General features: G+C 45.0%; 2 protein-coding genes across 3 annotated transcripts; one reads left to right on the top strand and one right to left on the bottom strand.

Moving 5' to 3' along the window:
* Positions 1-4,447: 4,447 nt before the first annotated feature.
* LOC115128601 (trafficking kinesin-binding protein 1-like) lies at positions 4,448-28,995 on the top strand. 2 transcript variants are annotated; one of them, XM_065017834.1, is made up of 16 exons: positions 4,448-4,598; positions 4,773-4,967; positions 16,348-16,541; positions 16,823-16,926; positions 18,067-18,248; positions 21,044-21,174; positions 21,277-21,351; positions 21,453-21,590; positions 21,711-21,787; positions 21,935-22,183; positions 22,405-22,676; positions 23,841-23,959; positions 24,044-24,239; positions 24,947-25,052; positions 25,678-25,809; positions 26,041-28,995. In XM_065017834.1, exons 3-16 carry the CDS (start codon positions 16,374-16,376, stop codon positions 26,738-26,740), a joined length of 2,649 nt encoding a protein of 882 aa, XP_064873906.1. In that variant the 5' UTR covers positions 4,448-4,598; positions 4,773-4,967; positions 16,348-16,373; the 3' UTR covers positions 26,741-28,995. The 2 variants fall into 2 exon arrangements, with proteins under 2 accessions (XP_064873906.1, XP_064873905.1); XM_065017833.1 differs by lacking the exons at positions 4,448-4,598; positions 4,773-4,967 and adding an exon at positions 12,040-12,143.
* Positions 28,996-46,317: 17,322 nt separating this feature from the next.
* cckb (cholecystokinin b) lies at positions 46,318-52,429 on the bottom strand. The gene is made up of 4 exons (XM_029659194.2): positions 52,340-52,429; positions 51,356-51,476; positions 50,881-51,039; positions 46,318-47,216 (listed from the first exon to the last, which is right to left on the bottom strand). The coding sequence occupies exons 2-4, from the start codon at positions 51,474-51,476 to the stop codon at positions 47,080-47,082; spliced, it is 417 nt and encodes a 138-aa protein (XP_029515054.1). The 5' UTR covers positions 52,340-52,429; the 3' UTR covers positions 46,318-47,079.
* Between the last annotated feature and the right edge of the window lie 8,519 nt (positions 52,430-60,948).

Below are 60,948 nucleotides of genomic sequence, written 5' to 3'. Positions count from 1 at the left end.
TTATAGTAACAACATTACAGAGACTTTATAGTGACAACATTACAGAGTCCTTTATGTAACAACATTACAAAGACATTATAGTGACAACATTACAGAGACTTTATAGTAACATTATTACAGAGTCCTTTATAGTAACATTATTACAGAGTCCTTTATAGTAACAACATTACAGAGACATTATAGTAACAACATTACAGAGACTTTATAGTGACAACATTACAGAGTCCTTTATAGTAACATTATTACAGAGTCCTTTATAGTTTCAACATTACAGAGCCTTTATAGTAACAACATTATAGAGCCTTTATAGTGACAACATTACCGTACCTTTTATAGTAACAACATTACAGAGACTTTATGGTAACATTATTACAGAGTCCTTTATAGTCTCAACATTACAGAGCCTTTATAGTAACAACATTACAGAGACTTTATAGTAACATTATTACAGAGTCCTTTATAGTAGCAACATTACAGAGACTTTAGTAAAAACATTCCAGAGCCTTTATGTAACAACATTACAGAGACTTTATAGTAACATTATTACAGAGTCCTTTATAGTAACATTATTACAGAGACTTTATAGTAACATTATTACAGAGCCCTTTATAGTAACATTATTACAGAGACTTTATAGTAACATTATTACAGAGTCCTTTATAGTAACATTATTACAGAGTCCTTTATAGTAACAACATTAGAGAGCCTTTATAGTAAGTAACAACATTACAGAGCCTTTATAGTAGCAACATTACAGAGACTTTAGTAAAAACATTCCAGAGCCTTTATGTAACAACATTACAGAGACTTTATGGTAACATTATTACAGAGACTTTATAGTAACATTATTACAGAGTCCTTTATAGTCTCAACATTACAGAGCCTTTATAGTCTCAACATTACAGAGCCTTTATAGTAACAACATTACAGAGCCTTTATAGTAACATTATTACAGAGACTTTATGGTAACAACATTACATAGCCCTTTATAGTAAGTAACAACATTACAGAGCCCTTTATACTCACAACATTCCAGAGCCTTCATAGTAACAACATTACAGAGCCTTTATTGTAACAACATTACAGAGCCTTTATAGTAACAACATTACAGAGACTTTATAGTAACAACATTACAGAGCCTTTATAGTAACAACATTACAGATACTTTATAGTAACATTATTACAGAGACTTTATGGTAACAACATTACATAGCCCTTTATAGTAAGTAACAACATTACAGAGACCTTTATACTCAGAACATTCCAGAACCTTCATAGTAACAACATAACAGAGACTTTAGTAAAAAATTTACAGAGGCTTTATTGTAACAACATTACAGAGTCCTTTATAGTAAAAATATTACAGAGCCCTTTGTTGTGACAACAGTACAGAGTCTCTGTAGTGAGAAAATTAGAGAATACTGTATTGTAAAAACATTACAGAGCCTTTATAGTAACAACATTACAGAGCCTTTATGTAACAACATTACAGAGAATTTATGTAACAACTGAACAGAGCCTTTTACAGTGACATCATCACAGAGCCCTTTATAGTAAGTAACAACAATGCAGTGCCATTATTGTAAGTAACAACATTACAGCGCTGTGTATAGTAACAACATTGCAGAGCCTTTATGGTAACATCATCACAGAGCCCTTTATAATGGCAACATTTAAGAGCCTTTATAGTAACAACATTAGAGAGCCTTTATGGTAACAACATTACAGAGCCAGTCAACTGCCCGGCACCCTCCACAGCAACCCGCCAAAGCCCCCACCATTTCTCCTTCACCCATGTCCAGATAGCTGATGTTCTGAAAGAGCTGCAAAATCTGGACCCCTACAAATCAGCCGGGCTAGACAATCTGGACCCTCTCTTTCTAAAATGATCTGCCGAAATTGTTGCAACCTCTATTACTAGCTTGTTCAACATCTTTTTCGCATCGTCTGAGATTCCGAAAGATTGGAAAGCTACCGCGGTCATTCCCCTCTTCAAAGGGGGTGACACTCTAGACCCAAACTGCTACGGACCTATATCTATCCTACCCTGTCTTTCTAAGGTCCTCGAAAGCCAAGTTAACAAACAGATTTCTGACCATTTTGAATCCCACCGTACCTTCTCCGCTATGCAATCTGGTTTCAGAGCTGGTCATGGGTGCACCTCAGCCACTCTCAAGGTCCTAAACGTCATCGTAACCTCCATCGATAAGATACATTACTGTTCAGCCGTATTCATCGACCTGGCCAACGCTTTCGACTCTGTCAATCACCAGTCTAACCAGACACCTAGGTATTTGTAGTTGTCCACGTATTCTAAGTCAGAGCCTTCCAGAGTAGGGATGCTGGATGGGCAGGCAGGTGCGGGCAGTGATCGATTGAATAGCATGCATTTAGTTTTACTTGCATTTAAGAGTAGTTGGAGGCCACGGAAGGAGAGTTGTATGGCATTGAAGCCCATCTGGAGGTTAGTTAAAACAGTGTCCAAAGAGGGGCCAGAAGTATACAGAATGGTATCGACTGCGTAGAGGTGGATCAGAGAATCATCAGCAGCAAGAACGACATCATTGATGTATACAGAGAAGAGAGTCGGCCCGAGAATTGAACCCTGTAGAGGTCCAGACAACAGGCCCTCCGATTTGACACACTGAACTCTATCAGAGAAGTAGTTGGTAAACCAGGTGAGGCAATAATTTGAGAAACCAAGGCTGTCAAGTTTATTTATTTATCTTGCTCCTCTGCACCCCAGTATCTCTTCTTGCACATTCATCTTCTGTCGATCTACCATTCCAGTGTTTAATTGCTATATTATAATTACTTCGCCACCATGGCCTATGTATTGCCTTAACCCCCTTATTTTACCTCATTTGCACTCACTGTATATAGACTTTTTTGTTTGATTTTTTCTACTGTATTATTGACTGTATGTTTTGTTTATTCCATGTGTAACTCTGTGTTGTTGTATGTGTCGAATTGCCAGGTCGCAGTTTCAAATGAGAACTTGTTCTCAACTAGCCTACCTGGTTAAATAAAGGTGTTCTCAACTAGCCTACCTGGTTAAATAAAGGTGAAATAAATACAAATAATAACCACATTACAGAGCCTTGTATAGTAAAAACATTACAGAGACTTTATGGTGACGACCCCTCTGCCAGCTGCTGCATTAATTACATTAGAACATATTTCACCTAGAGGAAATAGGAACCAGTGATTAATAGAGGAAATGTAACATGTTTGGAATGACATTGTTTGAAATGTACTGAGTGATTGACTTCTGAATTGATTGATTGTTAGTTAGTTGAATGATATGACTTGAGGGATGTGATGTAGTTTTTAATGAGAATGTTAGATGCTGCGAGGTGTGTGAGTGAGTGTGTGTGTGTGTGTGTGTGTGTGTGTGTGTGTGTGTGTGTGTGTGTGTGTGTGTGTGTGTAACTGTGTGTGGTGTGTGTGGTGTGACTGCAGCCAGCTGTTCAGATGAAACCTCCGCTCACCTCTACTCTCTCCATCTGCAGTCTAAAATAGAGTGGTAGGCAGACATGGGTATTCTAGTACATCAGCAAAGTACTGTACTAACCTGGTCCTAGATCTGTTTGTGCTGTCTTGCCAACTCCTCACGTATGAAAGTACAAATAGAAGTAAATAGGGGGCCTCCTGGGTGGCGCAGTGGTCTAAGGCACTGCATCGCACTCTGGATTCGAGCCCAGGCAATTGGCCTAGCGTCGTCCGGGTTAGGGAGGGTTTGGCCGGTAGGGATATCCTTGTCTCATCGCGCACTAGCGACTCCTGTGGCGGGCCGGGTACAGTGCACGCTAACCAGGTCGCCAGGTGCACGGTGTTTCCTCCGACGCATTGGTGCGGCTGGCTTCCGGGTTGGATGCTCGCTGTGTTAAGAAGCAGTGCGGCTTGGTTGGGTTGTGTTTCGGAGGACGCATGGCTTTCGACCTTCGTCTCTCCCGAGCCCACCATAACTAAATTGGGGAGAAAAAGGGGGTAAAAATTTTAAAATAAATAAATATAAAAAAAAAAAAAGAAATTGAAGTAAATAGTATCCAGAGTAGAAGCAGTGTCACTGCAGTAGTTAGTAGTTGTGAGTTGCTATGTGCCCATGCTCTGTCCATTGCATGTTTGGTTGGCAGGAGGCCAAATGCACTGTCAGAATGTTCTAGTGGTCTACTGATTAATAAAGTGTCTTCTGTCTGTCTCTTTCCCCAACATTTATCTAATCTCTCTTCTTCACCCTTTCTCTTTCCAACCCCCTCTCTCTCTCTCTCTCTCTCTCTCTCTCTCTCTCTCTCTCAGCCCCCTCTCGCTCTTCCCCTCTCTCTTTCTCAGGTTTAGACCTCTGCACCTCTCCTTCCTCCGCAGGTACCTGGTAACCCAGTAACCCAGATAGAACTCCAGGTCTGTAGGCACATGGCCCTCCATTCTCTCCCCCAGTGAGAGGTGAGCCACGCTGGCCTCCCCAGCCCCCGCCCTGCCCCCGGACCCAGAGCCAGAGCCAGAGCCCGGCCCGGCCAGCCGAGAGGAGGAGCAGTATGTGAGCCTGCCTGAGCCACCCACCCCACCACCACCATGCAGGGACGCTGAGACCCTCACTGGTAGGTGTGTGTGTGCGAGTACGTTTGTAAGTCTGTGTGAGTGCGTATGAATGTGTGTGTGTATCTACTAACAAGAATGAGAAAATAGTTATAGGATGTGATGTGTCTCCTGTTTCTCTGGCTGTGATACTTTTCTCATTCATAAAAAAGTGTACAGATTTAACCCCCCTCTAGATGTGTGTAACACTGCTGACCTACCAGAAGTTGAGATCATCAGTCTGTTGGAGGAGCAGCTGCCGGTGTATCGGTTACGTGCCGACACCGTCTTCGGTTACGACCATGACGACTGGCTACACACACCGCTACTGTCACCAGACGCACGCATCGACCTGACCACAGAACAGATCGAGGAGACGCTCAAATACTTCTGTAAGTGTTTGTGTGTGAGGGCGGTTATGTGTGCAGTATAGTGTAGGGTTTTTGCTGTTCTAATGCTTGGGGAGATGACAGTTTCCACACAGGTTCTAGATCTTCTCTGTTGCATAACTCAGCAAGTATATTAGATCTCTGTGTGTATAATGTATAATGTATAATGTATATGCCGTGGCTCGGGTGGTTGATGTCCTGGAGGGCAGGTAGTTTGCCCCCGGGGATGGGTTGGGCAGACCGCACCACCCTTTGGAGAGCCCTGTGGTTGCGGGCGGTGCAGTTGCCATACCAGGCAGTGATACAGCCCGACAGGAGGCTCTCAATTGCCACCTTGCCATGGTTAAATGCGGTGGTTCGCGCTTTCAGTTTTGCATAACAGATTTCACAACATATTAAGTGTGTTCCCTCAGGCCCCTACTCTACTACCACATATCCACAACCCAAAATCCATGTGTACGTGTGTGTATGGTGCGTATGCTATTGTGTGTTTGTATGCATATGTCTGTGTCGATGTTTGTGTTGCTTCACAGTCCCCGCTGTTCCATAAGGTGCATTTTTATCTGTTTTTTAAATCTAATTTAACTGCTTGCATGAGTTAGTTGATGTGTGTTAGCAGTTGATGTTTTTGTTAACACAGACCCCGAAGCAAATCAGGGGGAGAAAAATAGGCTTATTCAAAGGGAACGGATCATAGCTGTTATTCTGAGAAGTAGATGTTCATTCTTCCCTGTCCTCAGTGATTCTCCACAGAACAAAGTGACAGGATGTAATTTATAGCCCCCAACCCTAGCCTGTTGTTGACCAATTAGAATTCCTTGCAGTAAAATTGGGACAATGGCCAAATAACAAGTATCCTGTTTCAGGCTCAATGTATAGACTATTCAGACCAATGAGATCTTGCCACATGTAGCTATGAGTCCAGGACTGAAGCCCCTACACAGATTCTAACCAGATGTTGAACTGGAAAACAACTATTTCCATTGATTGTTAATTCCCTATTGTCCTCTAGTCCTCTGCGTTGTGGATTATCTTAAAATATTCTTACATGTGGAGTAGAGTTCTATGTAGTCATGGCTCTATGTAGTACTGTGTGCCTCCCATAGTCTGTTCTGGACTTGGGGACTGTGAAGAGACCTCTGGTGGCATGTCTTGTGGGGTATGCATGGGTGTCCGATCTGTGTGCCAGTAGTTAAAACAGACAGCTTGGTGCATTCAACATGTCAATACCTCTCACAAATGCAAGTAGTGATATAGTCAATCTCTCCTCCACTTTGAGCCAGGAGAGATTGAGATGCATGTTATTAATGTTAGCTCTCTGTGTACATCGAAGGGCCTGCTGTGCTTCCTTTTTCTGAGCCAATTGCAATTTTCCTAAGTCCCTCTTTGCTCCACCTGACCACACGAATGAACAGTAGTCCATGTGCGACAAAACTATGGCCTGTAGGACCTGCCTTGTTGATAGTGCTTTTAATAATGCAGAACAGCACTTTATTATGGACAGACTTCTTCCCATCCTAGCTACTGTTGTATCAATATGTTTTGACCATGACAGTTTACAATCCAGGGTTACACCAAGCAGTTTAGTCACCTCAACTTGCTCAATTACCACATTATTCATTACAAGTTTTAGTTGGTTTAGGGTTTAATGAACGATTTGTCCCAAATACAATGCTTTTAGTTTTTGAAATATTTACGACTAACTTATTCCTTACCACCCATTCTGTAACTAACTGCAGCTCTTTGTTAAGTGTTGTAGTCATTTCAGTCGCTGTGGTAGCTGACGTGTATAGTGTTGAGTCATCCGCATAGACATACTACACTGCCTTTAATCAAAGCCAGTGGAATGTCATTAGTAAAGATTGAAAAAAGTAAGGGGCCAAGACAGCTGCCCTGGGGAATTCCTGATTCTATCTGGATTTCGTTGGAGAGGCTTCCATTAAAGAACACTGTTAGACAGGTAACTCTTCATCCACAGTATAGCAGGGGGTGTAAAGCTATAACACATACGTTTTCCAGCAACAGACTATGATCAATAATGTCAATCGCCGCACTGAAGTCTAACATAACAGCCCCAACAATTTTTTTAGCATCAATTTATCTCAGCCAATCATCAGACATTTGTGTAAGTGCTGTGCTTGTTGAATGTCCTTCCCTATAAGCGTGCTGAAAGTCTGAAAGTCCACAACTGTACATTTGGCGAAGCATGACAACTCAGCGACACAATGTCTCAACGCAGCCTTATAAGGCTGGGTTGAGGGACCCAAATTATTATAATACAAGCATTTAAAGATGCAGATGGTCTCATGGAATTCTTATTCAGTTCAAGGCACTTGGTCAAATGTTTTATTTTTTCATGAAGAGTAATAATCCTTTCTTTACAAATGAAGGTATCCATCGAACCTTTCCCCGTGACAACTATGAACATGTCGCAGATTATACACTTAATAGCATGCCAGTCCCCAGCAGATTCAATGGCGTTTTCACTGTTGAACGCCAACAGTCCAAGGGAACAAACATTTCCCGGCGGCGCTGGGGACTTATATGCTCCCTCCATGGCTGTGGACACCACACCCACCAGTGCCTCGCGTAACTGTGTTGTTGTCTGACTCTTGTTGAATGTGAAGAGCAAGAGAGAATTGCAGGGGGGGTGATGGCTGGGTCGGTTGTCAGTGGCAGGTCGCCGGTTGTGTCTTGGTGCGCACCGGTCCGGCTGTGTGTTAGCGTTTGGTGTAGTCTCTCAGAGCTGTGTCGAGCGTGTCCCCAGTGTCTGTAGTCATGGGGAATACAAAACATACGGTTACAGCATGTACTGGCCAACAACTGGAGTCGCACTCACACACTGTTTGACTTTCCTTTAGTAGTTCTATAGAGAGCGTTGTATAAGTTGAGCTCTTGGCAGCCTGGCTCGGTTGTTGGTATCCAGGTACTAAAGGGACCGCAAGATGGGCCGCGTGACGAACTTCCAGCGGTGGCAAGAGGAGGGCAACAGATGGATAATTCTTGATACACACAGGAAGCTGTTGAGTGTAAAAACCCGTCAGTGTTGAAGATGGGCAACTGGCTGGCCCTTTTGTAGACCGGCGGACCAATTAAATGTAAAAAAAAAAAATAAAATAAAATAATAGTAATAATATATTTATTTATTTATTTTGGAACTCAGTCGGGGTCTCAACTTACTGTTGAGAGTTACAATAATAGAATACACAAGGTGCAATTTCGAAATTTAGTTGTGCATCAGCAGTAACTTAATTAGCCTATGTCAGCTAACATTTTTTAGATTGGCAAGTTTGTCTAGCGGCCAGCTATCTAAACATGGTCGTATTACCAACCGGGCTGGGGCCCACCGATCCTCAGTTATCATATAAAAACTGCAAAAATGTGCCTCCACCCTATGGGAAGATGTGTAGAGTTGCAGGAAATGAGCTTTTAAATGATTTATTTTTCTCTTCGCTGTCACGAGGGGGCCACAAGGTGGGGATATGGTAGTGGGTACGCAGACCGAGGAGCCTCTGCAGCCCCTGATAAGTTCTATTTTTTGTTATTGCTAACACATCACAGTTACAAATAGTAGCTAGCTAGAAATGGCAGTTTTTCAAAGATTTCAAGTAAAAGGAAAGTAGACAATGAATGTAGGGTGTTCCAGCAAGAGTGGACATCTAAATATGTATTTATTGAGGTATCAGGGAAAGCTGTGTGCTTAGTGTGCAAAGAGAGCATCGCTGTAACGGTTTTCCTCCTCTTCTGAGGAGGAGTAGGAAAGATCGGACCAATGCGCAGCGTGGTAAGTGTCCATATTTTAATGAAATATACCCGAACACTGAATAGAAAAGAACAAGAGAAATAAATGAAAACCAAAACAGTTCTGTATGATAAAACACAGACACAGAAAACAACTACCCACATATCATAGTGGGAAAACAGGCTGCCTAAGTATGGTTCTCAATCAGCTGCCTCTATCAGGCCAAACACAGAAATACAAAAACATAGAACACATAGAATGCCCACCCCAACTCACGCCCTGACCAAACTAAAATAGAGACATAAAAAAGGAACTAAGGTCAGGACGTGACAATCGCTGTCTTGAAAGACTACAACTTGTCCCGACACTTCCAGATGAAGCATGCAGATTATTATAGGAATATATCTTCAGAGCAGAGGGCAAGTGCATCGAAAGAATTGCTTTCTCAGTTGCAAAAGCAGCAAGGACTTTTCACAGAACTGCATTCAACAAACAACCGAATTGCGAGAGCTAGCTATGTACTGTTCCACAAAATTGCTAAATGTAGCAAGCCATTCGCTAGGGGCGATTTCATTAAATAATTTTTAATTGACTCTGCAGCAATACTTTGCCCCGACAAAAAGAGCTGTATGAAAATGTTTCCCTGTCAAGACGAACAGTGACACGGCGTGTTGAGGACATGGCAGAGAATATGGAACAACAGTTGAAAGACAAGGTAAAGGATTTCACCTATTTCTCCTTGGCCCTGGATGAGAGCGGTGATGCACGTGACACGGCGCAGTTGTTGATATTCTTGCGAGGCAAAACCCCAGACTTTGAAATTACAGAGGAGCGTGCAGTCAATGAAGAGCACAACCACAGTGAAATATTTATTGGAGGAGGTTCGGAAGTGTGTGGCAAAGCTGGGACAGTGTTTTGGGAAGTTTTCCAGTGTGACCACTGATGGCTGTCCAAATTTGACAGGAAAAAAACGTTGACCTTTTGAAAGGATACAAGATCAAGTAGCTGAGCTGAACCCAGGTCAGAAAATTATTTCCTGCATTGCATTATTCATCAGGAGGTACTCTGTAAATGTGTTCTGAAAATGAGCCATGTTGTGGATACAGTCACTAAAGTGGTAAACTTCATAAGAGCAACATCTTTAAACCACAGGCAGTTTGTTTCACTGTTGGAAGAGACAGTCGGGTCATGCAGATCTCCCCTACCACACAAACGTGAGATGGCTGAGTTTGGGGAAGGTGCAGATCTCCCCTACCACACAAATGTGAGATGGCTGAGTTTGGGGAAGGTGCAGATCTCCCCTACCACACAAATGTGAGATGGCTGAGTTTGGGGAAGGTGCAGATCTCCCCTACCACACAAATGTGAGATGGCTGAGTTTGGGGAAGGTGCAGATCTCCCCTACCACACAAATGTGAGATGGCTGAGTTTGGGGAAGGTGCAGATCTCCCCTACCACACAAACATGAGATGGCTGAGTTTGGGGAAGGTGCAGATCTCCCCTACCACACAAATGTGCAATGGCTGAGTTTGGGGAAGGTGCAGATCTCCCCTACCACACAAACATGAGATGGCTGAGTTTGGGGAAGGTGCGGATCTCCCCCCAACCACACAAACGTGAGATGGCTGAGTTTGGGGAAGGTGCAGATCTCCCCTACCACACAAACGTGAGATGGCTGAGTTTGGGGAAGGTGCAGATCTCCCCTACCACACAAACGAGTTTGGGAAGAGATCTCCCCTACCACACAAATGTGAGATGGCTGAGTTTGGGGAAGGTGCAGATCTCCCCTACCACACAAACATGAGATGGCTGAGTTTGGGGAAGGTGCTTAAAAGGGTGTGGGACCTGAAGTCGGAGATTGCTGAGTTTTTGCAAATGAAAAAAAGAATAAAGAATGGTTGGCTGATTTTGCCTTCACCGTGGACATCATGGACCTCATGAATGAACTGAATTCCAAACAACAAGAGAAGGGCCTTTTTGTACATCAGATGTACAGCCTTGTCAAAGCCTTCAAGATAAAATTACTCCTACTGACCCACCAAGTAGAAGCCAACAATCTCACCCACCTTCTGACACTACTAGTCTGTTCCCTATCAGATGACCAGCAGGAGAAGTATACATCACTGCTGCGTGCTTTGAACGGTGAGTTTTCTCGTCGTCTTGAAGATTTCAAAGTGTTGGAAAATGCATTATGTGATCTGAGCAAGATTAAGTGGGCCGTGCTGAATCAGTCGCTCGCCGCATACGGCCCCGGGCCGGACTTTGCCCAGGCCTGGTGTAGGCACATGCATCTCTCGATGAACAAAGATTTGTAGTCATGCTCAGAAGATGTTTGTACTGTTTGGGTCAACCTATGTATCTGAACAGACATTTTTAGTGATGAAATATAACAAGTCAAGACACAGATCATCTCTTACCGACTCTCACCTCTCAGCAGTCCTGTTCGTAGTGACGTCAGAAACTACCTGACTTCACTCCTCTAGTCAATGCCCATTAGAGACTTCACTCCTCACACTGATTGAGTAGTTTAAATGTAATGTTGAGTTCTCTCTTTCTTGTGCTTTTGTGCATAGCCGTTATTAACAAGAGTTCTGTCCATGGTGCTGAATGCACAGTGTACTTTTCCCTCTGTGTAGTTCATTGCATGTTTAATAATGAAAATACCTACCAAAAGGAGAACATGGATGTGGTTTATTTCTGTGCATGTTAAAAAAGTAAAATAAGTAGCACATCTGGATGTGATTTACAGTAGATTTACAATATCTGTCAACACAGTCATACACATGATGTATGATCCTATAATATGATTCTGGCCCGCTATGGCAAAAATATATCCTAATGTGGCCCTCCATGGGAAATAATTGCCCAGGCATGGTCTACACCACCAGGGGGAAGTCCAATCAATCGTTCTCAGCCTTGTTTTGGTCTTGTGGGATGAGGTGTGTGTGTGTGTGTGTGTGTGTGTGTGTGTGTGTGTGTGTGTGTGTGTGTGTGTGTGTGTGTGTGTGTGTGTGTGTGTGTGTGTGTGTGTGTGTTGATGGAAGCTTAACTGTGATTATATAGGTGGATGGATGCTCTTTGTCCTTAGACAGAGGGGGAATACGTGTGTGTGTGTGTGTGTTTGTGTTTACTCTATTGAGATGGCCTGTGGGCATGACAGTGGGTGTGACTGGGAATGGAGGAGGGTCTGTCCCTGATTTTACAATCTCTGATTGGTTCCCTCTGTCTTCCTCCCCTCCAATCAGTATGCTATCTCAGCTACAGCTCTCACTCAGCAGTACACTAGAGTGTGTGTGTGTGACTCTCTTACCTAAGTACTGTCACTATGGAAAGGAGAAGAGGGAGGGAATGAGAGGAAAGAAGGATGAGGAGGATGGAGAGAATTAAAGGGGATGGATGTGAGCTGGAGGACTGGTGCTATGAGGAGGGAACTGAGGGTAACACTGGTGTGTGTGTGTGTGTGTGTGTGTGTGTGTGTGTGTGTGTGTGTGTGTGTGTGTGTGTGTGTGTGTGTGTGTGTCTTTGTTTTTGTGTGTGTGAGAGAAGGGTGTCTTTGTTTTCTGAGTCATTTAGAGAGAAAGAGGGTGAGAGTTGTGTTAAGTGTAAACCTGTTTTTCAGTTTGTTGTAGAGAGATTGTAAGACCCTATCATTAAGGGATTTAGTTCTGTATTGTGTAGAGAGAATGGTGCTTCAGGCTCATATTTGAGATTTGTCTGTAATGTGTTTAAGTGTAGCTTGTTTTCCGCTCATAGTTGACTCTCTTGTTGTGGCTCCAGAGAAGTAAAGGTTAGTATGTGTATAATTAAGCAATGAGGCCCAAGGGGGTGTGGTATATGGCCAATATACCACGGCTAAGGCCTATTCTTATGCATGACGCAACGCTAAGTGCCTGGATACAGCCCTTAGCCGTGATATATTGGCCATATACCACAAACCCCTGAGGTGTCTTATTGCTATTAAAAACTGGTTACCAACATAATGAGAACAGTAAAAATAAATGTTTTGTCATACCCGTGGTATACGGTCTGATATACCACGGCTTTCAGCCAATCACCATTCAGGGCTCGAACCAGCCAGTTTATAATAATGTTTAATAATGTGTTATGATAGGTTTAAAGAGGAACTGATGGAGCTGTGGGATGTTGAGCTGGTTCAGTGTGACCTGTCTACCCTCAGGCTCACAAACACTCCCTTACATCATATGTCTCAGTTTCTCAGCGTCTCGATGCATGTTTGTTTTGGTACTTGGTTTAATGACAGAATGTCAGGTTTTAGGAAGTGTCTGTCTATTGGAGGTTGAGGAAGCTAAAGAAGCATTGTATTTTATGGATGCTCTAGCTCTAACTGTAATTTAGTTAGAAGTTTATTGTAAAGATGGTTGATTTAGAAGAGGCTATGTTATGTTTTAGTGAGTTTCTAGGTCATTACTAATTAAATTGATAATTATAGTTTTGATCAATATCAGCTTCAGGCCTATTGAGCACATCAGCCGTGTGCGGCATGGAAAATAGTCCCCTTGTCTGAACCCTCAGGGTGTTCCAGGAAAAGTATTCCCCAGTAGTGATGCACGGGTTGACTCATCATCTGGGGCAGGTTTAGGGTAATGAAATATTGTGTGGATGAAGGGCGGGTGGCTTGCGGGCGGTCTGAATAAAGAGAAAACAATACCTTCAATCCATAAAGGTATCATTGTTGTGCAATAATATATCTATAGGCTACACATTGACTTTTTCTTCTTCTTGTTTTAGGCTATCTGGCATTCGTGCTGAAGCCTAAGCTTACATGCGCAAAATAGCCTACACGGCAATCGGAAAATATTTTTGGTAATGGGCCAAAAAAGTTAACGTCGATCCATGGAGGCAAAAAGGACAATGTGTCTGTGGTGTTGAGTTTAATTCAATACGAGAAAAGCTGCACAATGGAGAGTTGAAAATAAAGACAAGGGAGGGCCAGAAAAGTCATGTTTGAGGAAGATTTGGTGATTATGTTATGTGTGATGAATGTGAGGCGCAATACAAATTTGACAGTCACAAGATGGGGTCTTCAAATAGGCCTATGTCACATCAAGGGAACTGTAGCTTACTGTTCAGATGGGTTAAATGGAAACTGACATCTGGACACTGAATGTAGGTCTGTAACCTCTCACATAGCCTTAATATTAACTCCTGCAGAATTAACCATTTCTTTCAGTAAAATTATACACCAAATATATGCAACATTTAGACTGGGAACATGAGTGGAGAAATCTGATTTCTTTCAGCATCTTAAGAGAATGTGAATGCAAATAGATACCGTCTGTAGAGGGGCTTCTTTATCAGCATCATAAAAGATGATATTATTTCAACCACATAAAATATACATCCAAACTGAAATCTTATCAGAAACATGTTGGGTCGTTTTCACAGTTTTCTGTTTCCTTACAACTGGTCAAACTGGTGTCATTTCGAGGTTTTGCACAGAGAATCTTTACATTTTTTGTTTTGTTATTGAATTATTCTCCCCGGTCCCTAATCGTCTTTGGTCTGCGAAAGAAGCAGAGATGACAGAGAACATTTCACCCATGGCAACTACATTAAAGCTTTAATTCTATTGATTTCTGACATTATTCTGGTGAGCAAGGGTTTATTAGTGTTCTAGGGCAACATATAAGGACAGAAGAGAAGCTGTATGTATCTAATTATAGACACGTTGACTATCAAATAGTCTACCAAAATGTTGTAAATTATGAGCAGAAACGTACATGTACAGCCTTCAGAAAGTATTCATACCCCTTGACCTTTTCCATATTTGGTTGTGTTACAGCCTGAATTCAAGATGGATTACATTGTTGTTTTTTTCTCACCAATCTACACACAATACCCCATAATGACAAAGTGAAAACATGTTTGTAGAAATGTTTTCATATTTATTAAAAATGAAGTATTCACACTACTGAGTCAATACATGTTAGAATCACCACTGGCAGTGATTACAGCTGTGAGTGTTTCTGGGTAAGTCTCTTAAGAGCTTTCCAAACCTGGATTGTGCAACATTTGCCCAATATTATTTTCTAAATTCTTCAAGCTCTGTCAAATTGGTTGTTGATCATTGATCACCATTTTCAGGTCTTGCCATAGATTTGCAAGTATATTTAAGTCAAAACTGTTTCTCGACCACTCGGGAACATTTACTGTCTACTTGGTAAGCAACCCCAGGTGTAGATTAGGCGTTGTGTTTTAGGTTATTGTCCTGCTGAAAGGTGAATTAATATCCCAGTGTCTGGTGGAAAGCAGAATGAACCAGGTTTTCACAGAGGACGTTGCCTGTCCTTTTAAAGAATGGATTTTCATTGAATATTTAAAACATACAATCTACTTGCAATGAAGCCGCTCAACATCTACATCACATTAGACATTAGTCTAACAGACTCCCGAACCAGCGACCCACCAGCCACCGGCTCAACCTCCCAACCGCCAGGCCACCAGCCCTCCAAGACCCCCCCCCCCACAGTTCCCCAATAGTATTCCCTTCTTTGCGAAACATTGGAAAACCTCCCTGGTCTTTGTGGTTGAATCTGTGTTTGAAATTCACTGCTCGTCTGAGGGACCTTACAGATAATTATGTGTGGGGTACAGAGATGAGGTAGTTATAAAACATCATGTTAAACACTGTTATTGCACAGTGTTTAACACTGTAGGCCCATGCAATTTATTATGTAACTTTTAAAGCAAACCTTTATTCCTAAACTTAATTAGGCACGCCATAACAAAGGGGTTGAATACTTATTGACTGAAGACATTTCAGCTTTTCATTTTTTATACATTTGTAAACGTTTCTGAAAACATTATGCCACTAACATTATGTGGTATTGTGTGTAGATCCGTGACACAAAATCTCAATGTAATCCATTTTAAATGCAGGCTGTAACACAACAAAAATAGGAAAAAGTCAAGGGGTGTGAATATTTTCTGAAGGCACTATATCTAAATTAGGCAAACAAAAAACCTGCACTCCTGTTAAAAAAACACATTTTTACGTGCCTGACTGTTCTGTATTAGCAGGTTAGTCTCGGGATCGGGCATCAGATTTTCACTTTATCACATATAGCCTCTGATAGTTGGGTGCTTGTGGATTGATTATTAGCAATTGCGGGCAGGAGCGGGTAAACAATCAGCCGACCCGCGCACCACTATGCCCCGGTTCTCACTAGGCCGTGCTGTAAAGGATGAAATGGACAATATCATTCCAATTGATTAGCAAGTAAATTAGTGTCATTTAGGGTTTGGGTTAGGGGTATGGTTAAGGATATGTTGAGGTTATGGCTATTGGTTAACATCAGAGATCAATGTGTTCTTACTCTTCTCTATAAAGAGTAAGAACGGCGGCAGGGTAGCCTAGTGGTTAGAGCGTTGGACTAGTAACCGGAAGGTTACAAGTTCAAACCCCTGAGCTGACAAGGTACAAATCTGTCGTTCTGCCCCTGAACAGGCAGTTAACCCACTGTTTCTAGGCCGTCATTGAAAATAAGAATTTGTTCTTAACTGACTTGCCTGGTTAAATAAAGGTAAAAAAATAAATAAAAAATAAAATAAATAAATAAAAATAAACAGTGTGTGTCAAGTCAGTTGTGTGTTTATTCTAGCTCCTCTCTCCATCCACAGTGCTATGTGCAGACAGAGTGGGCCAGATGACGAAGACCTACAATGACATCGATGCTGTCACACGTCTGCTGGAGGAGAAAGAGAGGGACCTGGAGTTGGCTGCCCGGATCGGCCAATCACTGCTCAAGAAGAACAGAACGCTCACAGAGCACAATGACTACCTGGAGGTACAAGTGGGACACATCACAGAGGAGGTGAGAGAGACATTGGGTCACAGAAGAGCACACATGCATTTACAATAACTGAGTTACAAGGGCACTAGTTCCTCATGCATAAACCCAGCTCTGTTTTTTGCCAATGTTGCAAAGTTAGGTGTCATTGGTCAGGTTTTTAAAATACATTTTGGCTATATTTTTTCAGTAGTATAAACGTGACTTTTAAAGATCCACTGTTATAGGTATTTTGTTTTTGATATCAGTAAACAACACTGAGTGCTAGTGCTGCATCACCAGCTCAGTGATCTGTGTGTTCTCAGGTGGCCCAGCTGCATCATGAGTTGAACCTGAAGGATGAGTTGCTGCAGTTCTACACCAATGCATCAGAGGAGAGTGAAGAGGACTCTACTACTGGCTCACCTACGTTAGTATTGTCTGTGTGTTTACTATTCCTGACTGTCTTTCTCTCTCTGTCTCACTCTCTCACCCCCTCCTCTCTCTCTCTCTCTCTCTCTCTCTCTCTCTCTCTCTCTCTCTCTCTCTCTCTCTCTCTCTCTCTCTCTCTGTCTCCCCCCCTCTGAGTTTCCTCTGCATAGAGTCAGCTCCAAATCCTGACACACCCAGCAGCTTACTCCGCTTACTCCTACTCCGCTTACTCACCCCTCCTCTTTCTCTCTCTCTCACCCCCTCCTCTTTCTGTCTCTCTCACCCCCTCCTCTTTCTTTCTCTCTCTTCTCTCTCTTTCTCTCTCTTCTCGCAATTAGTTAAAGTACAAAAGGGAAAATAAATAGATATGGTTTGTATTTACAATGGTGTTTGTTCTTCACTGGTTGCCCTTTTCTTGTGGCAACATGTCACAAATCTTGCTGCTGTGATGGCACACTGTGGTATTTCACCCAATAGATATGGGAGTTTTTCAAAATTGGATTTGTTTTTTCGAATTCTTTGTGGGTCTGTTTAATCTAAGGGATATACGTATGTCTCTAATATGGTCATACATTGGGCAGGAGGTTAGGAAGTGCAGCTCAGTTTCCACCTCATTTTGTGGGCAGTGAGCACATAGCCTGTCTTCTCTTGAGAGCCATGTCTGCCTACGGCGGCCTTTCTCAATAGCAAGGCTATGCTCACTGAGTCTGTACATAGTCAAAGCTTTCCTTAATTTTGGGTCAGTCACAGTGGTCAGGTATTCTGCCGCTGTGTACTCTCTGTGTAGGGCCAAATAGCATTCTAGTTTGCTCTGTTTTTTTGTTAATTCTTTCCAATGTGTCAAGTAATTATCTTTTTGTTTTCTCATGATTTGGTTGGGTCTAATTGTGCTGCTGTCCTCTCTCTCTCTCTCACTCTCCCGCTCTCTCTCTCTCTCCCGCTCTCTCTCCCGCTCTCTCTCGCGCTCTCTCTCGCTCCCTCTCTCTCTCCCTCTCTCTCTCCCGCTCTCTCTCTCGCTCTCTCTCTCGCTCTCTCTCTCTCTCTCTCTCTCTCTCCCGCTCTCTCTCTCCCACTCTCTTTCTCTCTCTCTCTCTCTCTCTCCTCTCCCCTCTCTCTCTCTCTCTCTCTCTACATCTAGGAGTAAGCGGAGTAAGCTGCTGGGTGTGTCAGGATTTGGAGCTGACTCTATGCAGAGGAAACTCAGAGAGCTGGAGGAAGAGAACCTATCCCTCCGCTCAGAGGCCTGTAATCTGAAGACTGAGACTGAGACCTACGAAGAGAAGGAACAACAGCTGGTCAACGACTGTGTTAAAGAACTCAGTGAGTGGAGGAGTATTATACTCTTATACTCTTTCTTTCCTCATGATCCATACCTCCTGAGCATTCCTCTCTTCCTCTCTCTCTCTCTTCCTCTTTAGCTCTTTCTCGCTCTCTCGCACTCTCTATGCTCTCCATCATTTTCTATCAATTAAAATATGCCCCTTTTGGCATGAATTTAAAATAATGTTGCCAGAGCAGCTAATGAATCACCCCTCTCCTGTCTCCAGGACAGTCCAGTCTGTAGATAAACACCTAATGAATCCCCCCTCTCCCCTCTCCTGTCTCCAGGACAGTCCAGTCTGCAGATAAACACCTAATGAATCCCCCCTCTCCCCTCTCCTGTCTCCAGGACAGTCCAGTCTGTAGATAAACACCTAATGAATCCCCCCTCTCCCCTCTCCTGTCTCCAGGACAGTCCAGTCTGTAGATAAACACCTAATGAATCCCCCCTCTCCCCTCTCCAGGACAGTCCAGTCTGCAGATAAACACCTAATGTCTCCAGGACAGTCCAGTCTGCAGATAAACACCTAATGAATCCCCCTCTCCCCTCTCCAGGACAGTCCAGTCTGCAGATAAACACCTAATGAATCCCCCCTCTCCCCTCTCCAGGACAGTCCAGTCTGCAGATAAACACCTAATGAATCCCCCTCTCCCCTCTCCAGGACAGTCCAGTCTGCAGATAAACACCTAATGAATCCAGGACAGTCCAGTCTGCAGATAAACACCTAATGAATCCCCCTCTCCCCTCTCCAGGACAGTCCAGTCTGCAGATAAACACCTAATGAATCTCTCCCCTCTCCAGGACAGTCTCCCCTCTCCAGGACAGTCCAGTCTGCAGATAAACCTCTCTCAGGACAGTCCAGTCTGCAGATAAACACCTAATGAATCCCTCTCCAGGACAGTCCAGTCTGCAGATAAACACCTCTCCCTGTCTCCAGGACAGTCCAGTCTGCAGATAAACACCTAATGAATCCCCCCCTCTCCCAGTCCAGTCTGCAGATAAACACCTAATGAATCCCCCTCTCCCTCTCTCCAGGACAGTCCAGTCTGCAGATAAACACCTAATGAATCCCCCTCTCCCCTCTCCAGGACAGTCCAGTCTGCAGATAAACACCTAATGAATCCCCCTCTCCCCTCTCCAGGACAGTCCAGTCTGCAGATAAACACCTAATGAATCCCCCTCTCCAGTCCAGTCTCCAGGACAGTCCAGTCTGCAGATAAACACCTAATGAATCCCCCCTCTCCTCTCCAGGACAGTCCAGTCTGCCCTCTCCCCTCTCCAGGACAGTCCAGTCTGCAGATAAACACCTCTCCCCTCTCCAGGACAGTCCAGTCTGCAGATAAACACCTCCCCCTCTCCCCTCTCCAGGACAGTCCAGTCTGCAGATAAACACCTAATGAATCCCCCTCTCCCTCTCCAGGACAGTCCAGTCTGCAGATAAACACCTAATGAATCCCCCTCTCCCTCTCCAGGACAGTCCAGTCTGCAGATAAACACCTAATGAATCCCCCTCTCCCCTCTCCAGGACAGTCCAGTCTGCAGATAAACACCTAATGAATCCCCCTCTCCCCTCTCCAGGACAGTCCAGTCTGCAGATAAACACCTAATGAATCCCCCTCTCCCCTCTCCAGGACAGTCCAGTCTGCAGATAAACACCTAATGAATCCCCCTCTCCCCTCTCCAGTCCAGTCTGCAGATAAACACCTAATGAATCCCCCTCTCCCCTCTCCAGGACAGTCCAGTCTGCAGATAAACACCTAATGAATCCCCCTCTCCCCTCTCCAGGACAGTCCAGTCTGCAGATAAACACCTAATGAATCCCCCTCTCCAGTCCAGTCTCACAGGGACAGTCCAGTCTGCAGATAAACACCTAATGAATCCCCCTCTCCCCTCTCCAGGACAGTCCAGTCTGCAGATAAACACCTAATGTCCCCCCTCTCCCCTCTCCAGGACAGTCCAGTCTGCAGATAAACACCTAATGAATCCCCCTCTCCCCTCTCCAGGACAGTCCCCCTCTCCTCCCCTCTCCCTGTCTCCAGGACAGTCCAGTCTGCAGATAAACACCTAATGAATCCCCCTCTCCCCTCTCTGTCTCCAGGACAGTCCAGTCTGTCTAGATAAACACCTAATGAATCCCCCCTCTCCCCTCTCCTGTCTCCAGGACAGTCCAGTCTGTAGATAAACACCTAATGAATCCCCCTCTCCCCTCTCCTGGACAGTCCAGTCTGCAGGACAGTCCAGTCTGCAGATAAACACCTAATGAATCCCCCTCTCCCCTCTCCTGCAGATAAACACCTAATGAATCCAGGACAGTCCAGTCTGTAGATAAACACCTAATGAATCCCCCTCTCCCCTCTCCAGGACAGTCCAGTCTGCAGATAAACACCTAATGAATCCCCCTCTCTCCAGGACAGTCTCAGTCTGCAGGACAGTCCAGTCTGCAGATAAACACAATGAATCCCCTAGGACAGTCCAGTCTGCAGATAAACACCTAATGAATCCCCCTCTCCCTCCAGGACAGTCTCTGCAGGACAGTCCAGTCTGTAGATAAACACCTAATGAATCCCCCTCTCCCCTCTCCAGGACAGTCCAGTCTGCAGATAAACACCTAATGAATCCCCCTCTCCCCTCTCCAGGACAGTCCAGTCTGCAGATAAACACCTAATGAATCTCCTCCCCTCTCCAGGACAGTCCAGTCTGCAGATAAACACCTAATGAATCCCCCCTCTCCCCTCTCCAGGACAGTCCAGTCTGTAGATAAACACCTAATGAATCCCCCCTCTCCCCTCTCCAGGACAGTCCAGTCTGCAGATAAACACCATAGCGGAGGAGTTGGCTCGGAAGACAGAGGACGCCATGCGACAGCAGGAGGAGATCACACACCTGCTCTCTCAAATAGTTGACCTACAGAAGAAAGCCAAGTCGGTGAGACACGCATACCCATGTTTTACCCTCAGTAATACACTGCATGCAATGTGGTATATACTCAGTACAATACTCTTTGTGAGTGTGTGTGTGTTTCTTCAGTTCGCAGTGGAGAATGAGGAGCTCTCTCAGCACCTAGGGGCAGCTAAAGATGCCCAGAGACAACTCACAGTCGAGGTTTGACTCACACCCTACCCCTTTGCCAACCTACACCTCATGAATACTTTGCCAATGAGAAAAAGTAATCAAGCCTGCTCTCTTTTGTTCCTTCTCTCTAGCTAACAGATTTGGATGATAAATATTCAGAGTGTATAGAGATGCTCCATGAGGCTCAGGAAGAGCTGAAGTACTTGAGGAACAGAAACCATCCTGCTGGAACACCACGCAGATTCCATCCTCTGGGTCTCTACCCTATGGTATGTGTGTGGTAGGGGTTATCAGAACGTACACTCTCAAAAGAGCGATCTCCTTTTGAGAGTGTAGTTGTATATCATAGAGCTGATGGTGTGTGTGTCTATGGTGTGTGTGTACGGCAGGACTCCCTGGCAGCAGAGATAGAGGGGACGATGAGGAAGGAGATGAGTCTGGATGACCCTGAGTGCGAGGAACAGAAGTACACGCGCTTCTATTAGTTTATAACACTATTCTAATCTTTCTCAATACTGTATAGTAACATAAACTCACCTATACTCATAATATATACCCATAGCTACCATACTTGCCTACACTCATGCCTATTTCATTTTATGTGTGTGAACAGGGTGCACCACAAGCGTGTGTTTGAGACAGTGAAGAACATCAACCAGATGGTCCGGCAGCGTTCTCCAATCCCGTCCAACGCCAACATCCCGGGATCCAATCAGGCGTCGTCTCTTAGCTCCGCTCACTCAAGTGGCAGGACCACACCCATGACTGGTAGCATTAGCTGGGATGTCAGAGGTGACGGTGTCACCCTTGACAACCGACAACAGAGCATGCTCATGGAGTCAGCAGCAGACAATCAGGACAGGTAAGTCGTGCATACCTGAACCTGTGATTGTTCCAGCCTGTCTTTGACACAGTATAGTTGTACAGTTTACCAGATCTCGCCTGAAGAAATGTTTAAAATCTAACGAACCATATTAAAATGAAATTAGAACAAGATTTTCATATTCACCAGGTTCATTTTTTAAATAGTCTATTTCTGTGCATCAGTCTAGTAATATTTATCTATTTCTGTTTGGGCTTTAGTGTGGACGCCCGTGCTAAGAAAGCAGCCGGTGTTGAGGACCTGAGGCTGGCGTTACGCCGCCTGTCCCTGCGCCGCCAGAACAACCTGAGCGAGAGACGCTTCTTTGAGGAGGAGAGAGGGAGGAGGAGAGGTGGAGGAGGAGTTGCGCAGGATGGGGGGCAGGGGGGTGGGATGACACCCTCAGATAGCATCATGTCTCTGGGGTCATTACACCTGTGGGCCTCCCGACCATACCTCCCCGACAAACTACAGATCGTTAAACCCCTGGAAGGTGAGGGAGAGAAGGAGAGGGGGACGAGGAGAGAGGAGAAGAGAAAGGTGGGGATGAGGGGAGAGGAGAGAAGGATGGGGTGGAGGAGAGAGAGAGAGAGGGAAGAGAGGGAGGGACTGGCCAAGCCGTGGGAGAGAGGTAGGGAATGGCAGCGAGATGTGGAAGGAGGGAGCGAGGTAGAGAGAGAAGGAGAGGGAGAGGGAAGGGATGGGGAAAAGATTGGAGGAGAGAGGGAGAGAGGGAGAAGAAGTTGGAGCAAAAAGAGGGGGCTAGATAGAGAGAGGGAGCGAGGGAGGAGATGGGCTAGAGAGGTAGAACAGGGGAGAGAAACAGAAGAAGGGATAGAAAGAGGAGAGCGTCCTGTATCTTTAATGTTGTTTAACTCCTTCTGGTCTCTGATGCATCACCATCGTAAGTCAGGCCTCTCCACCTCACAACACTCCTACTATAGAGACCCTCAGCCTAGAGGTTGGCTGGGGATCAACTAAAATAGAAGTTTAATCATGAGCAGTGTGGTGTTTTGTTGTGCTGCTGCTACCCTCTGCTGGTGAGGGGAGAAACATACAACATGATAACATTTTGATGTAACATTAAATATGTGAGATGTCTGAGTCTAACTCATTATTTTCTCTTTAGTTCACTATTCCATCTGTTTTGGTGTACTTTTTTCCACTCTGCTACTTTCTTTCTTGTTATAATACTTTAATTTCTTTCATCTCATTTACTCATTTTAATGAAATCCTTTGTTCATTTTTCATCTTCTGTTTAACTCAACTTTTACTCTGCATCTTCAATAAAAACCTGACCTCATTCTCTTCTTTTGCTCTCTTCATTCTTTCACTTCTGTTGCCTGTGTGTGTTTTTTCATTTTCTCTGCAGTATCAACTTTCTCTGCAGCCTCCCTAGCTTTGTGTTGGGCTTTACTGTTATGGCTTTAACCATTGTCTACAGTTGAGATGTTTTCATGCAATACAATAAAACACACCCACTTTCCTCACTTCTCTCAAATGTTTAACCATATATAGCAAATTGTGATAATGTGTGTGTGTGTGTGTGTGTGTGTGTGTGTGTGTGTGTGTGTGTGTGTGTGTGTGTGTGCCTGTGCTTGTATGTAATATGTTTCTCTCACCCTTTGCATTTCTCTCTTGGTCCTGTCGTCTCCAGGCTCTGCGACCCTTCACCACTGGCAGCAGTTGGCTCAGCCCCACTTAGGAGTGATCCTGGATGCTAGACCTGGGGTTGTACCTAAAGGCTTCAGGCCTCTGGAACTAGAGCTGGAACAGGTAAGTGTGTGTGTGTGTGTTTCCCATGGGTGTGTGTGAATATGGAATAACCTGTGTGTTTGTGTGTACGTTTGGGTGTTGCAGGTGTATCCATGGGGTGGTTTCGAGGAGGATGAACCAGGAGAGCAGTACTTCCAGAGTCTCCCCACCTCCTCAGCCTCTGCCTCCCCCGCCCTCCCCCCTCAGCCTCACCCTCCTTACCCCTCTACTCCCCCCAGCCACCTCGCCTCACCCTCAGCCCCCTCTCCCTCCCCTCACCTAAGCAACACTGATCCTGCAGGTATGTTTCTATATGCACATACAGATACTATGATAGATGCTACAACAACATGTTAGATACTAAGAATATTTAACCATTTATATTCAAAGTGATAGAGAGAGAGAGCGATTCAAAGTGATAGAGAGAGAGAGAGCGATTCAAAGTGATAGAGAGAGAGAGCGATTCAAAGTGATAGAGAGAGAGAGAGCGATTCAAAGTGATAGAGAGAGAGAGAGCGATTCAAAGTGATAGAGAGAGAGAGCGATTCAAAGTGATAGAGAGAGAGAGCGATTCAAAGTGATAGAGAGAGAGAGAGCGATTCAAAGTGATAGAGAGAGAGAGAGCGATTCAAAGTGATAGAGAGAGAGAGCGATTCAAAGTGATAGAGAGAGAGAGAGCGATTCAAAGTGATAGAGAGAGAGAGCGATTCAAAGTGATAGAGAGAGAGAGAGCGATTCAAAGTGATAGAGAGAGAGAGAGCGATTCAAAGTGATAGAGAGAGAGAGAGCGATTCAAAGTGATAGAGAGAGTGATAGAAATAGATAAACAGAAAGATAGTGTTTTAGTGTTAACTAAGTGGTTGACTGGTTCAATCATATACACACTGGTTCAGTGGTTCACTGAGTGGTTCACTGAGTGGTTCAGTGGTTCACTGCCACTTTTCCAGCCAGGAAAGGTAGAGGAGAACAGATAGACTATTCTGTGTGTTTGTGTCTTTGTGTTTTCAGCGGTGTACTACCCAGGTAAATGCATGGCCCATACCAGCTCTACCTACACCTTTACTACCTGTCGTATCCTACACCCAACTGATGAGCTGACCCGCGTCACACCCAGGTACAGAGACACACCATACACCTACATCTCCTCCTTCTCTACCACCCTACACCTCCCTCTCCTCCTTCTCTACCACCCTACACCTCCCTCTCCTCCTTCTCTACCATCCTACACCTCCCTCTCCTCCTTCTCTACCACCCTACACCTCCCTCTCCTCCTTCTTTACCACCATACACCTCCCTCTCCTCCTTCTCTACCACCATACACCTCCCTCTCCTCCTTCTTTACCACCATACACCTCCCTCTCCTCCTTCTCTACCACCATACACCTCCCTCTTCTCCTTCTCTACCACCCTACACCTCCCTCTCCTCCTTCTTTACCACCCTACACCTCCCTCTTCTCCTTCTCTACCACCATACACCTCCCTCTCCTCCTTCTCTACCACCATACACCTCCCTCTCCTCCTTCTCTACCACCATACACCTCCCTCTCCTCCTTCTCTACCACCATACACCTCCCTCTCCTCCTTCTCTACCACCATACTCCTTCTTCTCCCTCTTCTCTCTAAAGTGTACACTTGTTCTCTGTCCACACGTTATCTAATAGATCACAATTGTTGCAGTGTGCAGTCTCAATGTTCTCTGCCCATCTTTTTCAAATGGTGTTGTTATGGCTCCTCTCCAGTGTTAACCCCGGCATGTCCTCGTCATCCTGTGTGATGACATCATCTATCCTGGCCACTCCCGCTGCCACGCCCTGTCATACACCCCGCAGGATGAGTCTACTACGACCCTCTGAGTCCTCTACCAACCTCAGGTACACACACACACACACACACACACACACACACACACACACACACACACACACACACACACACATATATAAAACTTGATAGATTGACTCTATCTACTACGTCTCATTCCCATGACTTTGTCTGTGTGTGTGTGTGTGTGTGTGTGTATGTGTGTGTGTGTGTGTGTGTGTGTGTGTGTGTGTGTGTGTGTGCACCTGCCCGTGTGTGTATATGATTTCCCCTTTCTTCAGGGAAGCCACACGTACCACCAGTACCTCTCTGGGATTAGTGCGCCTTCTGCAGGAGAGAGGCATCTCTGCAGCCATGTACCACCACCAGACCCAGGGCTGGGACAGGGCTGGCGGGCCCGGGGTGGGGAGCGGAGGGGTGCTGTTCAGTACCTCTATCACCCCTAACCTCCACCCAGCCCCCCACCACGACTCCCTCCGCCCCTCCACTCCCCCCAACTCCCCCACAGGACACGACCCCCCATCCTCGGGGACCTACACCCCCGCGGGCTTCGACTTCAAGTCTCCTTCCTATGACAACTTCCTGGCCTCCAAGCCGGCACGGTCCATTCTGAAGGAAGTAGCGGGGGGGATGGGGAGCAGCCGGAGCAGGAGGCAGCAGAGGGGGAGAGATTGTGAGAGCCAGACAGATGTTAGTGTCACAGTTCATAACCTCAACCTGGTGGACAAGGTGAGGCGCCTGGGTGTGGCTGGGTGTCCTCCAGGACCAGGGGGTGTAACCGGGGGACCAAGCCCCCTCCTGGGGCCTCTGGGTGGGCTACGGAGGCCCGGGTCGCCCTTTGGACCAGAGGGGATGAGGAGGAACAGGAGTTATCCAGCTATGGTAGGGGCCAGTATGGCGATGAAGGGCCCGGGGCCCCAGGAGGACTCAGAACTACTCCTGCCTCCTAACAAAATGCCTAAAGAGAAGAGCCTCAAGTAGAGGCTGGGACCTCTGGCCTCTAACCGCTGACCCCTAATATTAACCCTAACCAACTAGTTTCCTCAGGAGACTGAACTTGTTACTTACCTGTTAGACCTCTGGTACTATAGCTAGTTTTTCAAAATCCTACAAACTATTGGTACTCCTGGTCTAGCTATTGACAAATGACAACCAGTCACCTTTCTCAGCTACTGACAATGAATTAGTCTTCTAGTTCTATCCGATGCTTATCCTTCCAGCTCCAAAACCAAATGGCTACCCTGCTGTCTGCTACTATTTAACCAGCTACCAAACTAGTACTAACAATGAACAATGATCTTCCATAATAGCTAAAACTTTTCCTCTTTAGCCCTTGAACACAGCTATTTCTCCCTGATGTAGTCAATGAAATTGAACCAATGTGGAATAGACATTGAATTGATGTCTGCGCCCAGAGGGGGTAAGCTCCTCACACACTTTTCCTCTCTAGCCCTTGAACACAGCTATTTCTCCCTGATGTAGTCAATGAAATGACATTGAACCAATGTGGAATAGACATTGAATTGATGTCTCTGCCCAGAGGGGGGGTAAGCTCCTCACATGTAGACTAAGCATAATGTATGTAGTTCAAATCTAATTGTCACGTTTTTTTTAACCTTTATTTAACCAGGCAAGTCAGTTAAGAACAAATTCTTATTTTCAATGACGGTCTAGGAACAGTGGGTTAACTGCGTGTTCAGGGGCAGAACGACAGATTTGTACCTTGTCAGCTCGGGGATTTGAACTTGCAACCTTCCGGTTACTAGTCCAACGCTCTAACCACTAGGCTACGCTGCCGTCCTCTGTAAACAACAGGTGTAGACTAACAGTGAAAGTCTTACTAAAGGGCCCTTCCCAACAATGCAGAGAGAAAACAAGTCATAATAACATAAGGAATAAATGCACAATGAGTAACGATAACTTGGCTACATACACGGGGTAGCAGTACGGAGTGGATGTGCAGGGGTACGAGGTAACTGAGATAGATATGTACATATAGGTAGGGATAAAGTGACTAGGAAACTAAATAATAAATAGTAGCAGCAGCGTATGTGACGAGTCAAAAGAGTTCATGCAAAAGGGTCAATGCAGATAGTCTGGGCAGCTATTGGTTAACTATTTAACTACCTATTCACCAGTCTTATGGCTTGGGGGTAGAATCTGTTCAGGATCCTGTTGGTTTCAGACTTGGTGTATTGGTACCCCTTACCATGCGCTAGCAGAGACAACAGTCTATGACTTGGGTAGCTGGAGTCTTTGACAATTTGCTGAGTAAGTTAGATCAAACTTACACGTCATGTGATTGTCATGTCAGCTGGACTTGGAGCTTCTTCATCACCATGTATTTAGATTACTAGTATCATGTAGCACCGCTAACTATAGTCTAAACCTTTCTTCCTAGGTAATAATGGATTGTGAGATAATGTTGAATATGTAACCATTCTAATGGTAAAGATTTTCCACCAAATTCATGAAATAGATTATCAACTTTTTTGCTCAAATCTTTCTCCTTCTTTCTTTTTCTCTTCCACTCTCTCTTTCTCTCTCCCTGTTCTCAATGAGAAGAACAAGTCATAGTTCACTTTTAAGAGTCTTGTTAATGTTTTGTCTGTGTGTTAAAGTTGAATTAGTGTTATTTTTCTAAATGACTATAGACAAAGGGAAATGGATAGTGGTTTCAGAGTGGTCAGTGAGTGAGGGAATTATGAAAAGATCAATATACCCACTGCTGGAATGGAGACAGGGAAGGAGGAACAGGGGGAAGGGATAGAGGTTAAACAGTCTTTGTGGTCAGAAGCGTTTCCTGCTTCTTACTTCAGAGAACTTTCAATTGCTTAAATTAATAAAAAACAGCATTAGTGCCTCAATATGGTTTCTACATCACTATGCTCATACTGGTTGTTTATGTTCTTATTCTAACAAAAACGTTGTCCACTGAGTTACACTCCTTATCTCTTACATTGATATGTATAATTATGTCATTTATTGACTAAACAGTCTTTTGATTGAATATGCAAAACTATTATTATTCACAAGATTTAACACATAAAACACATGTGCGTTATATACGGCATATAACACTATATTCATTCATTGTTATTAGTACTGGAAAACTCATTTACAACAATCACGGTGAAGTAGAGTGGTGGTGTTCAATACTAAACAAAAATATAAATGCGACATGTAAAGTGTTGGTTTCATGAGCTGAAATAAAATATACCAGAAATGGTCCACAATTTTTTTTGTATTTCTCTCAAATTTGTGCACAAATTTGTTTTCCTCCCTGTCATTGAGCATTTCTCCTTTGCCAAGATAATCCACCCACCAAATAGGTGTGGCATATCAAGAAGCTGATTAAACAGCATGATCATTACACAGGTGCACCTTGTGCTGGCGACAATAATAGACCACTCTAAAATGTGAAGTTGTGTCACACAACATAATGCAAGACATGTCTCAAGTTTTGAGGGAGCGTGCAATTTGCATGCTGACTGCAGGAATGTCTACCAGAGCTGTTTCCAGATCATTTAATGTTAATTTCTCTACCATAAGCCACCTCCAACATATTTTTAGAGAATTTGGCAGTACGTCCAATCGGCCTCACAACCTCAGACCACGTGTAACCACACCAGCCCTGGACCTCCACATCCGGACAGCTGATGAAACTGTGGATTTGCACAACCAAAGAATGTCTGCACAAACTGTCAGAAACTGTCTCAGGGAACCTGATCTGTCTGCTCATTGTCCTCACCGGGGTCTTGACCTGACTGCAGTTCGGTGTTGTAACTGACTTCAGTTGGAAAATGCTGACCTTCGATGGCCACTGGCACACTGGAGAAGTGTGCCCTTCACGGATGCATCCCGATTTCAACTGTACGAAGCAGATGGCCTACAGAGTGTATGGCGTCGTGTGGGCGAGCTGTTTGCTGATGTCAAAGTTGTATCGATGGCAATTTCAATGCACAGAGATACCGTGACGAGATCATGAGGCCCATTGCTGTGCCATTCATTTGCCGCCATCACCTTGGTGTTCTCGGGGTGATGAGAGGTGTTGGGTTTGCGCCAGACATAGTGTTTTCCTTGTCGGCCAAAAAGCTCAATTTTAGTCTCATCTGACCAGAGTACCTTCTTCCATATGTTTGGGGAGTCTCCCACATGCCTTTTGACGAACACCAAACATGTTTGCTTATTTTGTCTGGCCACTCTTCCATAAAGCCCATCTCTCTGGAGTGTACAGCTTAAAGTGGTCCTATGGACAGATACTCCAAACTCCGCTGTGGAGCTTTGCAGCTCATTCAAGGTTATCTTTGGTCTCAGATTAATGCCCTCTTTGCCTGGTCCGTGAGTTTTAGTGGGCGGCCCTCTCTTGGCAGGTTTGTTGTGGTGCCATATTCTTTACATTTTTTAATAATGGATTTAATTGTGCTCCGTGGGATGTTCAAAGTTTCTGATATGTTTTTATGACCTAACCCTAACCCAACCCAAAGTTGTCAGGGACAACTTTGTCCCTGACCTGTTTGGAGAGCTCCTTGGTCTTCATGGTGCCGCTTGCTTGGTGGTGCCCTTGCTTAGTGGTGTTGCAGACTCGGGGTCCTTTCAGAACAGGTTTATATATACTGAGATCATGTGACAGATCATGTGACACTTAGATTGTACAAAGGTGGACTTTATTTAACAAATTGTGTGACTTCTGAAGGTAATTGTTTGCACCAGATCTTATTTAGGGGCTTCATAGCAAAGGGGGTGAATACATATGCACGCACCACTTTTCCATTTTTGATTTTTTTAAACAAGTTATTTGAAATCTAAATAAAAATCCATTTAAATAACAGGTTGTAATGCAACAAAATAGGAAAAACGCCAAGGGGGGTGAATACTTTTGCAAGGAACTGTATAGAGTAATAAGAGTTTGTGGTCAACCCTTCTCCTGATAATGATGAATTGCTTGGAGTGCAGGCTTTTGCTCAAGCCATACTGTAACACATCTGATTTAGCTAATCAAGGTCCTAATAATTTGTAGTTATTTTGGTAGAGCATGGCGTGAGCAAAAGCCTGCACACCACTACCAGCTGATGGCACTGTTTGACAGCTTATTTCCTAGAAGAAGTCTTGTTTTCAGAACACGCACACACTCAGATATAATGTTTGCCTCTCCATAAGTGTTGCGACTGCCGCTGAGAGGAAGATGGAGGATGATTGGTGGATAAATGAGAAATGAACAGGAACATTTCAACCTTCATACCTGTGTGTGTGTGTGCTCTCCTTTCAATAACCACAAATATCACTGCGGCTGCCTCTAATCCAACACAATTAGATGTCAACAGACGATTATTGCGTTTCAAATGCCATTGGTGTCGATCATTAAGATAATGTGTGTAAAGTTTCATAATATTTTAATAACATTCTATAAGTCATTGAGATCAAACTGTACCTGAGAAATGGTGAAACTTGTTTTCAGTAATGTGAACAGAAATTATTTTGTGTCAGATTTGAGTTCCTTTAAAGAAAAGAGAAAGAGATAAAAGGGGTTAGAGATGGGGAGGAGGAGAGAGAAAGAGATAAAGGGGTTAGAGATGGGGAGGGAGAGAGAGAAAAGGGGTTAGAGATGGGGAGGGGGTGAGAGGGGTTAGAGATGGGGAGGGGAGAGAGAAAGAGAGAAAAGGGGTTAGAGATGGGGAGGGGAGAGAGAAAGAGAGAAAAGGGTTAGAGATGGGGAGGGGGAGAGAGAAAGAGAGAAAAGGGGTTAGAGATGGGGAGGGGAGAGAGAAAGAGATAAAAGGGGTTAGAGATGGGGAGGGGAGAGAGAAAGAGATAAAAGGGGTTAGAGATGGGGAGGGGGAGAGAGAAAGAGAGAAAAGGGGTTAGAGATGGGGAGGGGGAGAGAGAAAGAGAGAAAGGGGTTAGAGATGGGGAGGGGAGAGAGAAAGAGAGAAAAGGGTTAGAGATGGGGAGGGGAGAGAGAAAGAGAGAAAAGGGGTTAGAGATGGGGAGGGGGGAGAGAAAGAGAGAAAAGGGGTTAGAGATGGGGAGGGGAGAGAGAAAGGGGTTAGAGGTGGGGGGAGGGGAGAGAGAAAGAGATAAAAGGGGTTAGAGATGGGGAGGGGAGAGAGAAAGAGAAAAGGGGTTAGAGATGGGGAGGGGGAGAGAGAAAGAGAGAAAAGGGGTTAGAGATGGGGAGGGGGAGAGAAAAGGGGTTAGAGGTGGGAGGGGGGGGAGAGAGAAAGAGATAAAAGGGGTTAGAGATGGGGAGGGGGAGAGAGAAAGAGAAAAGGGGTTAGAAATGGGGAGGGGAGAGAGAAAGAGATAAAAGGGGTTAGAGATGGGGAAAGGGAGAAAAGGGGTTAGGAGGGGAGAAAGAAAGAGATAAAAGGGGTTAGAGATGGGGAGGGGGAGAGAGAAAAAGAGATAAAAGGGGTTAGAGATGGGGAGGAGGAGAGAGAAAGAGATAAAAGGGGTTAGAGATGGGGAGGGGAGAGAGAAAGAGATAAAAGGGGTTAGAGATGGGGAGGGGAGAGAGAAAGAGATAAAAGGGGTTAGAGATGGGGAGGGGAGAGAGAAAGAGAGAAAAGGGGTTAGAGATGGGGAGGAGGAGAGAGAAAGAGATAAAAGGGGTTAGAGATGGGGAGGGAGAGAAAGGGGTTAGAGGTGGGGAGGGGGAGAGAGAAAGAGATAAAAGGGGTTAGAGATGGGGAGGAGGAGAGAAAGAGATAAAAGGGGTTAGAGATGGGGAGGGGGAGAGAAAAGAGAGAAAAGAGGGGTTAGAGATGGGGAGGGGAGAGAGAGAAAGAGAGAAAGAGAGGGGGAGAAAAAAGGGGTTAGAGATGGGGAGGGGAGAGAGAAAGAGATAAAAGGGGTTAGAGATGGGGAGGGGAGAGAGAAAGAGAGAAAAGGGGTTAGAGATGGGGAGGGGAGAGAGAAAGAGAGAAAAGGGGTTAGAGATGGGGAGGGGAGAAAGAGAGAAAGAGAGATGGGGAAAAGGGTTAGAGATGGGGAGGAGAGGAGAGAGAAAGAGAGATGGGGAAAAAAGGGTTAGGGGTTAGATGGGGAGGGGAGAGAGAAAGAGAGAAAAGGGGTTAGAGATGGGGAGGGGGAGAGAGAAAGAGAGAAAAGGGGTTAGAGATGGGGAGGGGAGAGAGAAAAAAAGGGTTAGAGATGGGGAGGGAGGGGAGAGAGAAAGAGATAAAAGGGGTTAGAGATGGGGAGGGAGAGAGAAAGAGAAAAAGGGGTTAGAGATGGGGAGGGGAGAAAGAGAAAAAGGGGTTAGAGATGGGGAGGGGAGAGAGAAAGGGGTTAGAGATGGGGAGGAGAAAAGGGGTTAGAGATGGGGAGAGAAAAGAGATAAAAGGGGTTAGAGATGGGGAGGGGGAGAGAGAAAGAGAAAAGGGGTTAGAGATGGGGAGGGGAGAGAGAAAGAGAGAAAAGGGGTTAGAGATGGGGAGGGGAGAGAGAAAGAGAGAAAAGGGGTTAGAGATGGGAGATGGGGAGGGGAGAGAGAAAGAGAAAAAGGGGATAGGGAGGGGAGGGGGTTAGAGAGAAAGAGAGAAAAAGGGGTTAGAGATGGGGAGGGGAGAGAGAAAGAGAGAAAAGGGGTTAGAGATGGGGAGGGGAGAGAGAAAGAGAAAAAAGGGGTTAGAGATGGGGAGGGGAGGAGAGAAAAAGATGGGGAGGGGAGGAGAAAGAGAGAAAAGGGGTTAGAGATGGGGAGGGGGAGAGAGAAAGAGATAAAAGGGGTTAGAGATGGGGAGGGGAGAAAGGGGTTAGAGATGGGGAGGGGAGAGAGAGAGAAAAGGGGTTAGAGATGGGGAGGGGGAGAGAGAAAGAGAGAAAAGGGGTTAGAGATGGGGAGGGGAGAGAAAGAGAGGGGGGAGGGGAGAGAGAAAGAGAGAAAAGGGGTTAGAGATGGGGAGGGGAGAGAGAAAGAGAGAAAAGGGGTTAGAGATGGGGAGGGAGAGAGAAAGAGAGAAAAGGGGTTAGAGATGGGGAGGGGGAGAGAGAAAGAGAGAAAAGGGGTTAGAGATGGGGAGGGGAGAGAGAAAAGGGGTTAGAGATGGGGAGGGGAGAGAAAGAGATAAAAGGGGTTAGAGATGGGGAGGGGAGAGAGAAAGAGAAAAGGGGTTAGAGATGGGGAGGGGAGAGAAAGAGAGAAAAGGGGTTAGAGATGGGGAGGGGAGAGAGAAGAAAAGGGGTTAGAGGTGGGGAGGGGAGGGGGAGGAGAGAGAAAGAGATAAAAGGGGTTAGAGATGGGGAGGGGAGAGAAAGAAAGAGAAAAGGGGTTAGAGATGGGGAGGGGGAGAGAGAAAGAGATAAAAGGGGTTAGAGGGGAGATGAGGGAGAGGGGTTAGGAGGGGAGGGGAGAAAAGAGATAAAAGGGGTTAGAGATGGGGAGGGGGAGGAGAAAAGAGAGAAGGGAGAGAGAGATAAAAGGGGTTAGAGATGGGGAGGGAGGAGAGAAAGAGATAAAAGGGGTTAGAGATGGGGAGGGGAGGAGAGAGAAAGAGATAAAAAGGGGTTAGAGATGGGGAGGGGGAGAGAGAGAGAAAGAGATAAAAGGGGTTAGAGATGGGGAGGGGGAGAGAGAAAGAGAGAAAAGGGGTTAGAGATGGGGAGGAGGAGAGAGAAAGAGATAAAAGGGGTTAGAGATGGGGAGGGGGAGAGAGAAAGAGAAAGGGGTTAGAGATGGGGAGGGGAGAGAGAAAGAGATAAAAGGGTTAGAGATGGGGAGGGGAGAGAGAAAGAGATAAAAGGGGTTAGAGATGGGGGAAAGAGAGAGAGAAGAGAGAGAAAAGGGGTTAGAGGTGGGGAGGGGAGAGAGAAAGAGATAAAGGGGTTAGAGATGGGGAGGGGAGAGAGAAAGAGAGAAAAGGGGTTAGAGATGGGGAGGGGGAGAGAAAGAGAGAAAAGGGGTTAGAGATGGGGAGGGGAGAGAAAAGAGAGAGAAAGAGAGGGGTTAGAGATGGGGAGGGGAGAGAGAAAAAAGAGAGAAAGAGGGAGTTAGAGATGGGGAGGGGGAGAGAGAAAGAGAGAAAAGGGGGGTTAGAGATGGGGAGGGGGAGAGAGAAAAGGGGTTAGAGATGGGGAGGGGAGAGAGAAAAAAAGAGATAAAGGGGTTAGAGATGGGGAGGGGAGAGAGAGAAAGAGAGAAAAGGGGTTAGAGATGGGGAGGGGAGGGAAAGAGAGAGAGAGAAAGAGAGAAAGAGGGGTTAGAGATGGGGAGGGGGAGAGAAAAGGGGTTAGAGGTGGGGAGGGGAGAGGAGGAAAAGAGAGAAAGAGATAAAAAAGGGGTTAGAGGTGGGGAGGGAGAGAGAGAAAGAGAAAGGGGGGTTAGAAATGGGGAGGGGAGAGAGAAAGAGAGAAAAGGGGTTAGAGATGGGGAGGGAGAGAGAGAAAGAGAGAAAGGGGTTAGAGATGGGGAGGGGGAGAGAGAAAGAGAGAAAAGGGGTTAGAGATGGGGAGGGGGAGAGAGAAAAGAGAGAAAAGGGGTTAGAGATGGGGAGGGGAGAGAGAAAGAGAGAAAAGGGGTTAGAGATGGGGAGGGGGAGAGAGAAAGAGAGAAAAGGGGTTAGAGATGGGGAGGGGGAGAGAGAAAGAGAGAGAAAAGGGGTTAGAGATGGGGAGGGGGAGAGAGAAAGAGAGAAAAAGGGGTTAGAGATGGGGAGGGGAGAGAGAAAGAGAGAAAAGGGGTTAGAGATGGGAGGGGGAGAGAAAGAGAGAAAAGGGGTTAGAGATGGGGAGGGGGAGAGAGAAAGAGAAAAGGGGTTAGAGATGGGGAGGGGGAGAGAGAAAGAGAGAAAAGGGGGAGGGGAGTTAGAGATGGGGAGGGGAGAGAGAAAGAGAGAAAAGGGGTTAGAGATGGGGAGGGGGAGAGAGAAAGAGAGAAAAGGGTTAGAGATGGGGAGGGGAGAGAGAAAAGAGAGAAAAAGAGGGGTTAGAGATGGGGAGGGGAGAGAGAAAGAGGGGTTAGAGATGGGGAGGGGAGAGAGAAAGAGAGAAAAGGGGTTAGAGATGGGGAGGGGGAGAGAGAGAAGAGAGAAAAGGGGTTAGAGATGGGGAGGGGAGGAGAGAGAAAAGAGATAAAAGGGGTTAGAGATGGGGAGGAGAGAAAAGAGATAAAAGGGGTTAGAGATGGGGAGGGGAGAGAGAGAAAGAGATAAAGGGGTTAGAGATGGGGAGGGAGGAGAGAGAAAGAGATAAAAGGGGTTAGAGATGGGGAGGGGAGAGAGAAAGAGAGAAAAGGGGTTAGAGATGGGGAGGGGAGAGAGAAAGAGAGAAAAGGGGTTAGAGATGGGGAGGGGAGAGAGAAAGAGAGAAAAGGGGTTAGAGATGGGGAGGGGGAGAGAGAAAGAGATAAAAGGGGTTAGAGATGGGGAGGGGGAGGGGAGAGAGAAAGAGAGAAAAGGGGTTAGAGATGGGGAGGGGGAGAGAGAAAGAGAGAAAAGGGGTTAGAGATGGGGAGGGGAGAGAGAACGAGAGAAAAGGGGTTAGAGATGGGGAGGGGAGAGAGAAAGAGAGAAGAGGGGTTAGAGATGGGGGGGAGAGAGAAAGAGAGAAAAAGGGGTTAGAGATGGGGAGGGGAGAGAGAAAGAGAGAAAAGGGGTTAGAGATGGAGAGGGGAGAGAGAAGAGAGAGAAAAGGGGTTAGAGATGGGGAGGGGGAAGAGAAAGAGAGAAAAGGGGTTAGAGATGGGGAGGGGGAGAGAGAAAGAGAGAAAAAGGGGTTAGAGATGGGGGAGAGAGAGAGAGAAAGGGGTTAGAGATGGGGGAGGGAAAGAGAGAAAATGGGTTAAATGGGGAGAAAAAGGGTTAGAGATGGGGAGGGGAGAGAGAAAGAGAGAAAAGGGGTTAGAGATGGGGGGGGAGAGAGAAAGGAGTTAGAGGTGGGGAGGGGAGAGAAAAGAGAAAAAGGGGTTAGAGATGGGGAGGGGAGAGAGAAAAGAGAGAAAAGGGGTTAGAGATGGGGAGGGGAGAGAGAAAGAGAGAAAAGGGGTTAGAGATGGGGAGGGGAGAGAGAAAGAGAAAAAAGGGGTTAGAGATGGGGAGGGGAGAGAAAGAGAAAAAGGGGTTAGAGATGGGGTGGGGGGGAGAGAGAAAAGAGAGAAAAGGGGTTAGAGATGGGGAGGGGGAGAGAGAAAGAGAGAAAAGGGGGTTAAAGAAAAGGGTTAGGGAGGGGAGAGAGAAAGAGAGAAAAAGGGGTTAGAGATGGGGAGGGGAGAGAGAAAAGAGATAAAAGGGGTTAGAGATGGGGAGGGGAGAGAGAAAAGGGGGTTAGAGGTGGGGAGGGGGAGAGAGAAAGAGAGAAAAGGGGTTAGAGATGGGGAGGGGGAGAGAGAAAGAGAGAAAAGGGGTTAGAGATGGGGAGGGGGAGAGAAAGAGAGAAAAGGGGTTAGAGATGGGGAGGGGAGAGGGAGAGAGAAAGAGAGAGAAAGGGGTTAGAGATGGGGAGGGGGGAGAGAGAAAAGAGAGAAAAGGGGTTAGAGATGGGGAGGGGGAGAGAAAGAGAGAAAAGGGGTTAGAGATGGAGAGGGGGAGAGAGAAAGAGAGAAAAGGGGTTAGAGATGGGGAGGGGAAGAGAGAAAGAGAAAAGGGGTTAGAGATGGGGAGGGGGAGAAAGAGAAAAGAGAGAATGGGGAGGAGGAAAGAGAGAAAAGGGGTAGAGATGGGGAGGGGGAGAGAGAAAAGGGGTTAGAGATGGGGAGGGGAGAGAGGAAGAGAGAAAAAAGGGTTAGAGATGGGGAGGGGAAGAGAGAAAGAGAGAAAAGGGGGTTAGAGATGGGGAGGGGGAGAGAGAAAGGGGTTAGAGATGGGGAGGGGGGGAGAGAAAGAGAGAAAAGGGGTTAGAGATGGGGAGGGGAGAGAGAAAAGGGGTTAGAGATGGGGAGGGGGAGAGAGAAAGAGAGAAAAGGGGGGTTAGAGATGGGGAGGGGGAAGAGAGAAAGAGAGAAAAGGGGTTAGAGATGGGGAGGGGGAGAGAGAAAGAGAAAAAAGAGGGGATAGAGATGGGGAGGGGGAGGGGAGAGAGAAAGAGGAAAAGGGGTTAGAGATGGGGAGGGGAGAGAGAAAGAGAGAAAAGGGGTTAGAGATGGGGAGGAGAAAGAGAAGGGGTTAGAGATGGGGAGGGGAGGAGAAAGAGATAAAAGGGTTAGAGATGGGGAGGGGGAGAGAGAAAGAGAAAGATAGAAAGATAAAGGGGATACAGGAAGAGTAAGAGAGAGTGAGGGAGAATAAGAAAAAGAGAGAAAAAGAAAGAGAGATGGGGAGAGTGATTGCCAGAGACAGAGAGATGTCGTGTATCGGACTGAAGTGAGTTTGGATTGATGAGCAATTCTCCAGGGTATTAGCAGTCTGAACGCTGGACTGAATGTTTCTTAAGCTTTTGAAGACTAACTCCCACAGAGAGCGAGAGAGTGTGAGTGTGTGTGCGTGTCTGTGCGAAGATAGGTATTTGATGTCCAAACGCTGCACTAAGTATTCTTTATGCTATCTTCCAGATGAAGTGATGGCAGTGATGAAGTGATGGCATACATTTACCCCTGTCTCCAATCCTAACACACCTGAGCCATTACCTGTCGAAGATGTGAAGAATATTTTTTGGTCTGATGTGTGTAATGATGAATATCCTGATGCTAGACTTGAAGCATATATGAAACTGCTTCTTCTGGTTATGGATAACCATGAGCTCATCAAGAAACTGACTGTCAGAACTGCCAAATCCCCGTGAATAGATGATGAATTGAAAAACTGTATGGCTGAGAGCGATGAGGCAAAGGGAATAGCAAATATGTCTGAAACACAGCAGACTGGCAAACATACAGTCAATAGAGAAATAACATAGATAAACAAAAAGAAGAAGAAACTACACTATGGAACAAAGTTGAATGATATAAAGAATGAAATAGTAAAACATCTATGGAGTAATTTAAATAATTCTAGGCAAAAAAAGCAAACTCGGCTCCATCCTTCATTGTGGGAGATGCCTTGTTCATAGCAAATCCCTTTGATATTGCCAACCACTTTAGTAACTTTTTTGTTGACAGGATTAGCAAATTTAGGCATGGCATGCAAACAACATGCTGAGCCTTCATGTTCATGTTCATAATGGACCAAGTAATGAAAGACCAGCACTGTAGTGGAGAGTTCCACAAAGTGGGTGTGGAAGAGGTATATCTTTTTTTGCTATCTATAAATAAGGACAAACCACCTGGTACCGACAACTTGGATGGTAAATTGCTGAAGTTGGTAGCAGAATACCCTCCTGTTTGCCACATCTTCAATTTAAGCCTAGAAGACTGTGTGCCCTCAGACATGGAGGGAGGGAAAGGTCATTCCACTACCCAAGAATAGCAGAGCACCCTTTAATGGTTCAAACAGTTGACCAATCTGCCTGTTACAAGTGCTTAGCACTTAGCACAAGTGCTTAGCAACTTTTGGAAAAAATGGTGTTTGATCAAATATTAAGGTGTTTTACAGAAAACTAACAAGACTTTCAGCATGCTTATAGGGAAGGGCACTCAACATGCTCGGCACTGACACAAATGACTGATAATTGTCTGAAAGAAATTGATAGTGTTGTGGAAAATGTTATCCAAAGATTCTGCCACCATCATAATAATAATTGTGGGAGCTGATTTGTAAGACTTCAGTGCAGCTTTTGATGCCATTGATCATAATCTATTGCTGAAAAAACGTAGGTGTTACGGATTTGCATCCTCTGCCTTATTATGGATTGAGAGTTACCTGTCTAATAGAACACAGACGGTTTTCATTAATGGAAGCCTCTCATACAAATTGAGTTGAGTGTGGTGTACTGCAGGGCAGCTGACTAGGGCCATTATTGTTTTCTGTTTTTACTAATGATCTTCCACTGACCTTGAATAAAGCTTGTGGGTCTATGTATGCTGACAACTCAACACTATACACTTCAGCTGCAACAGTAAAATAAATAACTGACACCTTTAACATATACCTAGTTTTAGAATGGGTAACTAGCAATAGGATAATAGCAGAGGCCGGGAAACGCACAGTACAAACACACACAATAATATTATTACGTGAAATATTATTACCCACACATATACAGGGCATTCATAAAGAAGTCAGACCCCTTCACTTTTTCCATATTTTGTTAAGTAACAGCCTTATTCTAAAATTGACCAAAAAAAATAAAACTCATCTATCCACACATAATACCCCATAATGACTCGAAATTGAGCTCAGGTGCATCCTGTTTCCATTGATCATCCTTGAGATGTTTCTACAACTTGATTGGAGTCCACCTGTGGTAAATTCAATTGATTGGACACACACCTGTCTACATAAGGTCACACAGTTGACACTGCATGTCCGAGCAAAAACCAAGTCATGAGGTCGAAGGAATTCTCCGTAGAGCTCCAAGACAGGATTGTGTCGATGCACAGAAACCAAAACATTTCTCCAGCATTGAAGTCCCCCACATCACAGTGGCCTCCATCATTCTTAAATGGAAGAAGTTTGGAACTACCAATACTCTTCCTAGAGCTGTCGCTTGGCCAAACTGAGCAGTCGGGAGAGAAGGGCCAGGGAGGTGACTAAGAACCCGATGGTCACTCTGACAGATCCCCAGAGTTCCTCTGTGGAGATGGGAGAACCTTCCAGAAGGACAGCCATCTCTGCAGCACTCCACCAATCAGGATGTTATGGTAGAGAGGCCAGATTGAAGCCACTCCTCAGTAAAAGTCACATGACAGCCCGCTTGGAGTTTGTCTTAAGGCACCTAAAGACTTTCAGACCACGAGAAACAAGATTCTCTGGTTTGATGAAACCAAGATTGAACTATTTGGCCTGAATGCTAAGCATCAAGTCTGGTGGGAAACCTGGCACCATCCCTATGGTGAAGCATGGTGGTGGCAGCATCATGCTGTGGGGATGTTTTTCAATGACCACGGACTGGGAAAGTAGTCAGGATCAATGAAAAGATGAACAAAGTACAGAGAGATCCTTGATGAAAACCTGCTCCAGAGCGCTCAGGACCTCCAGACTGAGGTGAAGGTTCACCTTCTAACAGCACAACAGCCCTAAACACACAGCCAAGAGAATGCAAGAGTGGCTTCGGGACAAGCCTGTGAATGTCCTTGAGTGGCCCAGCCAGAGCCCAGACTTGAACCCCATCGAACATCTCTGGAGAGACCTGAAAATAACTGTGTTGCGACGCTCCCCATCCAACCTGACAGAGCTAGAGAGGATCTGCAGAGAAGAATGTGAGAAACTCCCCAAATACCAGTGGGCCAAGCTTGTGGCGTTATACCCAAGAAAACGCAAGGCTGTAAATGAAAACTGTCTCATCAAAACAAAATGCTAGCTTTCTATATTAAATGCATTCAAAGAAATGTTGTCTATTATCATGTTCAGTAACCAGAAAATTGCAAAGAAAAATGCATTTCGGCCTACCTTAAATGAAGTGCAGTCGTCTGTCCTTCAGGGTAAACCTCTCGGGGACAGCGTTGTGGAAGTCACAGTAAAACCCTATTTCCATTATTTTATTGGGAATGCACACAGCACGCCAACAGTCATGTGGGACTGGAGATGTGGGACTGGAGATGCATCCCTAAGGCCTCCTTCGGTTCCAGTTTCACACTGACACGAGTCACACACACAAAGAGTAGCTGGTAGCACAGTTCTCCCACTCAGCACACAGATAGGCAGCTACCTCCATTAGGGCATCCAGCCGGTCAGAGAGCAGAATCCTCCCGCCAAGTGCGCCCCCATGCAGCAATACACATAGAATCATGTTTAGTCGAATCCATTTTGTAGAAGCCAAGGCTCAAGGCCCCATTTGGTAGTGGGAGAAGCCCCATTCCCATAATGTCCACAAATCAAAAGTAAATGTCAATGTATTAAAGTCAGGGTAAAAAGTATTACGTTTCAGACAAATGCACAGTCCAGCACTCATTGTTCCCCTGCCCGACAGCTAGCAGTGAGGGAGATGGTGGTTGCCAGTCATAAATATAATAATGTCTTGTAGAGCTCTTGTATGCAGTCTCTGTCTGGCCTTCCCTTTCATTATACACTGAGTGTACAAAACATTCTGAACACCTGCTCTTTCCATGACATAGACTGACCAGGTGAATCCAGGAAGGGGGTATGGTAGGTGCCAGGTGCACCGGTTTGTGTGAAGAACTGCAAAGCTGCTCGGTTTTTCACGCTCAACAGTTTCCCATGTGTATCAAGAATGGTCCATCACCCAAAGGACATTCAGCCAACTTGACACAACTCTGGGAAGCATTGAATCAACATGGGCCTGCATCCCTGTGGAATGCTTTTGATACCTTGTAGAGTCCATGCCCCAAAGAATTGAGGCTGTTCTGAGGGCAAAGGGGGGGTGCAACTCAATATTAGGAAGGTGTTCCTAATGTTTGGTATTCTCAGTGTAGTTGACGTTTCACTCTACGAACCCTCTAAATGTAATGTTATATTATTCCAACTTTGGAAATTGTTTGTGGTGCAGTATAGTTTTCATTTTGTCAGGTTGTTTTTCCTAGCTAGCTAGCTAGCTTCACCTTTGTTCATTTCAAGGGATGCCAAATTATGTAGACACCCCCAGATGTGCAGAGTTTACCCCAGGTTAACTACATAACATGTTCAAGTCAAATCAAAGTTTATTTGTCACGTGCGCCGAATATATCAAGTGTAGTAGAAATGCTTACTTACAAGCCCTAACCAATTGTGCAAAAAAATTATTAGGTGACCAATAGGTAAGTAAAGAAATAAAACAACAGTAAAAAGACAGGCTATATACAGTAGCGAGTCTATAAAAGTAGCGAGGCTACATACAGACACCGGTTAGTCAGGCTGCTTGAGGTAGTATGTACATGTAGATATAATTAATGTGACTATGCATATTTGATGAACAGAGAGTAGCAGTAGCGTAAAAGAGGGGTTGGCGGGACACAATGCAGATAGCCCGGTTAGCCAATGTGCAGGAGCACTGGTTGGTCGGCCCAATTGAGGTAGTATGTACATGAATGTATAGTTAAAGTGACTGTGCATATATGATAGACAGAGAGTAGCAGCAGCGTAAAAGAGGGGTTGGGGGACACACACACAATGCAAATAGTCTGAGTAGCTATTTGATTACCTGTTCAGGAGTCTTATGGCTTTGGGGTAAAAACTATTGAGAAGCCTTTTTGTCCTAGACTTGGCACTCTGGCACCGCTTGCCATGCGGTAGTAGAGAGAACAGTCTATGACTGGGGTGGCTGGGGTCTTTGACAATTTTTAGGGCCTTCCTCTGACACCGCCTGGTGTAGAGGTCCTGGATGGCAGGCAGCTTAGCCCCAGTGATGTACTGGGCCGTACGCACTACCCTCTGTGGTGCTTTGCGGTCAGATGCCGAGCAATTGCCGTACCAGGCAGTGATGCAACCAGTCAGGATTCTCTCGATGTTGCAGCTGTAGAACCTTTTGAGAATCTCAGGACCCATGCCAAATCTTTTTAGTTTCCTGAGGGGGAAAAGGCTTTGTCGTGCCCTCTTCACGTTTAGGCAATATGCATGCGCAAAATATAAAAACCGCTCAATGTAACGAATGAAGCTACTTCAAGCTAGGCAAAGCAGTGATGCCTATGCTGACCATGTCCGTTAACAGTGACTGGAGTCAGGAACGGCCACGCGTGTCAACGATTTGCATGGATGAAAAGGAAGGCATGAATACATTGTCGCATTTCCTGAGGTTCTGATGCAGTTTTAGATTTTTTTAAACATTTATTTTGACCATAAAAGCCACCAGAATCATTGAGAAAAAACCTTAGATAATAAAAAAATATTATTTCTATTTACATTTTTTAATTACATTTTTATTTTATTTTTAAAAGCACTACATACCCTGCCAATGTGGTCTCACAACCTGGTCTCAGAGTATTTTGTATTTTTCTCTACGTCAATCCAAGACACTCCCTTTAGTATGATATGTTATGTGTTATGTTTCGTATGGTATGTACAATATTAATTTGTGGATCTCCATCATCCATTGCGTATGATATGTTACGAATTACAATTTGTATGATATGGGCTGCAGGTAGCCTAGTGGTTAGAGTGTTGGACTTGTAACCGGAAGATTGCAAGATCAAATCCCTGAGCTGATAAGGTAAAAATATGTCTTTCTGCCCCTGAACAAGGCAGTTAACCCACCAAGGCTGTCATTGAAAATAAGAATTTTTTCTTAACTGACATGCCTAGTTAAATAAAGGCAAAATAATGTATGTTCTGAATATGCTAAATGTACAATATGTTACACTAATGTTAGCTAACTCTAGTGGTTAGGGCTAATGTTAGGAGTTTGTCACTCCCTGGGCTGTTTCACCTGTCTTATGCTTGTCTCCACCCCCACCAGGTGTCTCCCATTATCCCCTGTGTATTTACTGCTGGGTTTTCTGTTTGCCTGTTGTCAAGTCGTACGAGCGTTTTTCACGTTTTTCCTGTTCTCAAGTTTTTGTTTTCTAATGTTCCTTTCTGTCTGTCTGTCTGTCTGTCTGTCTGTCTGTCTGTCTGTCTGTCTGTCTGTCTGTCTGTCTGTCTGTCTGTCTGTCTGTCTGTCTGTCTGTCTGTCTGTCTGTCTGTCTGTCTGTCTGTCTGTCTGTCAATCCTGAGCCTGCCTACCTGCCGTCCTGTACCTGCCTGACTCTGACCTGGTTTATGAACCACTGCCTGCTCCCGACCTGGTTTATGAACCACTGCCTGACTCTGACCTGGTTTATGAACCACTGCCTGACTCTGACCTGGTTTATGAACCACTGCCTGACTCTGACCTGGTTTATGAACCACTGCCTGACTCTGACCTGGATTATGAACCACTGCCTGACTCTGACCTGGTTTATGAACCACTGCCTGACTCTGACCTGGTTTATGAACCACTGCCTGACTCTGACCTGGTTTATGAACCACTGCCTGACTCTGACCTGGTTTATGAACCACTGCCCGACTCTGACCTGGTTTATGAACCACTGCCTGACTCTGACCTGGTTTATGAACCACTGCCCGACTCTGACCTGGTTTATGAACCACTGCCTGACTCTGACCTGGTTTATGAACCACTGCCTGCTCTCGACCTGGTTTATGAACCACTGCCTGACTCTGACCTGGTTTATGAACCACTGCCTGACTCTGACCTGGTTTATGAACCACTGCCTGACTCTGACCTGGTTTATAAACCACTGCCCGACTCTGACCTGGTTTATGAACCACTGCCCGACTCTGACCTGGTTTATGAACCACTGCCTGCTCTCGACCTGCCTTTTCCCGTCCCCTTTTGTTATAATAAATATTGTGTGAATCGTACTATCCGCCTCCTGTGTCTGCATCTGGGTCTTATCCTGAATCGTGATAGTACAAACTTCCTCAGGGAGAAGGATGAAGTGTCCACTAGACGATGATCAGTGTGTTATGTTTCCTCTCCTAATGATTGAGGTGAGGATTGGGGAGGGTAAACTGATCCTAGATCTGTTGTTAGCAGCTCCTCAGGGAATTCTGTTTACACTCAGTCCTCACATCTCTCCGTAAAGACCTCATCACACCACCTGAATAATTCACTAGTTTTACCAACACACACACACACACTACACATATTTTCCTTCAGTTAAATTATTTAATAAGTTAGCCTATGACTGAAAGAGATGTCAAACTGTCAAATCAGAAATTCTCTCTAAAACATCTCAAATTGTCTTTAAAACCTTTGATTAGATATAGGGTCTAGATTGCTCTGCTATATGGGTTTGACAGCAGCAGTCAGAGCATGTGATACTGACTGGACTGACTGAACTGTACAGGACCGTATCACACTTTAAAGCTCTCACAGCACTTTGCATTCAGAGGAGACCTAACTAATTCCTCAGTAACAGAAAGACCCTGAGACTTTTTCACTTTAAATGTAAAAACAAAAAAACAAACCAAATAACTACAGTGGGGTCTGAAATTGTTGACACCCTTGATAAAGATTAGCAATAATTGTTTATTTAATTTAATTTAACTAGGCAAGTCATTTAAGATCAAATTCTTATTTACAATGATGGCCTACCAAAAGGCTTCTGTGGGGCCACAGGAAGTGTGAGGACTGAGTGTAAACAGAATTCCCTGAGGAGCTGCTAACAACAGATCTAGGATCAGTTTACCCTCCCCAATCCTCACCTCAATCATTAGGAGAGGAAACATAACACACTGATCATCGTCTAGTGGACACAGGAAGCCTTTCTACAGATTATTGCTAATCTTTTTTGACTGGGCTTGATGTTTGGTACATCTGCCATTCAATGATGTTGGTCAACAACACACAGTAAATAAGTCTATTCCCTGTCGGTTGTTGTTGCACACCAGTTATGTCAGGCAGTACTGTTGTTCACAAATGACATGTTTTTAAGTGAAGGGGGCACAGCTGCAGTGTCTGCTAGTTTTCATCCTTTTAATCAAAGTCTGATTCAGTCCTGGGAAAGCAGGTGTGTGCACTCTGACCAATCGTTGCACTTTAAAAATCAGTACATTATATTCATTGGTTAATTGAGAGAACTGAAAAGCAGCAGGACTGGAGTCCTAGAGAAGTGAGCTCTGTGTTCTACCAGCTTTATGTATTGTAATGAGCCACTGCTCACTATTTATATTTCTAGTTTAACGTCTTAAGGTGATACCATGAGGGCATTATGTTATCTGTGTGAGTTGTTATCTGTGTGAGTTGTTATCTGTGTGAGTTGGTATCTGTGTGAGTTGGTATCTGTGTGAGTTGGTATCTGTGTGAGTTGGTATCTGTGTGAGTTGGTATCTGTGTGAGTTGTTATCTGTGTGAGTTGGTATCTGTGTGAGTTGGTATCTGTGTGAGTTGGTATCTGTGTGAGTTGGTATCTGTGTGAGTTGGTATCTGTGTGAGTTGGTATCTGTGTGAGTTGGTATCTGTGTGAGTTGGTATCTGTGTGAGTTGTTATCTGTGTGAGTTGTTATCTGTGTGAGTTGTTATCTGTGTGAGTTGTTATCTGTGCATGCATGCTTACGTGGGTGTGAGCATGTGTCTCCGGGAACTCATTTGTTGAGATACTGTTCATTCTTAACTTTTATTGATCCAAGTTAATCTCATGACATCATATATATTGTTCCATTAACACCTGACCTTAATTCATTCCATTCAAATCCCTCCAAAACCATAAACAGACAGAACACCAGGAAAGAAAACCAGAACTTTAAAGATTTCCTGAAAAATGTGGCATATGTATATATTGCATCATGTAGTGTTTACAAACAAATACAGAATAAATATACTCTTATCGCGGGACATTGACTGAGTTTGTTGTTTTCTTGTAGAGAGTGACTACTTTTTTACAAGGAGTACTCGTACTCTTCTGCACTGCGGCGGCCGAAGTCCATCCACCCATTGTAGTCTCGGTCTTTTATCCGGTGGTTAGCACTGAGACCACTAGCTCTGCTGTTCACTGTTGAGTTCTTACGGAGAGTACCTAGAGGGAGGGAGGGACAAAGGAAGCAGAGAGAGAGAGCTATAACACCTGTCTATCTTCTACTGGCATGAGTCTTTGTGGCGGGTTGAACAATTTGGCTACCCCACACGCATGCAGAGACATACTGTATCAACAGAAGCTCTGTGGGAATGTAATTTGTTAGCTAATGAATTATCCAGATTGAGAGTAGGTAACATACGACATGGCTAACACTGGAGATATCTGTCTGTGATTTTTTGACTGGCGTGTGAACTATGGTAATATCAATGGTGTTCGTGTCACTGGGGAGCTTTTAGCACTCCTCCCACGCCACCCACATATATATATACATACACACACACACACACACACACACACACACACACACACACACACACACACACACACACACACACACACAGACAGACACACAGACACACAGACAGACAGACACACAGACAGACACACAGACACACAGACACACAGACACACAGACAGACAGACAGACAGACAGACAGACAGACAGACAGACAGACAGACAGACAGACAGGCAGACAGGCAGACAGGCAGGCAGACAGACAGACAGACAGACAGACACACAGACAGACAGACACACAGACAGACAGACAGGCAGGCAGGCAGGCAGGCAGGCAGGCAGGCAGACACACACACATTCATTGTAGGAGGTGTAAATGTCAAGCATGTTACAGAGAGTCTTTCACATACTTCCTGTGAGCCAAGACACTTCACAGATCTCAGAATGATCTCTCACTCTGTGTGTGTGTGTGTGTGTGTGTGTCAGAGGCCAATGTTCTAAGCCCAACCCTCCGTCTGATTATAGAATTAATAACAGTCTTTACTAACAGGGTTCAGAGCTGCAATATCATGCCCCTCTTGTTCCATCTCTCTTTCTCCCTCTCTTTTTTCTGGCTTATTCTATTCCCTCTATCTCTTTTGCTCTACATCTGTTTCTCTGACCCTTCCCCTGCCTCTGTCTCATTGACACAGTAGAGTGATGCACATAATAACAGACTAGCTGTGTAGGTTGTGATTTCATGGTACAAACTGTGAACATGAACTTTTGAAACAATAAAGTTCGAATTGTTGGCTTGTTGCTTTAAAGGCCCAGTGCAGTCAAAAAACTAGATTTTCCCGTGTTTTATATATATTTCCACACAATGAGGTTGGAAAAATATTGTGAAAATTATTATAATGCCCTTTCAGTGTAAGGGCTGTTTGAAAAGGTTTCAGCTTGTTTTGGTGGTATGGACTTTTGGCCTTCAATGGTGACATCTTGCCTGGCTACCCAGACTCCTTGCTCCGGCCAAATGCTACGCCACGTCCACAGACTTTAGTTTCTTCTTCACAGTAAGTATGGATCTGAGTACGTCCTGACCCTTCACCGAATGCGAGCACATTTGGGGCCATGTAAATGGTCCAGAAACCAATGGGTTGGGCCAGAACCAGAACACACGTGGAAGATTCATTGTTGGCTTTGATACTCTGATTGGTTGAAGACAATCCGATCGATGATGACTTTGTTTTGTACAATGCCTCTCTTCACCACAAACATCTTTCATTGATGGCAGCCTCAGACTAAAGTATGTAGCGAATGACAGAGCAGCGGAACAATTTAGTGTGAGTCGTCAGGCTAGGTGACATCACCATGTGGTAAATTAGTTAATGGACCAATAAGAAAGTGTTCCAAACCTCTCTGCCAATAAAAAGCTAATTATCTGTTTTCCCTTCCCTACTCAGACTAATCCATACATTCCTAGCAAAATTCTTGCTTGAGAAATGTCCCTTTGCAAAGAAGCTATTTAAAAAAAATGATTTGTAACCATTTAATTAAAGACAATAACAGTAAGGTACTTAATTGTTACCCAGAAATAAAGGTCTGCATTGGACCTTTAAAAACGCCATCAGGATCGGTAGGTCCCCTGTGGGACGTTGTGCTAACGTAGGCTAATGCGATTAGCATGAGGTTGTAAGTAACAAGAACTTTTCCCAGGACATAGACATATCTGATATTGGCAGAAAGCTTCAATTCTTGTTAATCTAACTGCACTGTCCAATTTAAAGTAGTGATTACAGTGAAACAATACCATGCTATTGTTTGAGGAGAGTGCACAGTTTTGAACTTCAAAAGTTATTAATATACAAATTAGGCACATTTGGACAGTATTGATACAAAATTTGGAACAGAAATGCAATGGTTCATTGGATCAGTCTAAAACTTTGCACATACACTGCTGCCATGTAGTGGCCAAAATCTGTATTGCACCTGGGCTGGAATAATACATTATGGCCTTTCTCTTGCATTTCAAAGATGATGGTACAAAACTTTTTTTTTTTAAACGGTTGTTTTTTTCTTTGTATTTTCTTCTACCAGATCTAATGTGTTATATTCTCCTACATTCCTTTCACATTTCCACAAACTTCAACGTGTTTCCTTTCAAATGGTACCAAGAATATGTATATCCTTGCTTCAGGGCCTGAGCTACAGGCAGTTAGATTTGGGTATGTCATTTTAGGCGAAAATAGAAAAAAACGGGGCCGATCCTTAAAAGTTTTTAACCCATGAGTTTAACACGTGAACTCAGCACTTCTATATTTCTCTCAGACGGAAGTAGTGAATTCAGATTGATTTGTGAACTTTATCAAAAACAGTTGTTGAAGTGGGCACTTACATTTTTAACTGCTTGAGTATAACAACACCTCTTACAGAATACATCTAATACTAACTCATTAGATAGACTGTCTTCAGTAGCCCCATGGTGCTATCTGTCCACATGTCTTCACCATGCTGTTCTCTGTCTGTTATCTTCTGAAAGGAGGTGTGTGTGTGTGTGTGTGTGTGTGTATGTGTGTGCGTGTGTATAACATCACACTAACTCAGACAGAATATCTCTACAGTTGTTGTCAGCAGTGTAAAAGCCCTGACTGAGATCTTCTCTGATCCTGTCACAGAACAAGTGTCTTTATAGATCCTGTCACTGACAAAGCAGAGACAAGGAGATGGAACGAAAGCCAAAGACCGGAAAGATATACACACTCACAAACGTACATGTACAAACCACCAAAGCTTTTCTAAACCACCAGCCATTTAGACCAACAACACTCTCACTGTAATAGAGGTCAGAGTGAAAGAGAGAGGGAGAGGTCCTAAATGGACTTTAAAAATTACTTGAAGAGAACAATGTGAGCTTTATTCATCTTCTCTCTTCTCTCTCTCCCTCATACCTTTCTCTCATTCTCTATCTTTTCTCTCTCCCTCATACCTTTCTCTCATTCTCTCTCTTCTCTCTCTCCCTCATACCTTTCTCTCATTCTCTCTCTTCTCTCTCTCCCTCATACCTTTCTCTCATTCTCTCTCTTCTCTCTCTCCCTCATACCTTTCTCTCATTCTCTCTCTTCCCTCTCTCCCTCATACCTTTCTCTCATTCTCTCTCTTCCCTCTCTCCCTCATACCTTCCTCTCATTCTCTCTCTTCTCTCTCTTCTCTCTCCCTCATCTCTCTCTTTCCGCTCACCCTCAAGCCTCTCTCTCCTGCATTTCTCTCTCTTTCTTTTTCTCTCTCTCTCTCAATCTCTCTCTCTGTCTCTTACACGCACGCACGCACGCACACACGTACGCACACTACACTCACTCACTCACTCACTCACTCACTCACTTACTCACTCACCCTTCCGTGAGGAGATGAGTCTAGCCAACAATTCACTGAGGTTGGCTCTGGAGTCTTCGTCTTCTTCTGCCGTATATGGGACGGTATTGTCCAAAGGGGCGGAGCGTGTCTGTCTGAGGCGTGGCTTGGAGAGGAAGTGGGCGTAGGCTTCAAGACGTGCTATCAAAGGGAGTACGAAACACCTTGTTAGCTTTTGTCTACTGTCTTGGGTTGGTTGGTGCAATTCAATGACATATGTAAAAATATTATGATAATAATTGATTGATATAATCTGTTATTGCTAGTGCGTCTTTCTAGAGCCCAAGAATTGCCGAAAAAAGCATAAACATTCATCATATCATCAGGACACCCGTTTGAACAAAACGTATCCATCAGTTCCATTGTACCAGGAAAGATAAATCAAGCTCAGCTAAAGCATTTTAATGTGTTAGATTGAAATGTATTTGACATCCAGATGTGATCTCCCTGTTCTTACCTTCAGAGGAAGGGGGCATGGCAGGGTCGCCCTCTTGGAGGGGGGGAGAGGACTGGGGTCGTCCCAAACAGCTAGTGGACAGGACCACCAACAGAACACACACACACAACCCCGCCGTCATCTGGGGGAGAGAGAGGGGAAGAGGGGTAGAGGGGAAGAGGGGTAGCGGTGAGAGGAGTGGAGAGGAGAGGAATGTGACATAAAGGTGTGAATGGTTAAACTACTTCTTTCGTCTGTTGGTGAAAAGCAAGACACCCCTTCGCTAATTTACTGGAAGTCTTGACTTGTTCATCCCAAAGAGGCATTAGTGATGTGATGAGGTTATTGAAATGTTCTGGAGAGACTTAGGAAAACCTTTTCCTTCTCTTTCACTCCTGATCTGTTTCTTCCTTCCCCTCTGAGATCTCTTCACTCATTAAGTCAGAATATAACTGAATGACTGAACTTCTTGTCCAGATTATTAGTCAAAATAAAATATGCTACAATAGAATATAAGAGAATATAATAGAATGTTGACTAAAGTGATCCCTAAAAGATAAAATGACACAAATGTGTGGCACAGTAATTGTCAATCTGAATGACTGATAAATGTTGGCAGTCTGTAAAGTGGTCTATGGGAGACCAGTGAGGTCCCTGTCAGCTGTTCCCATCACTAAACCTACACTTCAGCTGCTACACTTCAACCGATCATTTACATACACTTCACCATATCACTCATTACACACACAGCAGTCCACGCTACATCATTTGTCTACTTGATCAAACACAACCTAACAAGAAAATATAGCAATTGGATTAATGAAAAAAAAAACATTCCGTTAAAATATTGTTCTCCAGAGATCTTGTACTTATTCCTGACTCAAGAACAACTACATACAATTTGGTAATTCATTTGTTCTCAATTAACTGAATAAAGGTCGAGAAATATAGAGAAAAACTCTCACAGAGCGAGAGAGAAAAGGAAGGAAGAAGTGCTGTTCTTACCTTGAGGAAAGAGAGTCCTTGTGTTGGTGAGTGTTTGAGAGAGGGATGAAGGGACTTCTCTGCTCAGAGAGAGAGGCACCCCTTATATACACCCCGGCTCTCCACCCAGTCTGTGTGTGTGTGTGTGTGTGTGCTGAGTTTTGTGTCAGCTTTTACCTCAATGATGAGTCAGTGTGTGTGTCAGTGGGTTTTCTCAGCGTGTGAGAGCTTGGTTATGTCCATTAGGCCCTCTAGGGGGCATTACCTACAGCGGGGCAAAAAAGTATTTAGTCAGCCACCAATTGTGCAAGTTCTCCCACTTAAAAAGATGAGAGAGGCCTGTAATTTTCGTCATAGGTACACTTCAACCATGACAGACAAAATGAGAGAAAAAAATCCAGAAAATCACATTGTAGGATTTTTAATGAATTTATTTGCAAATTGTGGTGGAAAATATGTATTTGGTCACCTACAAACAAGCAAGATTACTGGCTCTCACAGAACTGTAACTTCTTCTTTAAGAGGCTCCTCTGTCCTCCACTCGTTACCTGTATTAATGGCACCTGTTTGAACTTGTTATCAGTATAAAAGACACATTTTCTATAGGATTGAGGTCTGGGCTTTGTGATGGCCACTCCAATACCTTGACTTTGTTGTCCTAAAACCATTATGACATTGTCCATTTGGAAGACCCATTTGCGACCAAGCTTTAACTTCCTGACTGATGTCTTGAGATGTTGCTTCAATATATCCACATCATTTTATTGCCTCGTGATGCCATCTATTTTGTGAAGTGCACCAGTCCCTCCTGCAGCAAGCACCCCCACAACATGATGCTGCCACCGCTGTGCTTCACAGTGGGATGGTGTTCTTCGGCTTGCAAGCCTCCCCCTTTGTCCTCCAAACATAACGATGGTCATTATGGCCAAATAGTTATATTTTTGTTTCATCAGACCAGAGTACATTTCTCCTAAATGTACGATCTTTGTCCACATTTGCAGTTGCAAACCGTAGTCTGGCTTTTTTATGGCGGTTTTGGAGCAGTGGCTTCTTTCTTCCTGAGTGGCCTTTCAGGTTATGTCGATTTAGCACTTGTTTTACTGTGGTTATAGATACTTTTGTACCTGTTTCCTCCAGCATCTTCACAAGGTCCTTTGGTGTTGTTCTGGGATTGATTTGCACATTTCTCACCAATGTACAATCATCTCTAGGAGACAGAACACGTCTCCTTCCTGAGCGGTATGACGGCTGCGTGGTCCCATGGTGTTTATACTTGCGTACTACTGTTTGTACAGAGGAATGTGGTACCTTCAGGCGTTTGGAAATTGCTCCCAAGGATGAACCATACTTGTGGGGGTCTACAATATTTTTTCTGAGGTGATTTCTTTTGATATTCCCATGATGTCAAGCAAAAAGGCAGTTAGTTGGAAGGTAGGTCTTGAAATACATCCACAGGTACACCTCCAATTGACTCAAATGATGTCAATTAGCCTATCAGAAGCTTCTAAAGCCGTGACATATATTTTTTTTAATTTTCCAAGCTGTTTAAAGGCACAGTCAACTTAGTGTATATAAACTTCTGACCCACTGGAATTGTGATACAGTGAATTATAAGTGAAATAATCTGTCTGTAAACAATTGTTGGAAAAATTATTGTGTCATGCACAAAGTAGATGTCCTAACCGACTTGCCAAAACTATTGTTTGTTAACGAGAAATTTGTGGAGTGGTTGAAAAACGAGTTTTAATGACTCCAACCTAAGTGTATGTAAACGTCCGACTTCTTCTTTAGCTCCCCTCTCTCTCTCTCTTCCCCACCTCTCTCTCTCTCCCCCACCTCTCTCTCTCTCTCCCCCAACTCTTTCTCTCTCTCCCCCACCTCGCTCTCTCTCTTCCCCACCTCTCTCTCTCTCTCTCTTCCCCACCTCTCTCTCTCTCTCTCTCTCTCCCCACCGCTCTCTCTCTCTCCCCCACCTCTTTCTCTCTCTCCCCCACCTCTCTCTCTCTTCCCCACATCTCTCTCTCTCTTCCCCACCGCTCTCTCTCTCTTCCCCACCTCTCTCTCTCTCTTCCCCACCTCTCTCTCTCTCTTCCCCACCTCTCTCTCTCTTCCCCACCTCTCTCTCTCTCTTCCCCACCTCTCTCTCTCTCCCCCTCTCTCTCTCTCTCTCCCCCCACCTCTTTCTCTCTCTCCCCCACCTCTCTCTCTCTCTTCCCCACCTCTCTCTCTCTCCCCCACCTCTCTCTCTCTCTCCCCCAGCTCTCTCTCTCTCTTCCCCCTCTCTATCTCTCTCCCCCCACCTCTCTCTCTCTCTCCCCACCTCTCTCTCTCTCTCCCCCAACTCTTTCTCTCTCTCCCCCACCTCTCTCTCTCTCTTCCCCACCTCTCTCTCCCCCACCTCTCTCTCTCTCTCTCTTCCCCACCTCTCTCTCTCTCTCTCCCCCACCGCTCTCTCTCTCTCCCCCACCTCTTTCTCTCTCTCCCCCACCTCTCTCTCTCTCTCTTCCCCACATCTCTCTCTCTCTTCCCCACCTCTCTCTCTCTCTTCCCCACCTCTCTCTCTCTCTCCCCCACCTCTCTCTCTCTCTCTCTCTCTCTCCCCCACCTCTTTCTCTCTCTCCCCCCCTCTCTCTCTCTCTTCCCCACCTCTCTCTCTCTCTCCCCCCCACCTCTCTCTCTCTCTCCCCCTCTCTATCTCTCTCCCCCCACCCCTCTCTCTCTCTCCCCCACCTCTCTCTCTCTTCCCCACCTCTCTCTCTCTCCCCCACCTCTCTCTCTCTTCCCCCCACCTCTCTCTCTCTCTTCCCCCTCTCTATCTCTCTCCCCTACCTCTCTCTCTCTCTCTCTCCCCCCGCTCTCTCTCTCCCCCACCTCTTTCTCTCTCTCCCCCACCTCTCTCTCTCTCTTCCGCACATCTCTCTCTCTCTTCCCCACCTCTCTCTCTCTCTCTCTCCCCCACCGCTCTCTCTCTCTCCCCACCTCTTTCTCTCTCTCCCCACCTCTCTCTCTCTCTTCCCCACATCTCTCTCTCTCTTCCCCACCTCTCTCTCTCTCTTCCCCACCTCTCTCTCTCTCTCCCCCACCTTTCTCTCTCTCTCTCTCTCTCTCTCCCCCCACCTCTTTCTCTCTCTCCCCCACCTCTCTCTCTCTCTTCCCCACCTCTCTCTCTCCCCACCTCTCTCTCTCTCTCTCTCTCCCCCCACCTCTCTCTCTCTCTTCCCCCTCTCTATCTCTCTCCCCCCCACCTCTCTCTCTCCCCCCACCTCTCTCTCTCTCACCCACCTCTTTCTCTCTCTCCCCCACCTCTCTCTCTCTCTTCCCCCACCTCTCTCTCTCTCTCTTCCCCACCTCTCTCTCTCTTCCCCACCTCTCTCTCTCTCCCCCCACCTCTCTCTCTCTCTCTCTCCCCCCACCTCTTTCTCTCTCTCCCCCACCTCTCTCTCTCTTCCCCACCTCTCTCTCTCTCCCCCACCTCTCTCTCTCTCTCCCCCACCTCTCTCTCTCTCTTCCCCCTCTCTATCTCTCTCCCCCCACCCCTCTCTCTCTCTCCCCCACCTCTCTCTCTCTCTTCCCCACCTCTCTCTCTCTCCCCCACCTCTCTCTCTCTCTCCCCCACCTCTCTCTCTCTCTTCCCCCTCTCTATCTCTCTCCCCCACCTCTCTCTCTCTCTCCCCCCCCACCGCTCTCTCTCTCTCCCCCCACCTCTTTCTCTCTCTCCCCCACCTCTCTCTCTCTTTCCCCATCTCTCTCTCTCTTCCCCACCTCTCTCTCTCTCTCTCTCTCTCCCCCACCTCTTTCTCTCTCTCCCCACCTCTCTCTCTCTCTTCCCCACATCTCTCTCTCTCTTCCCCACCTCTCTCTCTCTCTTCCCCACCTATCTCTCTCTCCCACCTCTCTCTCTCTCTCTCCCCCCACCTCTTTCTCTCTCTCCCCCACCTCTCTCTCTCTCTCCCCCACCTCTCTCTCTCTCTTCCCCCTCTCTATCTCTCTCCCCCACCTCTCTCTCTCCCCCACCTCTCTCTCTCTCTCCCCCACCTCTCTCTCTCTTCCCCACCTCTCTCTCTCCCCACCTCTCTCTCTCTCTTCCCCCTCTCTCTCTCTCCCCCACCTCTCTCTCCCCCCACCTCTCTCTCTCTCTCCCCACCTCTCTCTCTCTCTTCCCCACCTCTCTCTCTCCCCACCTCTCTCTCTCTCTTCCCCCTCTCTATCTCTCTCCCCCACCTCTCTCTCTCCCCCACCTCTTTCTCTCTCTTCCCCACCTCTCTCTCTCCCCCACCTCTCTCTCTCTCTTCCCCCTCTCTCTCTCTCCCCCACCTCTCCCCCCCACCTCTCTCTCTCTCTCCCCCACCTCTTTCTCTCTCTTCCCCCTCTCGCTCTCTTTTTTACTTTCTCTCTCCCCTCCATCCTCCATTTATCTCTCTCAGTTGATTGGATGGGAATAAGAGGGATTAAAGAGACTCATTGATCACCGTGGTGACCTGATCAATCATTAGGCATTGATCAGCTGTCTCCGGTGAATATCCTTGTTAAGGGAACAACGTTCTAGCGATCTATGAGAGGGTTTACAACGCTGTCACAGAGAGAAAGTCTTCACCTGTCTCTTCACTGGTCTCCTCCAGCTCCAAGGAAACTTTCAAGCCATTGTTAAATGTTCCTGAATCGTATATTATGGTACCAATACCACAGATTAAGCTTGTCAGCATGTGGACTGAGAGTCTTTCTCTTATACTTCCTCCTTCTCTTTTTCTCATATTACTAAACTATCCCTCTTGCTCATTTGCTAAAGACACACTCTCTCTCTCTCTCTCTATCTCTCTCTCTCTCTCTCTCTCTCTCTCTCTCTCTCTCTCTCTCTCTCTCTCTCGCTCTCGCTCTCTCTCTGTTCCAATCTCTCTCGCTCTGTTCCAAAGCCTGTTCCAATTTGAATTGATTATCACATCAAATCAAATCAAATTGTATTTGTCACATACACATGGTTAGCAGATGCTAGTGCGAGTGTAGCGAAATGCTTGTGCTCCTAATTCCGACAATGCAGTAATAACCAACAAGTAATCTAGCTAACAATTCCAAAACTACTACCTTATAGACACAAGTGTAAGGGGATAAAGAATATGTACATAAAGATATATGAATGAGTGATGGTACAGAGCGGCATAGGCAAGATACAGTAGATGGTATTGAGTGCAGTATATACATATGAGATGAGTATGTAAACAAAGTGGCATAGTTAAAGTGGCTAGTGATACATGTATTACATAAGGATGCAGTAGATGATATAGAGTACAGTATATACGTATACATATGAGATGAATAATGTAGGGTATGTAAACATTATATTAGGTAGCATTGTTTAAAGTGGCTAGTGATATATTTGACATAATTTCCCATCAATTCCCATTATTAAAGTGGCTGGAGTTGAGTCAGTGTGTTGGCAGCAGCCACTCAATGTTAGTGGTGGCTGTTTAACAGTCTGATGGCCTTGAGATAGAAGCTGTTTTTCAGTCTCTCGGACCCAGCTTTGATGCACCTGTACTGACCTCGCCTTCTGGATGATAGCGGGATGAACAGGCAGTGGCTCAGGTGGTTGCTGTCCTTGATGATCTTTATGGCCTTCCTGTGACATCGGGTGGTGTAGGTGTCCTGGAGGGCAGGTAGTTTGCCCCCGGTGATGCGTTGTGCAGACCTCACTACCCTCTGGAGAGCCTTATGGTTGTGGGCGGAGCAGTTGCCGTACCAGGCGGTGATACAGCCCGACAGGATGCTCTCGATTGTGCATCTGTAGAAGTTTGTGAGTGCTTTTGGTGACAAGCCAAATTTCTTCAGCCTCCTGAGGTTGAAGAGGCGCTGCTGCGCCTTCTTCACGATGCTGTCTGTGTGGGTGGACCAATTCAGTTTGTCTGTGATGTGTACGCCGAGGAACTTAAAACTTACTACCCTCTCCACTACTGTTCCATCGATGTGGATAGGGGGGTGTTCCCTCTGCTGTTTCCTGAAGTCCACAATCATCTCCTTAGTTTTGTTGACGTTGAGTGTGAGGTTATTTTCCTGACACCACACTCCGAGGGCCCTCACCTACTCCCTTCTGTGGGTGGCGTAGGAGTTGTGTGTGTTAACATGGGTATGTGTTTGTGTAATAGCGTAGTTGCGTGCTTGTGTGTGTGTGTGTGTGTGTGTTTGTTTGTTTGTATCATAACGTGGTTGTGTTTTTGTGTGTGTGGTTGTGTGTGGGTGTGTGGGATTGGATCCATAGCAGTGTCGATCTTTATCATTTTTTTACGGCAGGATAGTCTGATAACTGCACACAACTTGTAAGGACAGCACACAACTTGTAAGGACAGCACACAACTTGTAAGGACAGCACACAACTTGTAAGGACAGCACACAACTTGTAAGGACAGCACACAACTTGTAAGGACAGCACACAACTGAAACCAATGTGAACCAGTACTTAAATAAACCTACTGAAAGAGGTGTCATTTTATGAATAGAGTACCCTTTGGGTCATGTCAATTTGTAAAAAAATATATATATATATTTATTTAACCTCATTTTAAAATACTGTCATTAAGAGCACATGTTCAACTTTATAATGAACATATTTTCCTATCTCAAGAAAAACCGTCAGTGACAGTTAAAGGGTTTAAGTTTTCATCTTTAATCAGTGCTAACTCCCCAGGCGACAGGGGGAATTGAAGAGTGTTGTGCGCAACAGGGAGGGACAAATGAAAGCCTGGGAATGTTTCATTTCTAGCCTGCCTATCTATGGGTAAAAGGGTTGATGTGTGATGCTCGACACGCTCAATTTCCCATCACAAAACACTAGAAAGTAGCCAAAAAGAGTGGAACCAGCTCACCTGCTTTAACTTTGATGTGACTATTAGATGTTCAGTGTTTCTTTACATACAAATATGTACAAAGAAAAGGAATTATTAAAACAGTTCACATTACAGGGTTGACCTTAGACCTAAGGGAAACATTTTAATCACAATCCGCTTTAAAGCAGCAATCACCATTTGTAACTCTAACAAAGTGGACTCCCCAACCCTGTTTCGATAAAAAGCTGAGGGATGGGGCTGAAGAAATGTTCCCACTCTCAAATTCATAGACAGAGCTACTGGATGCAATGACTGACCAACATATAGTTTGAACCATGTTTTGAGGCTATATAGTGTTGGTTTACATTTACATTGTTTACAAACATTGGAGTAAAACAAGCTGATATTTTGGGTTCTGATGGGGTACGACAATTGATCTAAGCTCATGCGGCATTTCTAAGTTATTTTCTTCAAGAATCAATGGGTACTTATCATAAATGTATAAATCCAAAACTGTATGTAGCAACAGCAACTGCAGATTGCCCCTTTAAATAAGTACAAATCTTCAGAAATTACACTACCGTTCAAATGTTTGGGGTCACTTAGAAATGTGGAAATGGCCAATTTTTTATGGAATATCTACATAGGCGTACAGAGGCCCATTATCAGCAACCATCACTCCTGTGTTTCAATGGCAAGTTGTGTTAGCTAATCCAAATGTATCATTTTAAAAGATTACTTGATCATTAGAAAACCCTTTTGCAATTATGATAGCACAGCTGATTAAAGAAGCAATAAAACTGGCTTTATTTAGACTAGTTGAGTATCTGGAGCATCAGCATTTGTCGGTTCGATTACAGGCTCAAAATGGCCAGTAACAAATACCTTTCTTCTAAAACTCGTCAGTCTATTCTTGTTCTGAGAAATGAAGGCTATTCCATGCGAGAAATTGCGAAGAAACTGAAGATATCGTACAATGCTGTGTACAAATCCCTTCACAGAACAGCGCAACCGGTCTCTAACCAGAAAGAGTAGTGGGAGGCCCCGGTGCACAACTGAGCAAGAGGACAAGTACATTAGAGTGTCTAGTTTGAGAAACAGGCACCTCACACGTCCTCTACTGGCAGCGTCATTAAATAGTACCCGAAAAACACCAGCCTCAACGTCAACAGTGAAGAGGAGACTCTGGGATGCTGGCCTAGAACTTTGTTCCAGAGCATAGATATACAGTATGTAATCCAGCTGTTAAATGTAACACTTTATCAAAATGGACTCACATAACCTCTGAAGGACATAAAAGGCACTCAGAATGTATGACCCATAATGCATTTTGCCATGTCATAGAGAGATTTTTTATGAGATTAATTTTATTTTAACAATAGAAACCTTCCACCGCCATATAAACACTCCTAGAGCTGAAACATCTCAACCATTCCTCATACCTCTATCGATGTAAACACATTTGAGAGAAAGAGAGAAGGAGAGGGAGCGGGAGAGGAAGAAAAAGGCAGAGTGACAGAGTGAGAGGGAGACAGAAACAGAATGAAATGGAGAAAGGGAGAAAGAGAGAGAAACTCTTGCCGAGGGCATGTAAATAACAGATTATAGACAGCGCCTCCAGTTCCGTGTAAACACAATCAATTATTCACAGAGGTATTAATACATCTGTCTCTGTAGCATCACCTTTACACACACACACACACACACGCGCGCGCGCGCGCGTTATTTATTCATCTTTCTGAGATAACAACACTTCCTGTGAGAAAACATAATTTGTCAGAAACTGGTTAGAGGACAACGTTCTAAGAAGCAAAC

This window comes from Oncorhynchus nerka, linkage group LG4, assembly GCF_034236695.1.
Source record: "Oncorhynchus nerka isolate Pitt River linkage group LG4, Oner_Uvic_2.0, whole genome shotgun sequence".
Classification (NCBI taxonomy): Eukaryota; Metazoa; Chordata; class Actinopteri; order Salmoniformes; family Salmonidae; genus Oncorhynchus; species Oncorhynchus nerka.
Note: the sequence above shows the minus strand (reverse complement) of the source record. Positions and strands in the feature narration are given on the sequence as shown.

Coding starts and splice junctions, on each gene's coding strand:
- cckb (XM_029659194.2), bottom strand. CDS start 51,476: ATGACGGCGGGGTTGTGTGTGTGTGTTCTGTTGGTGGTCCTGTCCACT. Junction 51,040..51,355: donor CATGCCCCCTTCCTCTGAAG/GTAAGAACAGGG, acceptor TCCCTTTGATAG/CACGTCTTGAAGCCTACGCC. Junction 47,217..50,880: donor ACTCATCTCCTCACGGAAGG/GTGAGTGAGTAA, acceptor CCCTCCCTCTAG/GTACTCTCCGTAAGAACTCA.
- LOC115128601 (XM_065017833.1), top strand. CDS start 12,071: ATGAGGAGGATGGAGAGAATTAAAGGGGATGGATGTGAGCTGGAGGAC. Junction 16,542..16,822: donor TGGGACACATCACAGAGGAG/GTGAGAGAGACA, acceptor GTGTGTTCTCAG/GTGGCCCAGCTGCATCATGA. Junction 23,960..24,043: donor TGGAACTAGAGCTGGAACAG/GTAAGTGTGTGT, acceptor TGGGTGTTGCAG/GTGTATCCATGGGGTGGTTT.